At 34.1% G+C, this 72,089-nt stretch overlaps 1 long non-coding RNA gene across 5 annotated transcripts; it reads left to right on the plus strand.

Annotated features, from left to right (window-relative positions):
- Positions 1-575: 575 nt before the first annotated feature.
- Positions 576-8,108, plus strand: LOC131037605 (uncharacterized). Of its 5 annotated transcripts, XR_009104260.2 has the most exons (7): positions 576-852; positions 1,398-2,270; positions 3,461-3,582; positions 3,715-3,775; positions 3,923-4,060; positions 4,450-4,687; positions 7,394-8,108. It is a non-coding gene; the product is annotated as an uncharacterized LOC131037605 (long non-coding RNA). The 5 variants fall into 5 exon arrangements; XR_009104258.2 differs by lacking the exon at positions 7,394-8,108 and having other exon boundaries at positions 4,450-4,844; XR_009104259.2 differs by lacking the exon at positions 7,394-8,108 and having other exon boundaries at positions 1,595-2,270; positions 4,450-4,844.
- Positions 8,109-72,089: the final 63,981 nt, after the last annotated feature.

Raw genomic sequence — 72,089 nt, forward strand, 5'->3', positions numbered from 1 at the left:
TAACTTATAAAGTGGACAAATTGAGTTTCAAATCTAAAACCATTGTCCATATCTTTTAAGAATGAAATTTTTAAATATACATCCAAAAACTTCTATATCAACTATTGATTTCTAAGATATTTATGTGATTCATAGATATATACATGGCATCTAATACTCTTTTCATCCCTTGAATATTTCAATAATACTAATAATACTAACTACTTCCTATTACTTATAAAAACCCAAAAAATTACAAAGAGATGCAACTTTAACTCGTTCTAATTGTTCTAGTTGAATCATGTACTAAAAGTAAGATCGTCTTCTAGATGATTTTGTTTTTGTTTTATTTGCTTCAATTTTATTTTGCTTGACCCTTTTAATAATCTTTTATGTTTGTTTTAATCGTGATCTAATTAATTTGGTGTGCGTGTATACCACCTTTTTTTGTTTTATAAGATTTTGTAATCAATAAAACTAATTTATTAAAATGAATTCAGAAATAGCCAACGGACAAACCTAGACACCGAAAGGCTTGGAAATCCGTTGCCACATCAACATTCCAACATTGGAAATCGGAAGAAGAGCCCTTACCAAAATAACCTGATTCTCAACATTCCAAACAATAGATTTTAACGGGTCCTTTGTTCCAACGTCTATATTCGAATATTTGAACCAATTTGTCCGTTCGAATATTTGAATATTTGAATCTATATTCGAGTATTTGAATTTTTGAATCAACTTCATAGCTTCCATTCTATTTCCTACAGCTGCTGTTCTGAGTCTGTTCGCAATTCTGTGGAGTGGCCATGGACAGAAAGTGCCAAATGCTCTGTAAATCGGCACCATTTTAGAAAGGCCAAACATTTGCAGGTAACTTTTTTGGGGCTTTCATTTCTGCTTTTCTTTTATAGGATTATATTCCTAATTATATTCTGTTATTTGAATTTTGAGTTATGATAAGGGGATGCCTTTTCTCGGTGATATTTTTATCAAATTGAATTGGGATTTTAAGTTATGTCGTAGATGGTTCAGGGTTTCATGGCTATGGAAATTATTTTGTTTAAGACCATTTTCATTTATTCTCTTTGATCGGTCTTGATTCTTGAAATGGTTATTTATGACTGGATTTTTGGTCCTGCTAAGCGTGTATTATCTTGTACTGTTTTCGTTAAGTTAAAAATGGTTTAAAATTTAGAATCAAATTGGAGGGTGTTTGTTAGAGAAAATTATTCACAGATATGGTTTGAAATTCGGAACAGATTGGAGGGTGTCTGAGGTCTGTTTAGAGATGATATGTTATCCATGATATACTTCGATTTTTCCCTTGGAATGCTTGGGATTTAGATAATATTAGTAAAAATGACTCTGATCTGGAATCTTATTTATACCTTCAATTTTTGTCTAATTTTTTTCAGCCTTAAAGATTAGAATTAGGTTCTTACAGGATTTGATTTCGGTGAATGCTTCAAGCCCTAGATGGCCTGCATATAATATGGGTTTTAAGAGATGAGATTTGTCTTGCTTTCGGTGACTTTTTCTTCGGTTCTGTGTTATTACTATCCCAAGTATTGATGGTTTAGTTTTACTTGTGAGTTTTGGATTTTGTTTGAAGGCCAACCATTCAGAAGCTCCTGCCGTAGAGTGTGGTTGATGATGTTTGTCAATTCAAATCTCATTACAGCAGAGAAACCCTCGCATGAATGCATCCAATTTTTCATGGACCTCATTCCCTCTTTCTTTTTATGAATGTCCTTGTTGCAAGGAATATTCGACTGCAGGAGCATGCATATGAAACATCCTTGTTCTAAGAAATATCTATGGAGTAGACAACATGAGCCTGTTCTTCAATGTTTCATGTATGGTGGGGTTTGTTCTGAACTTCTGTGTATTGCAATAGCTCTGTTTTGGGCTGCAATTAATGCAGGAGGCAGGGTAGATAGTGTTCTGAAAGACATGGACATGGCGATGGCAGCGTTCAAGTCACTGTCGAATTGTAGCTCTGTTCAGGCCATTGCCAGACAAGGATGCAGGAAACATTTGCTCAAAGATGACTCTCCAAGATTAAATTAAAAGGGCAGTTCTCTGATCATTATATGATCTGTAAACTTATTCTCTGCTTTTTGGGCATTCAAAGGCTCAGGGGAAGAAATTTCAAGCTTCTATGGAACAAGAGGCTACAGGATTACTTGACAACTAGGGTTGGTCTTATATGCAACAATCCAATTATATTGTTACAGAGGGTGTATACAGACACACTAAACAACATATTAAATGCAGTATAAAGACAGGTACAAGATTATATACACTGATTTACCGAAGTTTATTGTAGATTATATACACTGATTTTCCTTATTATAGATCTTTTATTATATTTGCTACCTCATTTGTTTACTTACGTTAATATGAGAAAAAGGTTACTGTTACCATTACAAACATATTAGTGATCTATCTATTTTCATATTTAAACATAATAGAATTTTTAATAATCTATTCTATTTATTTTGAAATCTTAAAAAATGTTAGTGAATGATTTTATGTGAGATAAACATATTCATCAATTAAGCCATCAGTAGGTGACTTGCTAGATGCTTACTATATATATTTCATGTTTCTTCATACGAATTACTGCAACACTGCAAATATTTTGAGGGTTTCTGGTGCTTCATAATCATTTCTATTTTATACTGTTCTTTGCCTTAAAGGATAGATCTGTACAATCTCATGATCTCTTCCACCATCTCTGTCACTATTTTCATTGATTTAGTCATTTTTTTCCGAGACACCCCACAAAGTTTCAGAAAGATTTCTCTTCACTACTTACGGGACTAGTTGGTCCCGAATTTTCAATGAAAACAAAAGATCTCTACAACCAGACTTGAGCTGTAATGCCACAAACTAAATTCTATTTATAGAATGACATTTTGCCAATGATCAAACTGATGATAAAGTTATTCTTCTCTATGCCTATAGACCTATTCAATATCAAACTCCAAATTTAGTAGCTACAACCAAATTTCACATGTCATTTTAGTTGTTTATCATTTCTTGGGTTTCAATTCTTCTTTGATATTGTACTAGATTTCTTTTCTGCTTTGATTTTGCAGAGTTTCGGTGGGGTTTTTCTGTGTTAGAGAAATCTGTAAGAGGCGTGTTTTTGTAGTATGTCTTAAAATGGTTAGGAATTTTGTGGTTCATGATAAACATCTAGACTCGTTGCAGATGTTGTCTTAAGTTTTGGAATAGATTAGAAAGAATGTATGCAAGTTAGGCATGTTCTGTTGTTTGAATTTTGTGGTCTGTTAAGGTGTTGCCTGAGGCTGTTATATATGAAATAATTTGATTTTAACCTGTAATGGTTGAGGTTTAAATAACATTAATAGAATTGATTGTGATCTAGATTCTTTTTTATTCTTTTTGACTCTCATGAAAGGATAGATTTCAATGTTTCATGTATGCTGGGATTTGTTGTGTATTGCAGTTGGTGGACAAAGAGTCTGACAGAACAATAGCTCTGTTTTTGGAGGCAATTTATACAGGAGACAGGAGAGACAGTGTTCTACTTCTGAAAAAGACTAGGCAATTGTCAACAAGTAAGCTCAGGTAACAAATATTTCACATTTTTTTTCCTTCGTGTTTACAATTTTTTGTCTCGCTGTTTTTACTGTGAATTTGCTTGAATGAGAATTTTAGTCATTTATAGTTATGTATTCTTTTTTTGTCCACTTAATAAAGGGCCTTTCAACCAGTGGAGAGCTACCACATCTATTTCAAGATCTATACAAATTGACCATGGGTAATTGAACAATGTTATGCACAAATTTTCCTTAATTTTTTTTAAATGTATAGAAAATTCATATATATCCTCTATCGGTAAAAAAATAAATAAAATGATTTGGTCATTAAATTCTGTATAACCTTAATACAAAAATGCTGAATACAGGTAGTTGGATATGGCTATGATGGCTACTTTCATTCAGGATATGAAGCAAAAGAGAGAAGTGTAGCTCAATTTGCAACATTCAGGATATAAATACAGTTTCCAATAATTCTGAATGGACTCTTTACAGGACAATGGACAGTATGCAACTTCTCTTCATCCTTACTCTGTTTCAATCTTGTTTGAATTTCTTTGATAATAATCTGCTGTCCAGAGTTTCTATAGTGACGTCTATAAGTAGGATTTTGGATCCCAAAAGGTACCAAGTATCTAACATTGCTATCAAATGAATAAAATATTTTTAGAGCAATACAAATAACTGTTCTTTCACTTTGGCAATTAAAGAGACTAAACATTAAGATAATGTTGTTTCTTCCATTCAAAGTTATTGTATTGATTTGGAAAAGGAATTTAAGTTTTCTTACAATTGCCTTTCCTAAGAGTCTCGGACAATATACTGCTGGATTTGAATACTCCCAAATTACACACTGGACTTGAATGCTGACAAATAATCATCACTGGATGGCCAGATTGCACAGTTGAAGCACAGGCTCAACTTAATTCATCAGAGTTTTGCATTTCAAGTTTCGATGGAACAAGAGGCTACAAGATCTCAGAAGAAGAAAGTTCAAGTTTTTATAGAACAAAAGGCTACAAGGGTACAAGTTTTTATAGTCCAATTGTACAAAAGGGTACAAGATTACTTGGAATTGGATTGGATGTATACATGCAATAGTCCAATTGTACTGCTGGAGAGGCTGTATCGAGGTAGGTACAAAACTCGAGATCCTATATATTTTGTATATTTTGTAATAGTCATTTTTCTACTTTCAAACAAGGTTCTGCATTTTCTAGTCATGCTTAAACATTTTTTTTCTTTTTATGAATGTGAAGTCTAATCATTTAACTAGAGACAACAATATGTAGAATTTGGTATATGCATAAACTCTAATATTTTAATTAATTATTTAATTGAATATTAAACATTTAATTTTAAATTAAATTTTCTATTGAAGTAATTTTTAAATTTTAAGACAAACTATTAAACTTTTTTTAATAGTTTATTAAAGAGTTTACTAAAATCTTAAATCAATTTAGATTATTAATTTAATATATATTATAATTTTCAAACTCAACATAAATTTTCTAATTGATTCATTTTTTATTTTTTCTTTGTTTTCTCCCTTGTTTATAATCTTTCCTTTTAATACTTTCTTTTCATTATTTTATTATTAATTTATTTAAGTAATTTTTAACTACTAATTAAATAATAAATATATTTATATCTTTTTAGAAGATTAATTATAGGTTTTATAATTTAAATAGAAATGGTTCAAGACAATCTCCTAAAATATGCATCACCTTGATACATCAAAGCAATGCAATCCAAATATGTAAAAAGCATTATCTAGTATTACTATAGTTTAATGAATGGAGTATAATAATTACATCTCATTGATATTTTTCATGTGGCATTTCTTTATCATATTGATCTCGCTACAATGGTCTAATATTTTCTTGTAAGAATTTACTCTTATCATTCTTGATTCTTAGAACTATCATCTTTGTAACAATCTAATCTATTGAACCATGTAACAATCTAATCTATTGTAACATATCACCAAAGTTTTCTATGTATTTATTATTTGTTTCAAGTTATTAAGTGTTCATTCTCTTGTATACTCAAGTAATCATTATGAATTTCCCTCTTGTTTTAATGGATGAATACATATCTTGTTTTGATGGATAAATGATGAATTCTAATCTTGTTTTGATGGATGGATACCTATCCTACCTTGATGAATAGATGTCTATCATATTTTCATGGATAGATGATGAATGGATGTTTATTGATAGTTGATTCAAAAGGATGTTTTGGCCAAATCTTTTGAAATCATTCATTGATCATTGTGTTTCTTACTCTCTACCAAAGCATGATATTATATGCGTAGCTTCTTCTATTTGTGTGAAATTATATGCTAGATTTTATTATTCATGCTAATTTTGGATTGTTAGGCATTCTTGTGAAAGGTCAAATATTCATCAAGTTAGGAAGAATTATGGGGAAGCATAAAGTTTCATGGTTGGGTGAAAAAGTGCTCTGACAATGTTCTCTCCCATGATCTCTCCCCTCTCTTATTTCTCTCACCTTTCTCTCTCCCCTCTATAGGCCTCTCTCACCCTCTCCCTCTCTACCTCACCTTCTCTCCTTGCCCCCATCTATATCACACTACCTCCCTCCCTCTCTCTTCTCTTCCTCTCTTATTTTTCTCTCCACTCCATTCTCTCGATCACTACCTCCTCCTCCCACTCTCTCTCTCCCCATCCTCAAGTATCCTACCCATTCCCTCTCTCTATCTTCACTTCTACCTCTCCATCTCTATCTTATTACCCACCCCTCTCTCTCCATCTATCTCTCTCATGTTTATCTCTCATGTCTATCTCTCCCCTAGGTTTCTTACCGCTCTCTAGGCTCTAGACCTCATCTTTATATCTCTCCTCTCTAGTTCTTTGTCATAACCCTTTTCTTGGACCTTGATATGACTTGCTATTATTATTATTATTATTATTAATTTTTTGAGCAATGTTAGTTGGAGATGAAAATTGAATAAGGTTGGAATTAGTTTTAAAAGAAGAATTAAATAGTGGTGACACACTCATGAGGTCATAATTTACTTGGAAATTGTTTATTTCCTCAATATTCTAATTGAGCACATGGTGTAGGAGAAATAAGAAGATTTTAGAAAAGAAAATTTAAATCCAAATATTAAAGAATAAATATTATATTTAGCAAATATATGACATGGGAGTTATAAAATTATTCTATGACAAGAATAATTCTATTCATGGTTTTTTCTTATGACAAAGGAGTTACAAAATTCATTCTTGATAAAATGGAGGAAAATTCAAATTCAAATTTTGAATGCATGGTCAAATGTAACCCCTTTATGACAATAATCATTTTTGCATAAAATTAATTTAGAAATTACGTATTCTCTTAATATGTAATTTAGCACATGTTGTAGGAGAAAATGAGAAGGTTCTAGAAGAGAATCTCAAATTTAAATTTTTGCATGTTGTAGTACCCCTCTCTCGATCGGACTTTTTAGATTCATGTTTTCACTTCAGTTGACTTTTTCAGTGGATATTAGTGGATACATTATATTGTGATATTTTACTTAGACATTATAATATGATGTGTTATACTTTAATTTGAGTTTCAGTGTATGTTGTTCATTCAATATTTCCTTATTAACAGTTAAATGTTATTATATTGGATTATTGACATGGACTAACACATTTATTTTATGTGTATGATGCGATATATATATGTTATCATGTTTGTAAGAGTATGGGGTGCGAGGAGATGATTTTCTTTCATTCACTTCGATGAGATAGGGAACACCATGATTCTCCTTCACTGGTGTGTCTACTGTGTTCATATATATATGCATATGTGGTTTGTTGATGCAGGAAATTGTAGGTACAAGTACCATGTAGGTACGAGGTATCAACTCCACCTGGCTTCATAGGTTTGAGCATACCTTATTGACCTGCTGGAAATGGAGGAGATAGTCATAATCTTGGAATGACAAACCAACAACCTTGTCTTCACCAAATGATTGTTTGGGTCCACATGAGACTTGGATGGGGTTAAGGGTTTGGGAGAGGTTACTAGGATAACCCAAGATGGGGGTCGGGACCTATGGAGGCCTGTCAGGGTAGCCATACCAAGCTATGTGATGACACTCTTCCCTTATCATCACTAGTGTGTAGTCTTGCTGGTTTCACCTGAATTTTGATGTGGAGTCATGTTCTACGAGTTTTTACTTCATATGAGTCTTTTCAATATTGTGATTTTGGCCATGTGTGTGTGCATACCTTTAGGTTTCTAGTGGGTCTTATTTATATCTTCTAGCACGGTGGGGTGGTTCTTTTTGAGCCACATGGTCGAGTGGCAGTGCCACTTTCCATCGAGTGTGTTTGTTCCTTCTTGCAGAGTTGGCTTCACAGGTGTTCCAGTCACGCTTGGATTCAAGCATCTTGTTATCCACTTGTATCCCATTTGTTAAGGATCATTCTTTGTATATCTTGGACCTTTTATGGTCAGTTGTTATTAATTTGATATGTATGCCTTCACGACAAGATGTAAATTGTAATGTAAACATTATCTGAGTTTTGAAACTTAGTGATTTAATGGAATGCAATGTACTTTTTATGTTATGATGCAAGCAATGTATGAATGTAAATTAAATGTTAATGCATATGTTTCATTCAAATATTAGATGTATTGTAAGGGCTATATTTCTAATGAATGAACTTAAACATGTTATCGATATTTAAGACTATTGGATGAATTAACCATTGATTAAGTATAATTATGTTTTTAAGTTTAATCAACTTAATTGGATTAATTAATGTTGAGCAAAGTTAGTTGTAAACCATGTTAACCAAGTTGGGAAACCCTTTAGGCGTTAAGTTAAGTCTTACGTTGTGTAATCTAAACTTAATGTTAACTCAATATATCATTATACTTATTAAAGTTTAAAAATAAAAAAATATTTGCACTCATTTCTAGTGTTTTAGTTTTATCCCTTCAGGGTTTCTTGGCAGGGCATTACTCATGTAGCTCCTACTATGACAATAATAATTTTGCATGGAAATTATTTTGAGAAAAAGAATTTTTGAATTAATTAATTATTTTGGTAGTGGGAAATGGTTCTCTTTTTCTATATATTGAACACTAGATTTTCAAAAAAGGGGAGTACATTTTGGTTTTATGTAATGAAATAGGTGTTGAATTGTTAAGATATTAGTTTTAAATTTATGTTAGTTGTAGGAGGAAATTTTGTAGGAATTTTGCAGGGATTTTACTTCGAGGATTTGGAGAAGATCTTCACCAAGCTACAAGGCAAGGATTGGGGAAGGATAGGTGACAAAATGATATGAGAAATAATCTCTTAGGGGGAAGTATAATGGGTCTAACTCTTGTTAATGCTCCTCTTATTGAAGTTTTAATATGGAAATATATGTTTTAAATTTGGACTTTTCTTTCAACAAATATTTTGTCTCTAAAGAGTTTATTATCTCCATAGTGATGGGAAAAGATTCCCCTTGGGTTTTAAATGAATAAATTTTGCAAGAGGCAAATGATCAAATAACACTTAAGAGAGTCATATGGATAATCAAATATTAAGAGATCTATTACTTTGATTTAGTTTTACTTAGGATGTGGAAATATAATAGTTAAATATTGTTATTAAACAAATTAGTTGATTTAAGGAAACAAAGGAAAAAGGGAAATGATAATGCACCTTGGAAATATTTTGCACAAGTTAAGATAATTGAAATTACTGCAAGCATTGGTTTCTTTTTCATAGTATCACTAGTTAGCCTCAAATAATTCTAACAGTAAATAAATTCCCTTGGAGGCATTTAATATAAAAATTTAAGTTCTTTATTTATTGGACATCTAAAATACCCTTTTTGTACTTCAATTAGTGTAAAGGATAAATGGATTTACCTCCCAAGTAAATATGTTTAGATTTGTAACTACCATTTTTAGGTATAATAATATGAACTAATTCAAACTTTGAATATTAAATTGTTCTTTATGCAAAGTTAGATTAAATTAAGATATGGATTAAACTTAACTTATTTGGCCAATTCTCAAATTAAATACTCATTTTTTGTTTGTAATCAAACCTAGTTTTGAAGGTGAAATAAAGTAGAATTTTGTTATTCTAGATTATTGGACCCATATTCTTATCAAGCACAAGAAAACCTATCCCTTGATCACTTAGGGAATTAAATAATAAATTTAATTGAAGTAAATTTTAGGAGCAAGCATTAGCTCACTTTTAAGAATTTAAAATTGAAAGGATTTATATTTGCAGAAAATACTCATGGATAAAGTTAACGTTACTTGAAGTGAAGAAAAAAGAGTTCGTTATAGTTCAAAAGCAACTAGAAATAGATTGATTAGAATTGTTTATTAGGAGACTTAGTATTATGTACTTTGGTTAATTAGCAAGTGTATAGACTCTTTTCTAATCTTTATTTTTTAAAACAACTAGTAATTAAGAATCATGTCGTTATTTTGAAACTTATTGTTGAATAGTTTTTCCTTCAAACAAGTGAGTATTAATTCATTTCCAAAGTATTATTATTTGATAATTTTATTTTTATTTCAAGCAATTTAGTAGCTTTCAAGTATTAGGATTCACATTTAAAGTAATGATATAATTTGTAGATGAAATTTATGTTACTTCATATGGAAGAATTAGTTTAGCTTATTATTAAAAGTTTTTCCTTTCAAACAAGTAGATGTTAAAATCATTTCCAAAGTCTTGCTATTCAATCATTTAATTTTCTTTCAAGCAAATTAGTATCTTTCAAGTATTAGGATTCATGTTTAAAGTGTAATGGTTTGTTCCAAAACAATTATATCTTGTGAGTAATTCAAATCTTTTTTATAAGTATCATTCAAAGTATCATAGTTTCCAAGCAATTAGTACCTTCGGGTATTTAGTTCAAGTTTCAAAGTTTTAATTATTATCATAATTTCTTTTCTAAGAAAATACTATTCCGAAGTAGCTAATTTGCTATGTTCCTTTCACTTATGTAAAATTTACACCTTATTTTTTTATTTCGAGTGATAATTTCTTGTATATAATGGTTTTCTTTTTTAAGTTGTATTAGTATATTGCTTAGATTAAGTTTCATGAATTCAAAGTTAGATTCTTAGATAGACAACTAAACAAGAGGAGTTGAAAACAAAAACCTTAGTAGCATTTGGTATCTATGGTGCCGTTGGGTCACACTTATGGGTAATGTTGTCGTGTTGAACTCCTGCACTTAACGACTAATAAAGTTGCAACAATAGTGTCTGTGGCATCATCTCTAAAATGAATGTAATATAAATGCTTCAAATCACAAATGCAATATGGATCTAAAGCAATAATGAAAATCTGAAAATCAATGATGTGTAGATCTAAAACTTAAATCGAGATATGAAAATAACATGAAACCATACCAAATCCCAAGGAAAAGGTACATGCCAATCAACAATTGATGATCTCCTTGTTATTCTTCAATATCTCCTAAAGCTTCCATGAATTGTAATTTTTTTTATGAAGGCTTGATTGATGAATGAATTTATTGATTTAGATTTCATGCAAAAGTTGCTCTTTCACTTCATAAGGATCTCCTTTCAAATTGCTATATTCTTATCCTCAAATGAGGGTAAGAAAGGCTTTATACATGAAACCCTAACATTATCATACTACCCAATTAAGCTCCCAAAAATTAAGGAAAAAAGTTTGGGACCATGGTGGTGACCACCACGGTCCTATCAACTTCTTTTGAATTTCTTGGGATCCAAGATATCATGATTATAAAGTCAAATCCAAAATGGTAGGTCAATCCAAGATGTGTAAATATGTATAAATGTTCCATGAAGATTGAAATTAGGACATTATTAGGATTAATTTAAGATAAAATAAAAAGGGTGCACCTAGGTTCAAGGGCCCAATTTTACAATGTGTGACTTGAAGAAAGAGGACTTTAGATTTAATTAAATTAATAATTAAATTCCTAAAAAATCCCTATAAATGCAAGATGCAATGAGACACACGAAGTGAGATCTAACCTAAGTGCGGAATTGGACAAACCTAATTAGGGCTGTACAATTATGACTCTATAATCACAAATCATCATAAGGCTAACCAAAACATCACAAATATAGAACAATCATGAAACATGTATCAAACTAAGAATAAATAAGCACTCAAGCTCATACACTACAAGAAATGAAGCATGCAGAGTAAGATCAAAGTACCATAGAATGATTTACATCCAAATTTTAAATGACACAACCATAGGCACATATCAAAATCCATGTCAGGAAGCAAGAAAGAAAAAAAGAAAACCAAAACCAAGCAATAACAATCCACAACCAACTCCCTCATTATCCAGCTCCTCAAATAGATCCATGGTCTCTCCTCATCTACCTAAAACAAGCAATAACAACCTCCCTCCTCTCTATTCCCATCCTCATCCCCTTGTATCCAATTTGCTCTATACTATGAGAGGAGATAATCTTGACATCCTAACTACATGTGGGATCTTCTCTCTCCACCAATATGCATATCTGATTGTGGTACCTGATTCATGCACTCCACCCTCAAGATCGCATACTATTACCTCTAAGCTCCTCTAATCATATCTGGTCTCCTCCTTATCCACTATTCACCCTCATACCCTACCCTCTTGGGTCAACCATACAAACATGTGTGATGGCCCAAGAATTTCCTGTCTAATTCCAAATTGATAGAAAAGTCATTTTGGCCTATACCTCTCAATGATCAACTCTATTTGTCTAACAATGTATGTGGGACTAGTCATGTATAGCATATGTAAGTGATCCTCTAGACATCCTGCTATATTGATGCCCTCCACTAGTTGATCTAGCATGAACCTCTAGTAGTTTACACCCTACTTACCCACATATTTGAGTCCTCCTCCCCAGCTATACACCACTAGCTCTCACTATACCATGTCCATTGGAAAATAATCAGGCATGACACTACAATATTCTCCCATGCTCAAACCTATAACAGGGTCATAAACCCTATGCTCTACCCTTTATAATAGTAGATCATATACATCTCTCTAGAAATATTTGCTAGAACCAATATCTCATGTGCATATGGTCCTCTCTAATCCATGACATTAACAACAATTTGTACCATACCCAATGATAGTAATTACCCTCCTCTATTTGGAATGAGGAATCCATTGACCAAGGCACAAATGTAGAGATACATGTATCTGTCTAGTGTTGTTGCCTTGTGCACCACCACTAGTACTAGGTGCCTGTTATGTAGGGGCACATATAACTGACTAAGTAGAATTCATAGGGCTACAACCTAGCTAATGTCCAACATCACTACCCTAGGCCCCCTAATTAGGAGATGCAATATCTTATAAATGTCTCTTGTCATCAGAATAATCTCCTCGGTCAACAAGTAAAATGTGGTTGTGTCAAACCACCACCTCTCTATCAAAGCTGAATAAAATCTTGTGTGTGATTGCAAGTGAGGCATCATCACTAGATATTGGAGCCATAGCTGCCCCAAGATGTACCACTTTCCATCATCAAAGTCATTTACAAGCCTCAGCAATGTAGATCTTCTCTCCCAAACCTGCAAAGCATCTACACTCCACTACATAGTCACCAACACCTATTAGTCATTCTTCTATAGTTATTCTAAGTTCTCTCCTAAGCTCATTATGTCTTTCACCCAATCTTAGCTATCTTGTTGATTCTTATAGACAACCTATTTAATCCAACATCTCCTCTAATGGGATTATCATCTTGCTAGTCCTCTTCATAGACCCACCAATCATCAGCATGGTCCTATTGCTTTATCATTGTCCCACTAATCCTCTTCATGGTCTTGTTGATCATTAGCATGGTCCCACTACTTTGACCTCATGCCCACTAGCATATATCTTTCTACTTTATTTCTACTTTGGTGGGATCATCAATCTTGCCAAATGCTTGGTGATCTCACCCTTCCCTTTCCAATCTCATCCTCAATCTAGCAGTTTTATTGTCTCCCTAGACCTATTAGCTCCATACCCTAGTTTGATGGGATCCTTTAATACTACCTATTCTCAAACTGTCCCACCAATCCTTAGTTGGTCTTTCCAAATCAACCCTTTCTCGCTAATCTTACCGTCCACTTGAATTCAGCGTGGTAGCATTCTCGCCTATCCTTGGGAAATTCCATCAAACATGATTTGGCAAAATCACCAAAATATCACCTTATATAGCATTAAATGCACTCAAAACAAATTACAAGGAACACATTTTTGACACATACCAATGGGTCTAGCCTCCCTTTGCATTGTACTTCTCATACCACATCAATATGATGTCTTGGGTGTTTGCTAGCCATCATCTTGTCTTTTGCCTAAATTTTTCTCAATTTACTCAATATTTTAACTCTAGGGATCAAAATGGGGTAAATTTTGATTTTTATTTTATATAGAGTCTCCCAAAACCCTAATCCGCTTCCCATTTCTTCATACAAGCTCCATTTTTTGTCTCGTTTTCTCCTATGGTCTCAATTTTCCATTTCTCTTTCTTTTATTCGCTCCATTTCTTCTTCTCTTTCCTCCACATTTCTCCATTTTTATTCATCCTTTATAGCATTTTCCCTATTGAAAATCCTCCTAGGCCCCATTCTTCGTCATCCACCCTCTCAAGGGGGCATCACCTATCCTTGCTAGTTCAACTAACATTTATGTTATCTGGGGCATGCCTCTGGTCAACTTTCTTTATATCATCAACATCGTAATTTTCTTTGAAACAACATACTTCTAACACCATTTTGAATCTAGGGGCAAAGACACCTAAATTTGATATTTAATATTTAATAAAATTAATTGTCATAATCCCTTTCCATCTGTAGTCTAGTTATTAATTAAATTATTTAATTATTTAAATAAAGTCCACTTCCTCTATAGTTCTAGATAAATAGTTCCTCATCACATTTAATTAAATAAATGTCCATATTTATTAATTAAATATTCTTAGCATTTTCTTCCATATTTTGAATTTAATTTAATTCAAAATCTCTCTTTTTCCTCACTCACAATTAAATCCAATTTTTAATTCCCCCATTCATTCTCTCTCAAAATGTCAAATCCTCCTACATTTCTCACTCGCACTCTAATCCATATTTATTCTTCTAATATCTCCCTAAACATGTGCACATTCCTAATCATAAAAATTATGCTCCAAAGTCAACTATACCATAAGTGGCTTTCTCCTTAAGCCACATCAACCTTAAATTCCAACTACTTTTGGAATGGACCCACATAGGTCTCTTTTCCACTTGTCTACTCCAACGAATTATATTCTCCAGGTTAATGATGGTTTATTAATTAATCTCCTTTGCAAAACATAAATTTTATTTTTTTATGTGGCATTCCCAATTTCCATGATACTTGACCACCAGTATTATAATGGAAAACAACAAAGTCTTATGAAAATAAGGCTTGTAGAGAAATAAATACTTGGAATATAACAAAGAGAGGACAGTAGAAATCAATACAAAGTAAATTATCACTCAACTTTGACTAACCAAGCTTCAATACGGGACCTTTATGTGTAGTAGATTCAAACTCAAAAATGAAAAAAAAGCAAAAAAAGTAAAAGCCCATGAGGATAAATATAAATTTCATGCTCCAAGAAATACTTCCACGTAAAGAAGCATGAATCAAATCAGAGGAGAAACTCAAATATGAGCTCTAAGGAATACATGTTCAATCCATTTAATTTATAAAGCCATACATAATAAATTATCTGTCTACTATAGCAAGAAGTTATCTATAGCATTTATCATGGGTAGGTGACTAGAGATAAGGTTGGCATGATCAAGAGTTTTGAAGATAAGGCTAATATTTATGAGGGGTCCCATACTTGGTGTATGTCAACAACCAGTCCATAATTGATTTATCCCTTTAACATCCACTATAAATTAACTATTCTAACGCTTTTTGGATACCACCCCATAAACTATAAAATATGGGTCCTAGCTCAAAGCCTTATTGGGTACCCATTTATAATCACTTTTCAAATATTTTCTTCCATATTACTAGGCTTTAGTGTGCTGCTTCATTTTTTTAAATTTCTTATCATAATCACCTTGGGATTTTGTGACTTATCCTAACTAATACAATTCTACAGTGGTTTCTTATTGACCATGAACCTATACACTCAAGTGGTTTTAGCTAACCACAAACCTCGCATGCAAGTGGTTTTGGCTAACCATGAACCTCTGAACAAATAGCTTTGGATTAACACAAACCTAGCACACACATGGTTTTAGATGATCACAAACCTCACACACATGTGTTTTCGGATCAACACAAACCTCATGTACAAGTGGTTTCGACTAACCATGAACCTCTCAACAAGTGGTTTTGCATAACCACAAACCATCATGATGGGAAAACTAATTTATAATGCACACACTTCCTTATTATCATTATGAAAAATTTTAATCAACTTTTATGCTTCTCCTGTTGTACCCGCATTAGAATTTGATTATCGAGTCCTTATTAAAGGTGATCCATCTATTGAGATACATGGATAACTAGTCGTTGTACTTGCGAATTATGTAGGAATCCTTTTCACATACATGATTCATTAATATGTTAAACTCTTCTGTAATCATTAACATGGTCCCTCACAATTTTAGATAGTTCCACAAGTTGATGTCACATCCTCTCTATACATTAGAGGATACACTCTACATGATTGCATGCACCATCACAGTAATCCACGTAGGCCTAACTCAGCAAGGCTTAGCAAACACTTGGAGAAGGCAAACTTGCCTACGGATAAGTTTTAGATCTTTGGACCAAGAAACTTTGTGCTGTCAGATGTAGCTGATCACGCACCCACTACAACAATTCTGATACAATACATACTCTTTATTTTACCTTTTAACAAAGGTGACTAGCATTAAATCATTCGCCCAAAATACAAGTCCATTGCCTTTGCCTATTTGCATCTCATTACCATGCATTCTCAAGTCATCCTTCTTTGTCTCACTATTTATCTTTGCCAAATTTTTCATCTTACTCCAAGAATCGTAGAACTTAATGACTTGTCTCAACTACCTTAGCATCTGCATCAAACTTTCTCACCTCCACTCCAAAATCTCCAATGATTTCAATTAGACTAAGATCCTTCTTGACAATGGCGGTAAGATCTACGACCTCTTCCTCATCCTTTTCTTCGGTAGTGATCTGCACATTTTCTGCAACGGCTTCTCCTTCACTAGCGATCTTCTTCAACACTCTGAAATAGACCTACATGCCTTCAATCTCTACGTCGATTTTAATCTAGTGGCTTCACATTTAACTGCAAAAATAGCAATCTTTCCATCTCAAAATTTTCTGGGCATATTATTCACTTTGATTGGGTACAACAGTGGTCTATGATAGCAAACCCTTGATTTCATCTTCTTTAGTAGTGGCTTTGTCTAATCTTCTGTGATTTACAAAGCATCGATATTGGACTATACAACAAACTAAAGAACTCCGTTTGCTGGTTGGCACTATCCATTCTTAACCTGACTCTAATACAATGGATCGGAGGAGAAACTCAAATATGAATTCATAATAAATTCTCTGTCTACTATAACAGGAAGTTAGCAACAACATTTATCATGGGTAGCTGATTAGAGATAAGCTTGAGATGACCAAGACTGCTGAAGATGAGGGTGAGCTTTATGAGGGGTCCCATACATGATCTATGTTGATAATCAAACCATTATACATGTATTTCTTTAACATTTCATATCTTATAAATTCACTGATATGTTTTGGATAATTTAACTCATAAATTGAAGAATCCATAAACATGTACATTATCTAAATTATATATTCATCTCATTAAACCACTAATAACTAATTCAACCTAGAAATAACTAATAACTAATTCAACCTTGAAATAACTAATAAATAACTGATATATTCATCTCATTGAAATCGGAAGATGATTCCTTGCCAAAATAACTAATTCAACCTTTAGAGCTCCCATCAAAATCCTTATTATAGTTAATATGGAAGTTGAGAGCTTAATTATTAATTAAGAAGGCCACAGACACTACATCTCTCCAAGAATAAATTATGTAAGGATTAGGGTTTTAGAGTAATGTTTTTGAAGGAGTCTTTAGAAGATGAAGAGATTGAAGATAAATTTGGAGTAAATCTACATGCAATTCGTTTTGAGACTATAAAGGGTAAATTCTCAAGTGAAAATATTGGTAGAATGGGAAAAGTGCTGCAAGTATGGAGAAGCCATCAACAACAAAATCCAAATTAATAGAGAGTAGAGATCACATATAAAACCTTAGAATAAATTAAGCTTCTACCACCCAAAAAAGAAATGAGAGTATGAATCAATTCTGAGAGTAATATTACAAATCTTTGAGTCAACTATGTTTTCCATTCTTAAAGAAGAGGAATTGGAATCTCAAGAACTTGAAGATAAGTATGAGGCAGCTTTAATCATAGGACAAACCTCTTCTAAATTTTAAGCTATATCCATTGCCTTTAATTCATAAAGTGGATAAATAGCCATTATTCATATCTTTAAGCAATTGTTAAATCTACATCCAAAAGAAAATCTATATCAACGATCTATTTCTAAGATACTTACGTAGTTCTTATATAATACTTATAATACTTACAACCTTCTACTATTCATAAAACCTCAAAATTTTACTAAGACATGATCTTTAAGTCATCCTAATTCAATCCACATGCATCTTTAACTCATTCTAGTTCAGTCCAACTGATTTTGCTTTTTCAATTGTGCTTGATCCAATTCAATCTTCCACTGCCACATCAACATTCCAACAAAAGTAATATCACTACATTAGATATAAGACTGATTTTTAAGGGCTCCTTTGTTCCAACATCTATATTCGAGTATTTGAATATTTAAATCAATTTGTCCACATCATAGTCTCTATTCTATTTCCAACAGCTGCTGTTCTGAGTCTGTTGAGGGTCTGTGATTCTTTCGCACCTGTAAATCTGCAGCATGTTATAAAAGCCAAGCATGTACAGGTATCTATTTTGGCTTTCATTTCTGCTTTTATTTTGTTGGATTATTTTCCAAGTATATTCTGTCGTTTGAATTTTGAGCTATGTAAAGGGGATTTAAGTTATGCCTGTTCTTGGTAATATTTTTATTAAATTGAATTGGGATTTAAGTTATGTTTTTATGGACGGTTCAGGTTTCATGGTATTTGAAGGATAGGAATTTATTTCTTTTAAGACCATTTTCATTTATTTCTTTTGTTCGGTTTTGAAATGGTTATTTATGAGTGAATTTTTTTCGTGAGAATAGACAAGGTAGACTAAAGTTGCATTTCCCCAAGTGAACACCTAACAATTCGGGAGGCTCTGTCGAAGGTGCTGGTGTATTATTATCATTTGGCTGGCAGACTGAGAAAGAAAGAAGATGGAAGCTTCAAGTGGAGTGCACAGGAGAAGGTGTTCTCTTTGTGGAAGCCATGGTAGACAACAGCCTATCAGTCTTGGGAGATTTGTACTGCCTCAAGCCATCATTTTAAATAGCTACTCTTTAAGTTCCCTTTCAATACAGATGTTGAGGAGCTTCATCCCATGGTTATCCAGGTAACATTACCTTAAACTAAATTAGAATAAAACAATTGTTTTCAAGCTTTCATACTATATACTTAGAAAATAGTGTTAGGATTTGAAATTAAATGAATCATTACTAACATTTAATGTATCTTTATTAACTTTATTTTTATAATTGATTACTGGTTATTACATTTTATAAAATTCATTTCTATCTATAGTTTTAATCTCTTTCATTTTCTTAACATTTTATAATATGTATGAAATGGTATAGTATGTTTATTTTATTTGTCTTTATTAATATAATATTTTCTTGGTCAATTTTTTTATAGGTGAATCGTTTCACATGTGGAGGGTTTGATGTAGCAGTAGCTTTCCACCATAGTGTATGTAATGGATGAGGGTTAGGACAATTTTTCAAAGGTCTTGGAGAGATGGTTAAGGGAGATGTTATACCCTCTATAGAACCAATATGGGACAGAGACCTTCTTAAACCACAGAAGTTGTTGGTTCATGACTTAGACTTGATTGAAGAAAAAAGAGGGAGTACATCTGACTCATGGCCACATCCAATATCTAAAGAATCAATTCAAATGTCTCTTGCTTTGGAATAAAAGGTAATAAAATGTATGAAGCAAGGAATTATGCAAGAATGTGGAGAAATTTGCACTACATTTGAAATTGTCACGACTTTGGTTTGGAGAACAAGGACAAAGGCACTTGAAATTACATTTTTTCAAAGTATGAATGCTTTCTTCATAGTAGATGGGAAGGAATCATTTAATCCACCACTACCAAATGGATACTATGGAAATAGTTTTGTTGTTGCATGTGCAAAGGCTACCATCCATGAAGTCATGAACCAACCTCTTTCATATATAGTGAATATTATACAGAAAGCAAAGATGTCAATATCTAACAAGTATCTTAGATCAATAATTGACGCAGACCAATTCACTTATAATGTTTCTAGTAATTGGAGGTGCTTGGGATATAATGAAGTCGACTTTGGATCAGGATGCCTATTAAATGTATGTACTATGGAGTGGAATGAAAATGGATTAAACTTGTCAAATGGTTTTATCCTCCTTCCTCCTAATAGAAAGGTTGATGGATTTAAGATGATAACATGGATGGACCCACAACAATTCATGTTATTTAAAATAGAAATAGAAGTCATCATCAACAAATATGTTAAATAATAATTACATAGGTTGTAATGTATATAAATTGATGGAGAGGTAGGACTATGTGATAAACATCCCTTGATTTAGTCATATTGGATCATTTTGACAATGAGTGTAATTTATTATATTAGGTGGTGAGTAGGAATACATGAGTTTAGTGGTTTTCCCATCCATTATATTATTAAGCATGTCTATATAAAGAAGGTGGATATAATATGGGGAATGCACAAAAATTTTGGCATTGTGCTTGGGTTTTCTTAAAGATATAGTATGGAGTGCCTTCTCCCTTAAGGAGAATTGTATAATATTACCCTACTCTAAAATCCCATTTTGTTTCTCCATATATTGGATATTATGTCATCTTGGCCTACAAACATCTCTTGTGTTGTGTGTGGTCTATCTTCTACATTATCTTATCTTCATATTTATAACTATAGATCTTATCCAACATTTGTACATGAAATTTTATATATATATATATATATATATATATATGGTTTCTTAATTCTAATTGATGTGGAGATGTATTAGAATGGTGGAACCAATATAGAATAGTTTATAGTCATAGTACCATATAGAAACTATTTGTATTCATGCATAAAAAGTGAAGCTAACTAATGGTATGTGTCATTTCTTGATGATAAATCCCCCTTGGATGAACTTGTACAAAAAGTTCTTAGATATATGGGCACCAAAAGGAGGAGGATAAAACTAAATATTTGTTATCTCCAAGTAATGAAGATTCAAAGGTGAACTAAAGTTTCATGTTATTATTCAATGAAAAAAATTAAGAAAAAAGAATGAATTTACCATATAATACGTTGCATCCCCATTAGCCTCAAATTTTAATATTTTATCACTGCCAAAATTATAGTGTCAATTTTATAAAATAAATAAATTTAAATGATTTCTCAAGATATTTATGATAAAAAAAAAATATACACTTCATTAGTTTACATCATTGTAAACTTTAGAACATTGACATTTAATTCTAGCTTTTCAAGTTACTAAGCGTGCATTATTATTATTTCAAATTGTTTTTAAACATGGTTTAAAATTTAGAATTAGATTAGTGGACTACTTAAATTGCATATATTAAGTTTTGATTTTTAGACTTAAAAGTGTTTTAGACTTAAAAGTGTTAAACACTAAAAATTAACTGACATTCTTTATGTGTGAGATTCAAGTTACACAATGTTGATTTACCCCTTTCAGGTGTAAATGAGGTCTGTAGACCCAATTTGCATCTCACATTCCTATGCATAACCCTAGGTGCAAATTGGACCTATGGACCCAATTGACACCTACACTTAGAAATTTTTCTAAGTGTAGAAAACATTAGTAAACTTTACTTAGAAATTTTAAAAGTATGAAGAAGAAATTTTTACTGTTGGAGGGCCTTTGAAGACATCTTGTACAAGACCTTTTCAGTCTTCTTATTCCAATGAAGATGTTTTAAACAAACTCGGGAGGTTTTTCTCAAGTATATAGCAATCATTGTTTCTACCAAATGACTTCGCCTTCTCTGAGTCAGAAAAAGATGAAGTTCAAGAATTAAGACTCCTATCTGATCTTCCCACCATCCTCAGTGGAGTCAAACATTGCGAACACTAGGTGATTTTGAATACAGGATACCTGGCAACAATATGAAGATTTTCTAAAGATGGATTATCATAATAAAGATGTGTCTCGAGACACTTAGTCATTTTTATCCATCTCTAGTGTAGTGGCACTTTGTAATTTCAATCAACACTTCAAGTGTCATTTTGTATATACAATTTTGCATTTAGGAGTGCATAAGTCCTAAGTCAAATTGAACTCTACTTTTGACTTAGTCATACTTATTTGATTTTTTCTTATTTTTGCTCATTGCACCTCACCTATATATATGAGGGTGCTCATTATAAAAAGGGAGGAGTCATTATTTTTATGCATTAAAACTCTAAACTCTACACTGGAAAGTGAAAAACAAAGTGAGACTTTGTGTTCAATTTGTGATTTTGTGAGCTTAGTTAAAGAAGAAGGCAATTTTGGCACTCAAACTTTGTGTTGGGGTCATCATTGTTCATTAAATAGATGTTCTTATGTCATTTATGTGATGGGTAAGTGCACCAAGATGTTGAACAGAAAAGTGGTCACATGCCAAAAGAAACCAAATTTTTCATAACCCTTCTGAAAATTCAAAAATGTGCTAGGCTTGGTAGCACCATGCCTAGCCAAAAACAATTAAAAAAACAAAAAAGCTCCTCAAAATTGGTAGCCCACAGGTTTTGGCCATTTTCAACTCCAAATCCCGTGGAATAGTAGAAAAAGGAAGCCAAAAAACCACATAACCCACATGGGTTTGAAATCATTTTGGATTTTTCTAGCATTAAGAGCAATTTTCAACAATGGCACCCCATCGAATAGGTAAGATTTGATTGGTTTGATTATTTTTGTTTGCATTTTAATTGAAGTATGACTTTTTAATTGATTTAAATTTTTTTTATTAATTTGATGTCAGATTATTCAAGCAATCCCCAAAAATGAAATAGACAACAAAGACCTCCTCCTGCACAAGCAACACAAGCAAACCCTGTAAACATTGCACTTGAGCAACAAGAAAACCCTCAAGACATTTCTCCACAACCACAAAATCACCAAAATATTTCTCCTCAACAACCACCACCACCCCGAAACCCTCCACATCCTCCATTAAATCATGTAGATGTCACACAAGAGGATCTCATCAATCGCCTTACATAAAATAGTGCCCAAATTTCTATATTGGTGAATAGCTTGAGGTCCTCTAGGCTTGAGCACCACTCAAACCCTCTCCACAATGTTAGAAACAATGGCCAATGGTGCAAATGAGGTATCTAGGAAGGTTACAAAATGGGGTTCATGGAGGGATAGATGTCGAACATTTTATGCAGATGGGTTGTCATATGATCAAGTGAAAAAAAATGGCATGCTTAAAGCTGACATATGTGCTCCTTTCACGGATCCTATTACCAGTAAGAACTTATAACTAAATATGATTCGGTTTCCTGTACATTGGTGTGCTCATGCTAGGCTGAAAGAAGCTTTTTGGGATAGGTGGTATATGGTCTTTGACCAACCACCTTGTAATAATTGGGAGGTGCCTCTATATTCTTTGAGAAAGTTTTATTGTGAGTTTATCCTCAATGAGAATCTGAATTACTTTGACATCTGACAATTTTAAGGTAGAGGGAGAGGCTTTGCGCAGGATAGACCTAGGGCCCAAAAGGTGGTACAGGTACAACATAGGAGGTGTATAGCTCCTAAATCTATGGTTCATGTCACTGTCCCTATATCCTTGAAGGAGTCTATGGAGTTATAGACTCTTTAGGAAGCTGCATCATTAACTGATGTCATTGTTCAACATGGCACAAAGCTGGTCGAAGCAAAGGATGTACCAGCACTGATAATATGATGAAATAACAATGATCTAGTCAACTACTGAGAGGGGGCATGAATCATTTGTGCTTTGTGTTGTTGTTCTTGGAGTAAATTACAAATTGTATGTAAGTAGCAATATTAAGACTTTGTGCTTCATTTTCTACTTGGAAAGTATTTATTAAAGAGAGTCATTTGTAAAGGTTGATAGGATGGTGATTAAAACAAGACTTTGAGCTTCATTGTCACTTTCCCATCCCATAAGTTATTTTCAGAAAAAGGAAGCAATGGGAGGCTTTGTACCTTTATGGGAACTTTTCTTCTAATTAGTATAGATTCTTTGAATTACTACAAGTGAGAATTGTTTTCAATCTTAAGAAAATAAATCCATTCTAGATAGAGAACTGGGAAAATACATATTTTGAAAAAGGATAGTTGAAGTAATTGTATCATCCTAGATTAGTGTAAAGTTAGGAGGTAGAATAATATTAGATATAGTTTGCAATAGAAAGGGGGAGTCTTCCCTTATATAAATAGGAGAGCCCATATCTTTCCTTCTTAAAGATATTGTCTTTCATACTATAGTGAAACCCACATTTTGAAAACCTCACAATCCCCCTTCAACATCACCCGAGGGGATTCAAACCCGTGACCCAGCTCTGATACCAATTATTGGAACACATTTGGCATTAGGCCAAAATATTGACCTATTAATGCTCAATATAAATTCCAAAGATAAATGGATCCATGCGGGGCGACATTAGTCCATGTCCTAAATTTGAAGGGGGATGTTGACAATTAGTCCAAAAATAACAATAAGTATTATTGTCTAAACTAGAAGGTATTGGAAAATGATAGTGATAGTTATTGTATTGTATATGTAGGTGCAAATTTGTTTAAAGTTAGGAGTGGAATGGAGTGATCATTTTCAAAATAATAAATGAAAAATTAGTTATCCCTACCTCTAATTGGGAAGAGTCTTGAGAAAGTAATTATTTATCTTTAAATGCATTCATGGATTTAATCAAACTTAGAACAACTACAATATATTTTTAAGTTGGGGAAATGGTAGCAACAAACCATCACTGGATGTGTAGTGAGTTGACTACCTTATTATATTTTGTTAGGATTGAACATGGCTATCTCCTATTGGTTGATAGATAGCCATAAATCTCAAGAATGAATGGATTTTAACTCTTTATGTCATACAAATCAAAATGATTATTTGAACCATAAAGTTGATGGGGATTGGAAGCTACTTATTCTGAATTAGAAATCTCTCTTCTAGTTATTGTGCTAATTTGTGTACATGTGCACTAACTTTTACGACAATGGATGGAGTAAGGGCCATTGAGGGCATAGGTAGAGGTGGTGTATTTCTAATATGTAGGCTACCCTTTTCTATCAAAGGTGATCATTGATGGTTAAATATTTTGACCCATTCAAAGATACATTTATCCATGCTCAATATTGACAATACTCAAGGAGTGTATTATATCCAAAAGCTGTTAGCTATACCATATAGATAGCGAGATGGATTCTAATAGGAGCATGTGGGCCATGGGGTAAGTGACATGTCATTGATTCATACATTGTGTTACTCTAGAGGCTTAGATAGATTCCTTTGGGTGTATGTGACACATGCATTCTAGTGATGGACATCTAGTGTACAATCAAGGGTAGGATGGTTTTTTGCCTATAGAATGTAGGCCTTGAGGAAACTTTCATGCAAGTGATGGACCACCTTGTATACTTAGTTGTTTGAAGGACCGTATAGAAGAGAATTTGTAGGTGATACAACAGTAGGTAACAATTAAGATAACCTTGTAGTACATCGATATGGTATATCATAATATGGAATTGGTATCGTAGTCTACTAGTGGTAGGAACATCTTTGGTAATTAGTCTTTAGGAGGTTATCCTTGTGCATTGTAGATTGGTATGAATGTCCGCTCTATTGAGAATGGGTGTCTCAAACTTACTGGTTGAAATCTTGATCAGATGGAAATGAGCAGTTCATTATGGAAAACTTTCCTGAACTATTGACTAGCTCCAAAGGCAGACGAATACTTCTGTGTGAAGTTGGGACATCCTTGGCTTTGAAATCTATCCCTTCTATAATTCATAAATGTTTGAAATTCCCTCATAATGGCACTATCATAACAAATAATCATAGCCTTTACCAACCCATAGCAAAGCATGGTAATTTGACCCTTGATTAATTTTGGCCTAAACAACCTAAACCTCTTAAGCCTCAAAGTGACATCCTTTTCTTATCTTACTAGAAATGAAAAAATGAGATGATCATGTCCTTGAGTAATCCTAGAGATCTTATACATTTGGATATTTCTCATTCTCATAATGGACCTAGTATTCTTCCTACTCCTATTCCTCCTATATATCCCTTAGTCTCAACTCCTACATCTTACAAAGGAAAGCATTTGGCATCTTCTATATCTCAACCTAGTGGAGTTTCTTTCATTTATCCCCCTTTAATGGAAGAAAATAAGTCGATGCCCATTGATCCTTAAGCTTCACAACCCTCAGCTAAAACTAAAAGAATCATTTTGCGAGAGAGCACTGATGAATATGTCATTCTAAGGATCATGAGATTGCTTCCCAAAACATTTCATCCCCAAAGACATCAAATGTTGACTTGGTCCCATTTATTTGACCTTCACCTAATCCTAGGTAGGAAGTTCAACTCAAATCACCAAAATTAAAAATGCTTAACAAAAATGATGGTTCAAGTTCTTTTCATGTTAGATATCCTATTTTTGTCAATCTAGATGATGATATCTGAATGATGATGTTGTGCATGCTAACAATGTTGATTATAATGATTTCGATGATATGTATGAATTTTTTGATGTCAATCATGATTTTATTCATATTTTTTAAAAGCATTAACCCTAGATCCTAGTGACAAACAAAGTGAATCATAATTAGAGCATGATCCTTGTTTGCAACTTGTAGTAGCTCCATCTACCATTCTCAAAGTGGCTCCTCTTGCATCTTGTCCACCATCCCTAAATGATGTTCAACAAGATTGGGAGGCAGATGATTTACTTGACTAGCTTCATTCGTGTCATAGATTCTATTTTATATGTTTGCTTGTTCGTAATGTGTTTACCACATAATGTGTTGCTTGATATGCTTTTGTGTTGTGTTAGGTTCTCTTTGTAATACCCTTGTTCCTTTGTTGGTGCAAGTTAATAAAGAGGTTGAATCTGTTGTGGCATTCATCTATTTGTATCTCCTTTCTTCTATATGTTGTGCCTTGTGTTGTCTACTTGGGGACAATGCAAAGTGTTGAGATCTCTTCTTGGTCTCTTCCATGTTGACTCAAAAAGACACTTGTGATCTTCCTCCATTATGTTTGTGGCTCCACTACCTTTGGGGGATGAGGCCAATTCAATACAAATATTCTTGTTATACATTATTTATCACAAGAGCATACTGACCCCATAGTTACGAGATCCCTTATGTTCTTTTTTTATATGTTTTGTGGCCATTATTCTTTGATTTGTTATTTCTTGGGGCCATCTCATTATGGTAACCTACTTGTCATTTGTATGTATGCTACCTTAAAGCAATTTCTCTGATAAGGCATATGCAATCACTTTAATGTGGAGGAATATAGTTTAATCAATGTTAAACATTTTGCACACACCATGACATGTTTTTGATACTCAAGTTATTAATTTGTCTTTTAGTTACACCAACAAATGAGACGGGCATCATTAATTTGTAATTCTGTAAAATTAAGGAAAAAGTAGTGGATATAATAGGATGTGTCTAGAAAGTCTAAAAAACTAAAAGAGCATGGTTAGCAAACAATTATGCCAAGCACATTTTCTAGTGCATTCATTGTTTGGTGAGTTTGATTATTGTAAGCATTTTCTAAATAAGGATATCAGGCTTATGTTGGGAGAACAGAACTAAATATAAGCCATAAATGTGAGCAGATAAAATGATTAAACAACAAATAACCATACTTAATGCGGAATGAAACTAAAGTTAACAACTGAGCATTTACACATTAGCAAATTCACGATATCAGAAATTGAAATGAGATTGGAAATGAAGGGGAAAACAGGTTAGCTTTACATCAAGTTTTGTGCAGAACAGGCTTTCTGCAACAAAAATGCTTACAATAATCAAACTCACCAAACAATGAATGCACTAGAAAATGTGCTTGGCATAATTGTTTGCTAACCATGCTCTTTTAGTTTTTTAGACTTTCTAGACACATCCTATTATATCCACTACTTTTTCCTTAATTTTACAGAATTACAAATTACTAAGCCTTTTGCTTTGTAATTTGGTATTTTCTTTTTCATGACTCATAGTAAGAGAATTTTACTAGGCAAACATAGTCATGCTCTCTCTATTTCTTTTTCATATGTTGTCCCTTTTATCTCGATATTAGAGTAATAAGATCCTAAAGTCCTTAGGGGATTAGAGAATCTTGTCTCTTTGATATCTTGGTGAAAATTTTTCTATGCAACTATGTACTTTACTATGAGTATGCTTAGTGCTAAAGTCACAGAAAGAGTGAGTCGTCAAAGAGAATAGTCTAGATCATGTAGCAAGAGTTAACACAACAAAAGTGACACAATGTGATGGAGGCAATGCAAAATAAACTTAATTATAAACTATTGGCAACATGCGGGCTCACAAGATTCAGCACATAGGCCTGATTACATACATTCTCAAATACAAAACCAGGATCGAGCAAGAATGCAAGCCAGCTCCAGACCTCCTAACCTTTAGATTTATCTTCTATGTTCTCATTAATGACTTCTATATGCTTGATTACATTGATTTATATGATAAAGGATGATTTGTGTCAGTCCAAGATGAAGCAAATGCCAATGAACAGGATGTAACATGTAAAAAAACTAGGTCAGACTCTGCCAAAGAGATCCCTCCAGAAAAAATAGTAGAATGAAGTGTAGACCCAAGGGAAAGTTAGCCACACACCAAGGAACATTGGAAACAATGAATTGAAGCTTGGCAAGCTATGAAAATGATCTGCAATATTTTCCAATAGCAAATAAGTCTAAGTGGTTTTGGTGTTCCAACCCAAAAAATTGTCTCAGTTTCTGGAAGTGATAACTTTTCAAAGAAAGATCCAAACATCTTGCAGACTTAGGAAAAGGTAGATGAACATGTTCACAAAAAAAATACAGCTCCCCAAGATCTAGTGAGAAAATGCAAAGAAACACAGAAATAAATGTTGAAACTTCAAACCGAAAACAAACAGAAAAGAAAATATTTTTGGTTGATGCAATATTGCCAAGAACCAGGGATGCTCTTGCATCAAAAATCCAGGGTTGTTGAAAAAGTGAGTCCCCCACTTTTTGGGGATCAGAGGAAAACCAAGATGTTTTGCCTCTTCTTGAGAAATCCAAGATGAATCTTCAGTTGGTCTTCCCTTCCACTTTACAAGATACTCTTTGTATTGGTTGATTTGGGTGCTACACACAATCCTACTATCCAGAATGTCTTCGATCTGATCTAGTTCCCTCTGGGGTATCTGCTTCTCCAAGTCTGCTACACTATCCTCAATAAATTATGCCTCATGGTACTGATGTAGATCTACAATTTTAAATATAGGTGAAATACCCAAACTATCATGTTACTCCACTTCATATGGGTTTTCAGGATTGAATTTCCTCAGATCTTACAAGGTCCAAACTTCCTCATCTACAACTTACTATAGGTTCCAACTAGGAATCTCTTTTTTCTAAGATATACCATTACTTCATCACCAACTTTAAATTCCTTATGTCTCCTTTTCTCATCTTATTTCTCCTTATACTTTTTGTGCATGTCCTCCAAGTGTTGTTTAACTTGAGTATGCACTATCTTCATATGCTTTGAAAATTCTTTTGCTTCTACACTCCTTTTATCTTTATTACTTATTTCTCTCAATTCTGATATGCCTCTAAGGTGAGATCCGATAACAATCTAAAAAGGTGTTCTTCTGGTACTCTTGTTCACTAAATTCTTGTAGGCAAATTCTGCTTGTTCAAGAATCAAGTCCCAACTTCTAGTTTTCTCTCCAACTAAGCATCTCAACAAATTTTCCAAACTTATATTCACTATTTTTGTCTGTCCATCAGTCTATGGGTGAAATGTAGAACTAAACTTCAAATTTTTCTTCATCTTCTTCCAAAGTGTTCTCCAAAAATATCCAACAAACTTAGTCTCTCTATCTGAAACTATGCTTTTAGGTAATCCATGCAATCTCACCACCTCCTTGAAAAATAGGTCAGCTATATGTACTTCATATGCTGTCTTCTTGTAGGGTATGAAATGTGTCATCTTTAAGAATCTATCCACCACCACAAATATAGAATCACTTCCTCTCTGTGTCTTAGGTAAGCCAAGTATAAAATTCATTCTTATGTCCTCCCAAGGTCTCTCCAGAATTGTCAAAGGCTTATACAATCCAACATTCTAACTACTACCTTTTGCAAGTTGACAAATCATACAACTCCACAAATTTTCTGACATCCTTATGAATCTAAGGCCAAAAGTAATTCTCACTAATCAATGTCATTGTCTTATCAACACCAAAGTGTCTGGCTAATCCTCTAGTGTGCTTCTTATTTATTAGACTCTTCCTCATAGAGCTCCTAGGTATACACAATTGAACTCCTCTAAACAACATCTCATCTTGAATGAAATAATCTAACCACTTACTTCTATCCACCATAACTGGTTCCTTACAAATTTCCAAGGTTTTGCAAAATCTAAGTCGTCCTCATACAATTTCTTCAATTCTTCAAAACCTAATACCTCCACTCTCATATCTATCAAGAAATTCCTCCTCCTCAATGCATCAACAACTCTATTTGACTTTCCACTTCTATGCTTCAAAACAAAGGCATAACTCTGCAAGAACTCTACCCATCTCATATGTCTCTGATTCAACTTACTTTGACTGTTCAAATCTTGCAAAGCTTGATAATCAGTATACAACTCAAACTCATTAGACAATAAATAATGTCTCCACTTCTTCAATGCCTAAATTATGGCATAAAACTCTTGATCATACACATAAAATATTCTCCTTGCATCATTCAACTTCTCACTGAAATAAGCTACTGCTCTACCTTCCTAACTTAACACAGCTCCAATTGCATTCCCACTTACATCACAGTCCACTTGAAATACTTTTCTAAAATCCAATAAAGCCAACATAGGCTTCTCTCTTACCTTCTGCTTCAGCAATTCAAAGCTCATATTTGCTCTAGTTGTCCACTTGAAATTATTTATATCTCCTCTCGTTGTCTCAATCATAGGGCTATAAACTGAATTTAAAATTTCTGATAAACTTCTGGTAGAACTAGCCAATCCATGAAATGATCTTACCTCTTCAATGCTTTCTAGTGTAGGCCATTCAACAATTGATCTTACCTTGTCAAGATCCATCTTCAATCCATCTGTAGTTATCACAAATCCCAAATAGAATAATTCTTCCTTCATTAAACTGTACTTTTTAATGTTTATCAACAACTTCTCTTCTCTCAACCTCTGCAAAACTTGTCTCAAATGCAACATATGTTCTTCCTTGCTCTAACTAAAAATCAAAATATCATCCAAATACACAATAACAAACTTACCCAAGAATTTCTTCAATACCTCATTCATCAATCTCAGGAAAGTACTCGATGCATTAGTCAATCCAAAAGGCATCACCAACCATTCATATAGTCCTTCATTTGTCTTGAATGTTGTCTTCCACTCAACTCCTTCTCTGATTCTGATTTGATGGTATCCACTTTTCAAGTCTATCTTTGTGTAGTATCTAGATCCACTAAAACAATCCATTATGTCATCCATCCTAAGAAAAGAAATATGTACTTCACTGTGAACTTGTTTATTGCTCTGGAATTAGTCTACATCCTCCATTGTCCATCCTTCTTAGGTGCTAATACTATTGGCACTGCACAAGGACTCAAGATTTCCCTGATCAAACCTTTCCTCAACAAATACTGTACTTGAATATTTGACTCCTTATTCTCTGTTAGTGTCACCCAATGTGCTTCTTTCTTTGGAAAACTAGCTCAGGGAATTAGGTCCATGCAATGACTAATACTTCTCACAAGGGGTAATCCATTAGGTACATTATCTGAAATGATGTCTCTATACTCTGTTAGCAAATCCCTTATTTCTTTTGGTTGTTTTCCTTCGTGCTTCGGATTGTCAGTCTTCTTAGGAACTAAGGAAAAACACACTTTCTCATATCTAATCCCATCCAAGAATTTCCTTCCATCCACCAAACAAATTTTAGCACTTGTACAAACTTCATCTTTCAGAGGCTCCTCCAAGGGTAACAAGGTCTGCTTCATCCCATTTTCAAAAATAGTGTATATTTTCTTCATCCCATCATGTATTCCCTGTCTATCAAACTACAAAGGTCTACCCAACAAGATATGACAAATATCCATAGGCATACGATATCACACAAAACTTCATCATGATAAGATCCAATTTTCAATTTTACCAAACATTATTCACTTACTAGTATCTTATGATCATCATGAATCCATGTTATCTGATAAGGCTTAGGCTGCTTCAATCTTACCAACTTCATATTATTCACCATCTCCTTCAAAACAAGATTATCTGAACTACCACTATCAATAATAACTTTACAACACTTACTAGATACCTTACATCTAGTGTTGAACTAATTCCTCCTCTGCAAGGGCTCTTCATCTTCTCTGGTATGACACAAAGCTCTCCTCATCACCAACAATTCTCAATCTTCCAATTTTTTAGCTAATTCGGTATGGTCTTTGTCCACCAATGTTGTCCTTCCAATGTTCTCTTCCATCTTGCATTCAAAACCATGATGTCCTTCTCCTCCTCACTTAAAGCAAGTTCCTCTAAACACTCTTTTGTCTTATCTTCTATCTTCATAACCCTCATTTTGGTATCCTTCATGTTCTCTTCTCTTGTAAAAAAAACTATCATCCTTCCGGTATGAAGTACCATTTCTTCTAACTCTCTTATCTTTATTCTAATCTACATAGGGTCAATTCCTCCAGAATAGCTTCTTCCTCCTTGAAATCTCCCTCCAAAAACCCTTCTGCTCATGTCTTTTATTCAACTTCTCTTTTGCTTTCAGGGCATATTGATAAGCTTCCTCAACACTCTACGACTTGATTAGATTGAGCTCATCTTGTATGGATATCCGCAACCCATTCAAATATGTAGCAACTTGTTCAATATCATCATCAATATGTCTAGATCTGATATTCAACCTGTAGAATGCTTTAGTATACTCCTTCACACTAAAATCCTTCTCCTTTAGATTATGTAACTTCAGGAACAGATTCACTTGATAATCAGCAAGCATAAACTTTGATTTCAACTTGCTAACCATCTACTCCCAAGACTTGATCTTCTCTTTACCTCTTCTTTGTCTATCTACCTACAAATCTTCCCACCAAAGAGATGCATGTCCTTTTAACTTAGTGCAAGCATATGTTACCTTCCTATCTTCATCACTTCCTTCAAAATCAAAATACTTTTCCATCTTTGTGATCCAATCTAGCAATTCATCCAAATCCAACTTGCCATCATAATCTGGTGCCCAATAAAATATGGTTTGGTATTCGCTCTAGACAATGCTCTTATAAACCTCTTTTCATCTGGATCATTTGCCAGTGGATTTTCTGTTTGTTCTCTAGCTACTTCTTCCTCCTCATCATCACTCACATCTTCAACATGTTGACCTCTTCTCTAGACCATTTCAACAGCTTCCAATTGGGCTACAATTCCTCTCAAATTTTCCATCACAACAGGGTTTGCATTTCCATGTGCTCCAACACCTCTAGCATTTCTCTGGGCCATCTTCACTCAAGTCCTCTACAGTTGTAGGTCGGATCCTCAATCTGCCACCCTACAACAAAATCATACCTGACTTCACAATCTCTGAAAAAAATTCTCGCTTTGATACCACTTGGTGCATTCACAAGAGATGTGAGTCCTCAAAGAGAACAATCTAAATCGTGCAGCAAGAGTTAACACAATAGAAGCAACACAATGTGATGGAGGAAATGTAGAAGAAACTTAATTATATCATGAAGATTAATTGCAAACTGCCAGCAACATGCAGTCTCACAAGATTGGGCACACAGGTCTGATTACATACATGCTCAAATACAAAATCGGGCTCGAGCAAGAATGCGAGCCAGCTCTGGACCTCCTAACCTTCAAATTTATTTTCTATGTTCTCATCACTGACTTCTACATGATTGATTAAATTGATTTATATTATCAAGGATGATCCTTGTTAGCCCAAGATGAAGAAAATGCTGATGAGCAAGATGCAACATGTAAAACAACCAAGTCGACCTCCGCCAAAGATATCCCTCTGAAAAAACCATAGAATGAAGTGTAGACCCAAGGGAAGGTCAGCCACATGCCAAGGAACATTGGAAACAATGAATTGAAACTCTAAAAGCTATGGAAATGATTTGGAAGATTCTTCAATAGCAAATAGGTCCAAGCGGTTCTGATGTTCCAAGCCAAAAAATTGTCTCAGATTCCAGAAGCGATAACTTGTTAGAAAAAGATCCAAACGTCCCGCGGACTTAGGAAAAGGTAGATGAACATGTCCACTGCAAAATATGTATGGAACTCATAGATAGCCAAATTGGGTGTGCCTTGCACTATTACACGACCACAATAGGATGAATAAACAAGCTAAGAAGGGTTGTAATGCAGATCATTGTCTTTGCCTCTAGACAATGGCTTGTTAGATGTGGGTTATAATCTTTCCTTTTGGTAAACTTTTACCACCCAAACATGGATCCTTAAATATATTGAGAATTTCTCACAAAGAAGTGACATGTAAGAGATTTCTATTTTGCAATTTCAAATCAAACTAAAATAAAAAACTATGGTATTTTCTTTGCAAGACTTGAAATAGTCTATTTCAAACTCCACATTTCTTTGATTATGTGGCTGTTTTACCTCTTTGAGACCTATACCTCTTGGTTTTTAAATTTTATTACCTTATAAATTATACAAGATATATCTTAAGGAAATAGTTTATTATTTTTTATAGCATTGAAAATTCTTCATGATTAAAGTATGGATTGATTTAATCCTTGCCTACTCAAACCATACTATTTATCAAGTTATAATTGTTCCTTTTAAATTATAAGCGATATGACTTGTAAATTAGAACAAATGATTTGAATTAATTGTAGAGAGTTATATTTCATGGTATATACCTCAAAAGGTAATGCATTACGCTTTTTTAGTTTGGTATGATGAAGTATCTATATGTTAGATATATCAAAACTTAGGTAGTACTCCTAATATTCTCTCCCCTTATTGTCAAAGACAATATTGTAACATAAATTCATTCTTAAAGACCACTTGATATTTATTTTAGGCTTTTAATCTTAATATTTGTAACATTTATTTTAAATGATTCAAATGTTTCTTTCCATATTGCCCTTATAAATTGTCTGGGGAGCAAACCTAGAAAGGATAGCTCACCCGTTGCCTAATTTTTTTTGGATCATTACTATATGTAGTAGCATGACTATTTTGTATTTTAAACAAGAAAAATAATTATTCATGCTTATTCTCATGAAATTATATTTTGATCTCCTTGCTACAAATTATTGGACTATATTTAATATTTATGAGGAATTTTATATGATCTTTGACAAATGCCAAATGCATAATATTGTGTTCTTTGTTTGCACCAAAAATCAAGTTTAATTGATTACTATGTTACTAACTATATTGTTTCTTTTATTGCGAGGTTATGCCTTCAAATTATATGGTGCAAGTGTTATTACATGGATGATGCAATACTTTAATAAGAAGACTATCTTCTATCTGTCTTTGAATCAAATGGGCAAAATATGAGTGTAGCTCCCGAAGAATCAATATGACCTTGAAGATTTATGGAAGAGTTCCATTTAGATACATGTAAAAGTACCATCTCACTTGAAGTTATTTTACTCTTTCCAAAGAATATCATTTCTAAATATCAAAATGAACATTGAAGATCATGGTCACCTCGCTCAAGTGAAAGCATTCTATAATAAAGGCACCTTGAAGATCATGGGCACCTCACTCAAGTGAAATCATTCTATAATAAAGACACTTTGAAGATCATGGGCACATGTTATATATTGAAATTTTAGCCATTACTTTGAAATCCTCTATGCAGTGATTGGCTTTAGGTGATGCCATTAAGGGGGAGTGTACATGACACCACCTAGTGGCTAAATCCTAGATGTAAGACCTAATAAGCATAAGAACTTTAGGCATTATATGCTCCAAATTCAAATAATGCTTGGCCTTAGGTGATGCCATTGAGGGGGAGTGTGCATGTCAATGACACCACCTAGTGGCTAAATCATAGTTTTTAAATCCTACAGTAGGCATATGTCCTAATAGGTATAAAATAAGACCTATATAGGAATTAGTAAGTCCTTTAAGCCTACAGATAGGCATATGTAAGTCCTTTTTTTATTTTAAATACTACAGGTAGGCATTAGTAAGTCCTATAGGCACATTTATGCTTAAGTCCTACGGGCATATTGTAAATTCTTCTCCTTGTAAATCTTCCACTTGTGAAAGCATTGTATTAAGTCCTACAGGCACAATGTAATGAACCTGCGGAGAGGCTAATTTGAGGAGACTGTGGCTCCAATATAATTTTTTAGGACCTCATAGCATCATTTTTTAAAACACCAAGATTATAAATTATGACAAGATGACTTTCATGTAGTCCAGAATGTATGATCTTCATGTTGGCATATATTTGTGTCCCTATTTATCACTGTCAAAGAAGACCTACATTACTGGGCTACACCATTTTTTCTTTGATAAAAATTGACACGTGATCCCCTATTAACATTAAGGTGGAGTGTTAGAACATAATGTTATTATGGATCACATCCTTATAATATTTATATATAATATTCTAATATAAGGTTATAAAAGGTTATAAAATCTTATATATTATATTCTTTATAAGCATATCCCATTTGAAATAATTATAATCTAATAACTATTAGATTATTAATTATTTATGAGTTGGGGCTATTGAAAATGTGTGACTAGTGAAGCCACCCTTCCTCCTATATTTAAGGAGGTTCTCTCTCATTTGGGAGTTGTGAGAATTTGGAGCTTTATGGTGAGTTGTATCACCATGCATATGAGGTATTATTGGCCACGTGAAAGTATTGCAGGAGTGTCCCCAGATTCATGTCTATTTTATGATAGACTATATTTGTAGAAGTTTTAATTAAATAATGCTTTATATGGTTTTTTACCTGAAAAGGTTTTCCCCATGTATATCTTTCATAATGTGTACATTTATGCATGCATGTTTCTCATTTAATTTACTTTATGATCTTGTTTATAATGATTAGTATCCTAAGATCCTAATTTCTAATAGGAAGATTGAGAAAAGATGGACAACAAAGCAAGGGCAAAAATTATCCTTTCACTATCCAGTAATGTTATTTTCAATGTCACAACTGAAAAGACAACAAAGGACTTGTGTGATAAACTTGCGGCCATGTATAAAATGTCATCAACTATAAAAAAAGTTTTTATCATGAAAAAGTTATATAGTCTAAAGATGAGGGAAGGAGAGATTATAGCAAATCATCTCAACAAATTTAATACCCTTATCAATCAAGTGATTTCAGCTGGAATGATGTAAGATGACAAGAACAAAGCTATCTTATTGTTGTGCTCTTTACCAAGTATCTGAGATGGATTTGTGACCACAATAAGAACTTCATTGTCTAACAAAAATAAATTGGTTTTTGATGATGTTGCAGATACTCTTGTTAGCGAGGATATGAGAAGAAAGAATCAAGAGCTTGTGCCTGGTGACGCCTTAACCATGGTGAGTACTGACCATAGGGGAAGAAGTCGTGATAGAGGTAGAAATAATTTTAGAAGGAGATCCAAGTCTGCTAAAAGATGAAAAGTCCAGGGGCATAAATGGATAATGATGGTTTTGTGGTAAGGATGGGCATACAAAGAAAAATTGTTGATCTTACAAGAAGGCACAAGAGAAGGTGCAGGATAGTGAAGCCAATACCACCTATGACAAAGACAATAGTGTTCTAGTTATTTCAACCGTTGACCCCACTTCAGATTCATGGGTCCTTGATTCTGGTGCATCATACCATGCCACTTCATGCATAGAGGCACTCATAGACTACTAAGAAGGTCAATTTGGAAATGTCTTTTTGCGTGATAATAAAGCTTGTGAAATTATTAGCGAAGGTGACATTTTGTTACCACTGGAAGGTGGAAAACAATGGTTAAAAGATGTTAGACATGCCCCAAAATTGAAAAGAAATTTGATATTTGTTGGTCAACATTTTACACAAGGATTTCATGTTAATTTTCTTTTGGATACTTGGAAGGTAACCTAGGGAACCATGTTGATTTCCAAGGGTGACAAATTGGGAAGCCTCTAAGTATTTTTGGATCGCAATGAAGTGGGAGCTACAATGGTGGTTGAAGACAATGAAGTAGGCCTTTAGCATCAAAGGCTTGGACATATGAGCAAGAAAGGGCTCAATGTTATGCTTATAAGGAATCAAATTCTGTATCTCAAAGTTGTGGATTTATCTTTTTGTGAACATTGCCTTTATGGAAAACAAAAGCAAGTCAATTTTTTGAAGGGTGGATGTGACATGAGCTCAACCCCATAGGAACTAGTACATTTAGACATTTTTGATCTGACCGAGGTAACTTCTTTAGGAGGTGCAAATTATTTTGTCACTTTTCTTAATAATTGTACAAGGAAAGTTTGGATTTATATGCTTTCTAGAAAATCAGAAGTGTTTCTAAATTCAAATCTTTTAAAGCTCTTGTTGAAAATCAGAGTGGACACAAAATCAAATATTTACAAATAGATAATGGAGGAGAATTTTGTTCCTCAGAGTTTAATATTTTCTGTGTAGATAATGGTATCTACAAGGTTAAAATTGTTCACTTTACTCCTCAAGAGAATGGGGCAGCTGAAAAACTCAATAGGACAATTCTTGAGAAGGCTCAATGCATGCTTTCTAATGCTGGTTTAGGCAAAGAATTTTGGGTTGAAGGATGCAATACAATGGTGTATTTAGTTAACCAGAGTCTTCATATCACTTGGATTTTGGTATTTCAGAGGAGGAATGGCTGGGAAAAAGAGTTTCATACTCACATCTCTGGGTTTTTGGATGTCAAGCTTTTGCACAGATTCCTAAGGAAAGAAGGACTCAATTCAATCTCAAATCATTGAAGCATATATTTGTTTGGTATGAAAAAGATCAGTTTGGGTTCAGGTTGTGGGTTTAGTTAATAAAAAAAATTATTCGAAGCAGAGATGTTATCTTTGATGAGCAGATGTTTCCTTCCCTGGAATCACCATTAGTAGAAACCAAGGATTGTGTTCCTTTGTCCATATTTACAGATACTCATACCCAAGTAAATGCAGGCAATTTATAGTATGACAACCCAAGTGGTACACTCTAGTCCAGGCCATCACCTACCTCTATTTTGTCACCCATACCTATTCACATGCCATCCTTTGCATTGAGTAGTATGGCCACTAATCATAATGAGAAAACAAAAGTTTTTGATACCCATGTTTCTCCCTTACAGCCACCAGTACCATCCCACTGGGCTTCCCCTCTTTTTCCCTTGAATTTCTCTGCCCTAGAACTGCCTATGGACAATGTTTGTTTCCCATGACAAAGTGAATTAATGTCTAGAGGAGGCATTGTGGTAGGTTTGGATGCCACAGTTGATGCCCCCTCAACATGACGTCGCGTGGGACCTTTGATGGACCGTGTTGTTTTCCATGAATTGGTTCACGTATTGTCAGTGTTGAACATAGAGGGGAGTTCGTACAGCCCATGTTTGTGCCAAAATTATATTCAGGGGAGCCCACAACTTTTGACGAAGAGAAGTAGCTTGACTAGACTCGTGGTCATTCCTATGTCAAATTCGAAGGTATTTTTAATAATTTGCTTGACACCAAATAGACCATGGGGCCACACAAGATTAAGGGGACCCCTCATCCATGAGGGTGGGAATTTCAAACACAAGAGGAAACATTTATAAATTATAGAGAAAGATCAAGAATGATGTTGGTAATTTGGGGACTAATGGAGGCCGAAATAAATCGAGTCAACCAAGTTGTGTTGGTGAGTTGAGGAAGTCTACCAGACGAAGAAAACCTCTGGCTAAATTTACTGATTACGAGCTCTTATTTTTAGAGGAAGCAGAGCCAACATTGTTGGTATTTGATTAGGAAGAACTAGTAAATTTCAAAGATTTCTACAATGTTGTTGATCATGACAAGTGGAGGACTACGATGCAAGAAGAAATGCATTCATTGGAGGCAAATCACACCTGGGATCTAGTGAAGCTCCCTCTTGGTTGAAGTCCCTTGAAGAATTGTTGGGTTTATAAATTAATAGAAGAAGATGGAGGTAGGAAATGATATCATGCTAGACAGGTTGTCAAGCGGTATTCTCAAAAGAAAGGAGTCAATTTTGATGAAATTTTTTTGCCAATTATGAGAATGACTATAATTCAGGCAGTTTTGGGTTTAGTGGCTATGTGGGATCTTGAGCTTGAAAAGATCGATGTCAAAACTACGTTTCTTCATGGGGATGTGGAAGATGAATTATATTTGAAGCAGCCTTAAGGCTTCATTAAACCAGGGCAAGAAAACTTATTGTATAGATTGAAACAAAGTTTGTATGGGCTCAAACAAGCCCCAAGGTAGTGGTACCTCAAGTTTGATTGGTTCATGGTTGAGCATAAGTTAATTCATTGCGAATCTGATTCTTGTGTTTACTTTAAGAAACTTGATAATGGTTAATTTGTCCTACTCTTGCTTTATGTTGATGGCATGTTAGTCATTGGTTTTATCATGAAAGTAGTTCAAGATTTGAAGCTACTTCTATCTCAGTAATTTTCAATGAAAGATATAGGGGCAACAAAAAGAATACTTGGCATGGACATAACTAGGGATAGGCAGAAAAAAGAACTCACGCTATCTCAATAAAAATATATTCTCAAAGTTTTGGATAGGTTTGGAATGAAGGATGCCAAGGCAGTTGACACTCCTTTAGGTAATCATTTTCATTTATCCTCCGTTACGTGTCTGATTTCATGAAATACATCCCTTATTCCTTTGCGGTTGGCAGTCTCATGTATGCCATGGTCTCTACTCATCTGGATATTGCTCATGCAATGGGAGTTGTGAGTATATTAATGAGAAATCCCAATAAACCCCATTGGGAGGCAGTCAAATGGATATTAAGGTATCTTAAAGGTACTATAGATTATGTGCTGTGTTTTGGTGAGAGTAATGTTTTGTTACAAGATTTTACTAATTCTGATTTTGCTGGAGATTTAGACAAATGTGAATCTACTATTGGTTATGCATTTATATTTGCTGGAGCTGCTATTTGTTAGGTTTCCAGGTTGCAACATATAGTTGCTTTCTCTTCCACCCAAGCTGAAGGGTAAAAGAACAAAGTTGTGTCACACTTTTATAAAGAAAATGGCCAATGCTGATTCAAATTTTTAAATTGAATCAATAGAAAGTAAAATATATTTTTTGAATTTTGAAATGATGTAAACTAATAAAATGTATATTATTTTGTGTATTTTATGTTTGTAATTTTAAAAAAAATATTTGAATATACTTTCTTATAAAGTAAGCACTACAATTTAGTTGCTAATAAAATGTTGAAATTGAAGTTACATGAGGCATCACACTTTATATAATAAATTTTACCTTTTTCTGTTCAAAATTTTTATGTATATTGATAACTTGAAATTTCAGTGCAAAAATATTATTTTAACTATTTTTTATGTATATATATTTTTCAATAATTTTGAAAAGTTAAGTGTACTTAAATGTAACTCTTTCCATTTGGTGTTACCTTTTTTCTTAATTATTTATCCAAATTTGAAAAGAATTATATCATCTTAACATAGACTCTCTTCTCTAGTGCATTTATTTTTTTCAATTTTTTTTCAAAATTTCAATATTTTTCCTTTACAAGATAATCAACTTTATATTTTAGTGTTGATGACCTACTTTCAATAAAAATAAAATATAAAATATAAAAAAACTAATGAAAATATGAAAAGATATATATTTTGGAAAACTCACTCATAGTTCTATAAAAGGGTATTTTTACATTTCAAAAAAATTATTCTTTATAAGAAGAGGAGTTGTTGAAACATCGAGTTTTTCAAAAAAAAAATTGGTAATTAGACCCAAAGTGGTATAAAATATACATTTAGTAGACAATTACATATGGAAAAGTTGTGGCGCATATATAAGATAGCTATAATGAATCTCTATAGATCATATGTTTGACTAAAACATATTTTTAGTTAGAGTTACTTAAATTCACTTGTGTTGGTAAGTTGGCCTAAAACATGACACAATTTTGTGCTTTTACCCTGTCAAATACATGGCGCTCTTTGAAGGTGCAAGGGAAATTATTTGGTTGCGATAGTTATTCAGTGATTTGAGGTGTCAACAAAGTGATTGTGTTCTATTTTTTGATATTCACAACATCATTTTTATGGCTTACAATATTTCATCTGAGCGTCGCTCCAAGCATATTGACGTACATGTTCATTTCATTTGACAAGTGATTGAAGAGGGAAAGTTAAAGGTTGCAAAAATTGAAACAAACATCAATCCGATTGATGTCTTGACCAAAGACGTTTCCAAAGAGAAGTTCGACTTCTGTGGGACTTCTCCTAGTATGGTTAAGATGTGATGATAAGAGTTGAGTGGGGGAATTAACTTGGAGTAGTAATCGGTTGGACTTCAAGTGGGAGATTGTTGGTAATATGAAGCCCAACTATTTCACTTGATATAGTGGTTGTTGATCTTCTTATTCAAAGACTTTTCTCCTTATATATATGTTTTCAGCTTCCTACTATGATGTATCCTTTTTGACAGAGATTAATAATAATTCCCTTGCTCTTAAATGTCGACGTAGGCATTTGCAGAACCACTATAAATACTATGTCAATATTTTGAGTGTAAATTTATTTTCTATACCTTTCTACTGTTTTATTTTTTTGTTTTCTCTTCAATTTTAGGTCATATCTTAGTCATTCATGATATGGAGGTTATTATGCGTGATGAATTTCTGAGGGAAATCCATAGACATAGGGTCAATTTTGATGTGTCTATCATGTTTCTGGCAACACTTATGGATATGGGGAGCCTAAGGAAATGACAAGGTTGTGGCAAAAATTGATCAAAACAATATTTTCTTGACAAGCTTGATGTTGTTCTTGAGAGTTTTGATGAGGATAAGTGGATCCCGCTCACCAAGGATTACTGTAAGGTCCAACAAAAGGGAAAAGAGGTGGGGAAGCTCCCATTTATTTCCTCAATGGAGCCCTCTCTCTTTCTAAGAAATAAGGAACCAATTTCTTGGAACATCATGTTTCTAAAAAATTGATGGTTGGCGAACAATGAAGGGGAGGGTTGGATGTAGACCTATATACAGTTTGAAGGCTTCATGAGCAATTAGGAGGAGGAAGAGTTTAGGATTGACATCAAAGAGGAAGGTAGTGATGCTAGAATGGAGATTCTGAAGGAGACATAAATTGTGGTGCATATTGACTGCATCCCAGGGTGCCCTGTGTAATCTAGGGGGACTGACTCCTTGTGTTCAATTTTGGTATTGTGTGATGAAATGGTCTCAGTATAGTTTTAATTACTTTATTTTTTGCGGGTATAATGTGTATAGGTGAGTATCCATTTTTTTTTATTCGGAGAGATTTTAGGGGGTTGTTAGCTCTGTCAATAAGGGTGGTTGTAGATAGCTTTTTTGGCTGCATGATATCAGATAGTGGTTTTAGCTGGGTAGTTTAAGGAATAATAGTTTCCAATTTTATGTAGAAACAATTTAATGATTATTTGAAACTAATACAAAGGTGCAACCCCTAACTACTATTAATTGATAAAAAATTTTAACAAATAATGATATAAGAATATATATATATATATATGTGTGTGTGTGTATGTGTGTGTGTGTGTATGTGTATGCATATGTGTGTTGCGTAACTTGCTTAATACATAAAAAACCTAGATACATATTAAGAAAATAAAATAATAAAAAAATCCATCTACAACTCCAAATTTCAGTCATTCTTCCGACATCCCTTAGTGAGAGAAGTCCTTCATTGTCATTCAAAAATTGTTAAAATCCATCCCCATTGTCTTTCTTCTCAACCCCTTTCTTAAAAAGACTCCAAGATTTTTAAAATTTTGTCTTCTTCCAAATTAAGGTCCAATATACCCAACATGACCTTGTATTTGGGCATCATTGGAATCTTATCCACAACCACAACCACAACCACCGCAACATAAGGTTCCCCCCTCACTGTTTTATCTAGAACTCTTACGAAGGATTTAGACCGCAGGATTTAGACTCTTGTCAAGTTGAAAAGATAAGAGTTTCTTTAGCACACTTGGAACAAATACCAAAAAGTTATACCATTCCCGCCCTAAGTATGGATGAGAAATAATGAGAGACATTTCCCACCAAACTTCTCTGCTTTTTAATATCCTTTCTGATCACTTAGTTACTGTAATGATGCCAAAATTATTGAATGGAACGATGATGACAGAAAAGAGATTTAGTTTCAGTTTCAAATCTATAGAGAATTCAATCCTCACCATTTTCTTTCTTACCAATCTAATCTTTGACTGCCAAAGCATTCTCTGCATTATAGCGACAACGCATCTTCACAAATCAAGCAAGTTATTTGAATCTAAACGTAAGACAAGGCATAAGCTTCCTTGACTAAGTAGCCTAAAAAGTAATTCACATGTTATAATATGGGCATAGTTTATTGTCTATTCAGATGAAAACCATGAATTGTGATCCTCTAAAATCATTACAATAAATTATTGTTTTTAATATCATAGTAATACTACTCACCAGCCTTTGGTCTCGAAAATAGAATTCCACATGTGCAATTCATACAACCCAATTGGATGTGTTTGGCTCTAAAATAGCTGACTAACCTTTGTGTTATACATAGAGTTGACAAATGAAAGACGTAGCATCAAGCACTGCCAAGATCTGTAATTTTTGACTTACCCTTGTATTATGCAAAAATCGTGACGTTTTTAGAACTAGATTAACTACAACTCAATTCATAATTTTAAAATAACTCTTTCCAAGTCCATTTGTATAGTATCACGTGTCCACACTAGTACTACCACACCAACTTGTGAACTGGTCATTATCACCATGAAGCAAGCAGTAATCTAATAAAGTCAAAGGAAATATAAATATATTATGATAAATTTTATTATATAAATATAATTCTAAATATAATATATCATATGTAATATATTGATTATATGTTACAATATATTTATATTTAATAATGTATATATTAAATAAAATTATATTATATGTAATTAATTGATTTTAAATACAATATATAATATATTTATTCTATATTTATATTTAATAATTTGTATTAATAAATACAAAAGTTCAACCTAAAACTAACTATAACTCTAAGTTAGCCATAAATTTAATTAGTCATATATTAGTAATTTATTACTAGCATACCTATATTTTTAGAAATTTAAGTAAAGTATGGTGAGAGATATGAAGTTTGAAAATATAGAATATTTATATGTTCAATGATAAAGTATGAAGTGCAATTAAATTCAAACTAAAAATCTAAATAAAGTATGTCGAGAGATATCAAGTTTGAAAATATGGAATATTTATATGTTCAATGATAAAGTATGAAGTGTAATTAAATTCAAACTAAAAATCTAAGTATAAAAAATGGAAAAAAAATTACTTGACTAATCATTCACAAGGTATTAATACATGTTTTTTATTACGCATAAAACAGGTTTTGAGGGGGACCCAAAACCCCTTACAACAGGTTTTGAAGGGACTCGAAACCCTAAGATTTTACTAGGATCTAGAACCCACAATACAACGTTGCCAAGAAAGATAATCTTAGAAAATTAACAGCACAACCTCAACCATGACAGAAAGGCCAACACCTATCTCATGCACAAGGGTTTTAACCAAGCTCCGTTAACCTTCAATAGGTACCATGGGTGTTTCCAATCACCCATAATATTCATAAACACCAGATTATAGCATATAACCATACATTCCCAATATGGACACAAAGGGTTTTGACTGGGTCCCCTTACCTTCAACCTGGGTTTTAAACTAGCTCCCAAAACCAAAAACATGGGGTTTTTACCAAAACCTGATCCTAACCAAAAACTACAGCTAGCCAAACTGGGCCCTTCAAAACTACTAGCATCCAACCTACCTTTGGGTTTTATAAGGTTCCCACAAACAGAAAATGGGTTTTTCCAGGTTCCCAAAACCTTAAACAAAAGGACTAGGCCACAAACCAGCTGGCCCCTAAAAGAACCTAGAGAGTTTTGATAGGCTCCCTCAACCCACAAAACAAGCTGGAAGATTGGGAAAGAATAGACCCAAACCCTTCCTTGGAGACACCCATGAGATAAATGATAGATAATCTTAGCCAGAAGCATGACCAACATTAACAATCTAAAATTCTCTTCACTCCATCTCCCCACCTTAATAGGATAGAGGTCCACCTCAATAGGATAAGGAAGAAGGCAGATCGACAACCCAGACAACCCTTTCGCAACAAGTTGAAGTTGAACCACTCCCATCCACCAAATCTCCACCTCAAAAGGAGAAAGGGCCACCTCAAACATACAAGGATGAGAGAAACCCAAAAGCCTAGACATACCTCTCATAATCCAACATAGAAGAAGTACCTCCACCTCAATAGGAGAGTAACCTAGCACAAAAAAGCCCCAAGAGACCAAGGATGAAGAGAAAAAATTTCCCTAACCAAGAAAGAAACATGAGGAGCACCAAGGGAATCCACACGAAGCAGAGACAAAACTTACTCCCATCCCTCAAAGGGCTCCAAAAACCCCCCACACCTACCTAAGACAATAGGGAAGGGCAAGGAAGGGGAGCAAGAGGGAAAAAAACAAACACAACTGAAAAGCATGGTGGCAAAGATTGTCCCGCACAAACCCGCAACAAAAATCACATGCCAAACCCCCTCCTTCAAAAGCAAAGGTCTGAAAAAATGTGAGAGAGGAATGGACAAAGTCCTTCCCATAGCAGAGCCCACACACTGCAGGAACAATGGCAGAAAAAATCCAAACCATTGCGGCTGACATAACAATAACCACCAACACCAAAATGCCACCTATATTGCGCAATAGCTCCTTGATGCCCACAACAACAAGTACACCCACGCCTTCCACCCCTCTGCACCCAAATCTGGCATTTTCCAAAACACTGACAAAGGTAGATCGTGAAATAGGGCATCGAATGCAAGCCAAAAAAAGGTAGAGGTCCACATCCATACCATCTGCCTGGCTGTCCTCATCCCCTCGCCTGAATCCTCAGCCTCAGAAACCCTAGGTCTCCCTCTGAATTGCCTATTCCCACTCATTCTCGATGAAGATGGTTCAAAGTAGTAATAATTGTTAAACAACATGTATACCATATTATAACCATTGAATTTAGTCATAGATACAATGTGTGAATAGGTTTTCAAAATTTGTATCAAGTTTTACTTTGTTAGCTATTTATGCATTGGTAATATCTCTTTATTTTCAATATCATGAAGAAGACCTCAAACTTTGATTGCTATGGTGGACTTCACAACATTTAATGTAGGTATCCCATGGTGAGCATGTAACAACCTGAATGATGGAATGACTTGATGCACTGTGAATCTGATTGAATAATTAAATTTAAGAGTAGCAAGCAACTATTCTTCAAGTGGTCTTGTGTGAAAACTAATTCGTGATTGTCCCTTGAGAAATATCATGAACTTCATACTGAGTTGCTCAGATAGGTTGTGTTTTTTGATTGTCACTGTTGGCCTAATAGTGATCTTTCATATACATCCAACAAGGTAAATGTCTTGAAGCTCATGGTATTGAAAAATTGGTCAGTTAGATAAATTTATAATCTCAATTTGTATATTATACTTTTTTTCACCTTGGTACCATAGAGGAACTAATTATCGAATTTTCTTTGATTATTCTTTGGTCCATTTTTGTCAATTTTATTGATCATTTTTTCTCTCAACCAATAGCGAACACTTAATTCCTCTATGTAAAGGATGACATTGAGTGGAAGACAATAGTGGTACTTTTTCAACCAATTGGATGCCCATGCACATACATTATGTGACATTTTGCTCACCTGCAAGGAAATTATTTTTAGCTTTTAAATCAATATTGAATAGTAGAAGATAAATATTTTAAACTTAAAGGCAATATATGTTAAGGTGAGATAATTAGATAAATTTATAAAATAATTCTTCATTTAAAGTAAATGTATGCTATTAAATAGGAAATAAAGTAGAGCAATGTATATATCTAGCATTTCTTTTTATCATAACAAAAAATAATGATGCAAGGTTAAATTACATATATTTAGAAAATGCTAAATATTTCAAAATTTTGTTCATTTGAAGTAAATGTATGTTGTTAAATAATAAACATAATAGAGCAACATATATGTAGCATAACTAAAAAATAATACTTTAATATTAAATTATTATTAAGATATTAATTAAATTATATATCACAAGTTGGGAAGCCATGGAACGGTCTAAAGTTTTTGGTCAAGATACTGCTATGTTTCTCCTTGACTTTGAGAAAGCCTATGATAGGGTGAAATGGGACTTTATTATTATGATTCTTGAAGCCTTTGGCTTTCCTAGTGAATTATGTACTTATGTCAAGGTCCTCCTTCAAGATGCCTCTGCTAAGATTGATGTTAATGGCTCCCTCTCCTTTTCCATTATGCTCTCTCGGTCCATTAGATAGGGCTGCCCCTTGGCCCCTACTCTCTTTGTTATTGCCTCTGACACTTTATTCTACCTCCTTAGGGATAAATCACTCTCCCCAAAGGTTAATGGGATTAGGATCCCTAATGATAATGAATTGATGAATATTCAGTTTGCCGATGACATGACTCTTTTTCTTGAGCTCACCAAGCAAAACATGGATAACCTTATCCTTAAAATCCAATGCTTTGGGTCAATTTCTGGAGCTCGGATCTCCTAGACCAAGTCTACCTTCCTTAGCTGGATGGATCACCCCCCTGACTAGTTTGGACACCTTGGCTATCAATGGGGTGGTCCTAAAAAAATCATTAGATACCTTGGAGTTCCCTTCTTGGTGTCCCCTTCCCTCAAAGATATGTGGCTCTGGGTTAAGGAGAAAATTGATAAGAAACTTAGTAAATGGAACAATAGATTCCTCTCCCTAGCTGGCAGGGTTCAAGTGTGCCAAAAATACTCTCCTCCTATAATATCTACTACTCCTTTGCTTGGATGTTTAGCAACTATTAGATCCTTCAAATTCAAAAGGCTGTTAGACAGTTACTTTGGTCTAATGGCAAAGGTAATAATAAATTACATGTTGTTAACTGGAAGTGGTGCCATATTGAGAAATCTCTTGGTGGCCTTGGATTAAAAAATCTTAGGATCCAAGGTATTGCCCTTGCGGCTAAATGGATCTTCCATTCTCTCTAAGGCCAGGAACCTTGGAAGGTTTTAATTAGACACAATATTGAGAGGGCTATCCCTAAGAATGCTAAGTCTTGGAAGGGTTTACCTCTCACCAACCTTGTCGCTAGTGGTTTTCCCATTTTTGTCCAGGGCACTTGTGTGTTCAAGTCTATTTGGAAAGTCTGGGAACGTGTTAGGGTGTTTTTGGTCAACACTAGTGTAAACAATGGTGACCTAATTCATGGCGATAGATCCTTATGGTGGAACCTCTTCCATGCTGGCAAACCCTTGGCCCTTACTCAGGGATGCTCGGATAGAGCCTCGGCCAGCAAAGGGATCAAATATCTTATTGACATTTTGGAACATGATACTCTTATCATGTGGGAAGATCTCAGCTCAAAATTTAACCTCCTGGCCGCTCAAAAAAGAACCTACAACATGATTAAGCAGTCTTGTATTGATTTCGGTCTTCCTAAATACTATGATGCTTATTCTCATAGATTTTTGTCTTTTAAATGGGTAGATGGTACTCTTTTGGCTAAAATCAAGGCTTGTAACATTTACTCTGTCTTAACTTATGAGGCTTCCATCATTAATCATGTTAATATTTTATGGTATTCTGGTCTGCTTGTTATGCAGTGGCAAAATACCTTCAGCATGCTATGGAAAAGTCCGATCGAGCCAAAAATCAAGTGCTTTAAATGGCTTATGATACTTAATAGACTTCCTCTCTGGAGGAATTATGATAATAATGATTTGTGCTCTATTTGTAAATTTCCTAAGATTGGCAGGCATATTTTCTTTGATTGCTCCATTGCTAAGGAAATCTGGTTAATGTTTGGCTTTTCTATCCTTGGTCTTATGAATATTATGAAAATTATTTGTGGGCACATTAAAGGATTGAAAAAGGATGCTAATATCTTTTGGTTTACTTTATCTACCAATATTCTTTGGTATATTTGGAAAATTACGAATGCTGATAGGTTTGAAAGCCAAGCTAGGGCCCTTACTAAGTCCTTTCAAAGACTCACATTCTTCAAAATTGTCATGTAGGTTGCCTTTACTATGAACGTTGAGAGGCACAAGCTCCTAAGGTTCCTCAAGGATGGTCATACCACCATGTTCATCAATGAGATGAAGGATGGTTATGAGTGGAGACAAAACGAGGACAACCTATGCTCCTTTGAGGAGGCTCTCAAGAAAGTGAACAACGAAATTAAAGATAATAGGAAGCCCTCCTACGCCCAAGTTGAGATGCTGGCACAGATTCGGAGCCAGAAGACCATTGTTTGGATGGAAGGACCTCAAGGATGGGCGGCATGGGTTGAACCCCATGACAACATCCTCTCTTGATGCTTTTGTTGACTTCTCATGATGCAGTTAGTTTGTTAGTACTCTTTTGTGTGGATTACGCACCCTGTTGTTACTTGGGTTTTTGCTAACCTATGGAAGTGACAACTATGTTTTGTTGAGGCCTGACCTCCTTGTTCTGGATTCTCTGGATTTTTAATATAAAAAAAAATATCAAATTAGTATTAAGATATTACTATACTTTAATATTTTTATATTTCTATTAAACTATTCACCATTTTTCTTTTTTAGTAAGACTAATTATTGATATATTATATATTTATATTACTATATTACTCATAGTGAGAATGTGTAAATAATTTTGTAAAAAATACAAATGAAGAAGTGATACAAGGATGTTAGCAATTATTATCATGGTTGAAAATCACACATTTATTAATGATATTTTATTTCATATTATTTGAAGAAAGATATATTACATCAATTATCTTTTAAATATTTTAATCTATTTTCTTCGATCTTTCACTTTTCATGTTGTCTACCTTTTTTCATTTTTTCATAATGATCAAATGAGAATGTTGGCATTATTCAGAGACATTCCAAAGACTTTACATGAGACATTGCCATGAATGTTAATCCTATTCTTTCTCGTGGTCCTATATCAATTGTGACTTTTAATAGAGTCAACATTTGAGATTTATGTATTGTTAATGCCCATGCCAATCTTAATGGTAATTGAAGTGTTCTGCCCCTTTGTATTGTTGTTATTGGAATTGTATTTGGACGATGATTGTCAAATGGTATTCTTGAATAATGGTTAAATTCAATCATGACACATGTTGCTATTTTAGGTGGAGAACTTTGTGGTTTATAGATAATCTTTTGAATATATCCTAGAGCTCCATTTACAAGTCCTGCTTGTATCCAAAGACCTTTAATATTTATACAATGAATGAATTCAATTGGAAAATAGAGAGATAATCTTAATACACAATTGAATATTGGAATGCATTGATAAGATAATGAGAAAGGATATATGAAGAAAGTATGAACATGTTGATAAATCAATGTTAGAATATGTGAATTGTTGTACCTTCAAAGTTACAAACTAATATTGTCCTTTTCTTTCCCCGACTTCCTCAAAATCCACAATGACTTTTTATTCTTTTGTAATTGAAGGTAAATAAACAAACTTTGTCACTTTAAGTAAAGTATAAACATAATATCCTAAATGTAGAATGAATTTATCTATTTGAATGCATGGATATGTATTTTTATAAGAGTTATGCATTACATATTGGATATCTAACTTGTTACAATACTACATATGTAATTTATATTTAATAATTTGTATTAGTAAATACAAAATTCCAACCTAAAACTAACTATAACTCTAAGTTAACCATAAACATAATTATTCATATATTAGTAATTTATTATTAATAGAAAAATATTAATATTGGAATATAAAAAGTTAGAGGTAAAGTGTGATATTAATATAATCTAATTGAGTAAATACTCTAAATATAATAGAATAAAATGTGATATAAGGAAAATAAAAATAATTTAATTTAATAAATAATAAAAAAAATGATATTAAAAAATATTTGAGTTATATATTATATAATATTGATATTTGATAATCTTTATAGATTAATTTATTTATACTGTATACCTCAAGACCTCCACTCGGTGGTGTGCAACCTACAACCGCTACGATATGGGGACAACCCCTAACCTTTAAAACTACTTTAATCTCAATGGTTTTCTTATATTTTTTTAAAAACAAGACTATTTAAATATTTTCACAGTGGGTTAAATCATATCCAACTATATATAGAAGTTAAATTTTAATGCAATGAGATTCTTGCAATGAAATCTCATTAAAAATCATAATTAAATGTGTAATATTTTTTTGTGTGCTCTTTAGATTTGTATGCACCTCTTTATGTAGAAGTTTATTTAGATATTAATAAATTAATTTATATATAAATATGTTATTTATATTAATAGAAATAAATTAAGAAAAATTTACAATTATAAAAATCTTAATATAGATTAATAAATAATATTCATAATTATATATTATATAAAAAAATAGTTTATTGATATTAACTATATCAATTAAACAATGCTTATAATTATTCCCATCTCAATATAAATTCATTCTATGATAAGATATATAATATAGACATCTCAAAATTGATATCTTTAGGCATCTTTTACACTATTTAAGATGCTTATACTAGTATTATTTTATAATTGCAATTTTCATCCCAAACTATTATTTAATATATCTATTCCCTCCACCATTTTTTAAAATAAATACATTGATGATGAGGTTTACATATGTTTTAAAATAAAAAATAAAATATTTAAATTTCATTTCTAATTATAAAATTTGTGCTTAAAAGTTTTGTAATAATATTTTAAATATAGACGAAATCATTTTAAAATAATTATATTTAATTATTTTTTTTTGCCAATATAATTAAATTAATATTTTTTTTTAAAATGTAACATTAGCGCTTTTAGATCAATGTCAGCATACATCCTCACCTGATTTATATTCTATTTTGAAGAATTATTTGAGGTAACATTTGTTTTATTTGATGTAACATTTGTTCTATTTGAGGTGGCTTTATTACACTCCACTTCTTTCATGTGGCGAAGGGCATACTCTCGACGCGGATGTCCATATCGAAGTCAATTTCTCCACTTGAATGGTAGTGTTTTAATTGTATGATATTTAAATTTAAAAAATTATTGGGAAATTGATATATCATATTTTTCATATGAAAGCTGAAACTTTGTCTTTCATAATCACATTAATTAAGTATAATGTGGTAGTATTATTCTTTTGTTTATGAATATTTATGTTTTATGTCTTTATAAAATTTAACAATTACAATGCATCACAATAAATTTAAACTAGATAATAAAAAAAGCTTGGTAAAATGAATCTCACATCAGACTTAAGTTTTTTATTTATTTAAAATTTAATTTTAAAAATGATACAATATTTATTTAAGTGACATCACCATTATGTTAAAAAAATATCTATCATAAAAAAATTCTCCAAATATACATCCCCGAATCCCTTGCAGATCGATCACGAGAGGAGTTTCGGACGTGGCCCCCACATGCTGAGGAGAAGAAGGATTGCTGATGGTGCTAGGAGACACGTGACCCCCACTGGTTCAAAGCTCCAGTCATAAAAGCGATTAATAAATAAATTAAAAAATAATTACTTATGAAATACTAAAAAAATGAAATTTAAATAACTACAAAACTATTATATTCAAGAATATCTATCATAAAAAAAATTCTTCAAATATATATTTGTTCTAAAACTAATTAGATAAATTAGATAATAAATAATACAAAAATGAAATTCAAATAATTATAAAACCATTATATTCAAGAATATTTATCATTAAAAAAATCTTCAAACTTTTTTATTGTTTAAAAAATAAACTCAGTTAACTTTTTCATCATTATATTCAATAATCTCTATCATAAAAATATTCCAAAATTATTGTTCCGAAACTAATTAAGTAATACATGGAGACATATACGGTTAGATAAAATGAAGAATTTATATCCCGATCATCTAAAAAAAGGGAACCCATTTAACTCTTGTTCAATTCGAAAAATTACTCATCAATAGGAAGTTTTAACAGTTGGAGGCCTTATTGAAATGGTTTTTTCTTCTGGAAACTTCTGCTGAAGATTGTACAACTTGTAATTGTCTTGTTCAATGGAATTATTTTTTTTCAGTTGATAAGGATTTCATGCATTCAATTTATTTCTTTTTTTTTCCATAATTTTATGAGTAAATATTTATTTCAGTTGATAAGGATTTCATGCATTCAATTTATTTCTTTTTTTCCATAATTTTATGTGTTTACTGGGTGCATTGCAATTTATAAGGGGATTCTGTATCTCATAGTCTAAAAAAAAATAGTAAAAATTTCATGTTTTTTTTCTAATAAATATGTTCTAATAATTTAATTTAATTTAATGCTAAGAAAAATCAATTGATGCACCTACTGTAGTGTGCTTTCCCCTAAATAATTTTAAACCTATTTGGCTGGTATTCCACTCTTAAAAATTTCATGGTTAATCCACACCCAATTCATCATTAAATGCTAAAATTAGAACTAGATCTACTATTACAAACCTCTTTCCCCTTTAGAGAGGTAATTTTGGGAGGGCTAGGGTGCCCATCTCCTTAGTCTTAACCAAACTCTCTCAAATAGCTTGCAGTGTAAGTGTTGGCCTTCACATTTTCAAATCTAGTCTCAATTTTTGCACTTGACCATTTTATTATCATCCACACTTGAAAAATAACCTTGTGATCCTTATATGAAAAACTTCTTCTATCATTCATAAAATATAATTAATTTTAAGAAGACTTTATCTCAAATAATCAATCTAGATTTTACTCCAATTGAATAAAAAAGAAATAAACTCACCATTAACATTCAAGTATGGTTTCATGTTTGTCATTTATTGTTATCATGTAATTGCATTAACATTTGGAGGACTTTCTCTAGTATGGTTTTATTGCATTATGTTATTGTATTAAAATTCAGTTTTTGTATAGCTCTGACTTTGTGTTTCGGGTCCCTATAAAACCCGTTTATCATAATAAAAAAAAAATGGGGGACTTTCCTAAAGTACAAATACATACCAATTTTGTGTTGAAATTCATGAGAGGGTTTCATACCTAAAGTATAATCATTTCATTTAATCATTTTTATTACTATTTTGTGTCTTCCCTCCCTAGGACATGCACTCTTTTTCTATCATCATAGCTATTATGAAGGTGCAGACACCAACATAAGTTTTGACTTAGGAAAAACCCTATACATCACACACATTCTTACTCATTTTCTATGTGTGTAAGTTCAAATATTATAGTGGAAGTGGTACAATAGCACAAAGTAGACTATTATATGTAGCAACAAACTTCTAACATGCAAAAACATCTAGACAAAGGAGTTGAGCATGCTTGTCCTACTATTTTGAATTTTAATTGTGGGAGACAAACATATATCACCTCCTAACTAAATTTTTCATCACCTACAATAGTTTTAAAAATCTTTAGACTAGAGTTCCAAACACCAATGTCTTGAACTTTCTGCTCTAATTTTTAGATTTAGGTTCCTTTATGTATATCATTTCTAGATCCGGCTTACTATTTCTACTTTCCTTTTTGTTATTCATTGTAATTGTTGAGATCAATTATTTTGTTATCATTAACCCTAGATATCGAACACACACTTAACAATCTTAATTCTATTACAACAAAGTAACAAAATCCTAGAGTTCAACTCTTATATTAGGCCTATAGTTGAACCTATTTGTGTTCCAATGTTTGCTATGAAAATGTGAGATCTTAGTTTGCATCCATTTCTAAAGTCTATTAGTTATGTGCTTGCAACTGATATATCTTATTCTTGTATATCCTTTTATTTATTTTATGCACTTGTTTGCATTTTCTTGCTTAATATAATTTGTTCTTCATAATTGAATGTTAAAAAAAAAAATATTGGCTTGCCTAGAAGTTTTGAAATATGATGATGATGTTGATGATTGTCCCTCTCCAGAAATTTGTCCTACTCGTGGGGATATTTTGGCATAGAAGCATGATATCATTAAAAAATTTCCTAATGACGCTCTACCTTCTATTGAATTGATTGATACCTTTCTAAGAGATGAAGCATTGATAAAACATATCAATCCATCTCCCAATATGTGGCCTACTCATGAGGATATTTTAGACCAAGAGGATGATATCATTATCACTTTTCTCAACGCTCTTCCTTCTAGAGATGAAACATTGATGAATCACGCTTGTCCCTCTCACGTAATTTATCCTACTCATGAGGATATTTGGGAGCAAGAGGATGATATCATGAATACTTTTTAAAATGCAATCCTTTCTAAAGATGAAACATTGATGAATCATGCTTGTTCTTCTCCCAAATTTTTTCTTACTTGTGAGGATATTTTGGTGCAATGGGATCATAACAATGAACTCTCTTCTAAATATTAACCCTTAGTGAATAAAGAGACCACTATATTCTAGTTAATATAATTTATGTTTCCAATCATACATATGCAAAACCTCCATTTTTTATTCATCTTCATCATGATGTTTGTCGACCCCAAACTAAAATTTTTATTGTTGTTGGAGGAATCTAAAACCCTCAACCACAAACTAAAGTAATGATTCTTATCCAAGTATTAACGACCCACCTAGATCTCTCGGTCACTACTTAAACTATACAAAAAAGCTCTTGATCAATGTAGTAGAATGCACAAGTGCTCACACATATAAAACTCAAAATAATAAACAACCTCAATATTTTCTCCCATCTTCTCATCCTTCTCTTCCTTTTATAATTGTAATTTTTATGTTATTTAAATAATAATTTTTTATTTTTTTTTTAAAACTATTTAATTTATGTATATTCCCTTTGCCATTTCAAAAAATAAATACATTTCTCTCTTATATTTTATGATTTTAACAATTTTTTATTTTTAATAAATGTAGCTTTAGCCATTCATTTTAAACAAATTAAATGCAAATCCTTTATCTTCTTGTCACCATCCTATGCCACTTTTATTACTCAATATATTTGATGATGAGAAAATTAAGATTGGATTGTATCTATTTTCAATGTAATTATTTTCTTGAAAAAAAATATATATATTTAATTATTTAATTATTTAATTGAAATAATGTATTTGACATATTAGAATACATATATTTTAATCATATAAATATATATATATATATATTGTAAAGCGGAAAATCACGATCGAACCCTAGTTGCTCTCCCCTCTTCCAACTCCAAGGAGAGAGAAGGGAGATTCACTAGGGTTGATGGTTTTCACTTAGGGGAGAGACTTTACATTCAAAAGAGGGGTTGAAACCCACAAGATCCAATCCCACACAATGCAAGATTGGATGCTAAATGCGTTTCAAGGGTTAAGAAAGCAAGGCTACCCTCTTTTGTAAAGAATGTTGATAGAAGAATTAAGCTAGGCATGCATAGAAAGTGACAAAGATTCGCTTATAAACTGAGATAGGGATATAGGATGAAGCTGCGGACCTGGAATTAGCAGTAAAATGTCGATACGGCGCTGTCCTGCAATTTTGAGCAAAAGTTGTCGGGACGATGGCGCCCGAGCGCCACGGTCCTCCGAAAAATCCGCGAAACGAAGGGGGATCTGTTCGTCTCTGCACAAGGATTCCAGATCTTCAATTTCAGCCGTGTACCTGCAACCTACACACAAAAAAGTGAAGACGATTGGGGGGTTAGGGATTAGGGGTTTTCCTTTAGGTCAAACCCCGGTTTTGGAATTAACCAAGAAATGAGCAATGCCGTAAATGTAAATGTCTGTAATGTAAAACAAGTACTAATACCTTGTTGTAAGGATGTTTGTATCCTTATGTGCGAAGGTATAGATGTTGTATGTTGTATGTTGTAGTAGTATGTAGTAAGTGATCTCCTCTTCAATGGTTGAATCCTTGTCTTGAATGCAACACTTAGCCTTGAATGGAGACTTGAAATGATCAATTGCTTGAAGGAATGCTTGAATGCTTGAATGCTTGAGTATAATTTCCACGCTTTTTCCATCATGTCGAATGAAAGAGGAAAATGTAGTTTATATACTTGTCAATTAGGGTTGATAGACTAATTTTCCCGACCTTAGGCCGACCAGGAAAGTTAATTTCCAATTTGCAAACAAAAAGACCCGAGACCCCATAGGAGACCGGGCCCAAAATAGGACCCAGGGACCAGGGCGCCGGGCGCCATGGTCCTGGGGGACCAGGGCGCTGGGCGCTCTGGTCCCACCTCCCGGGACAGTAGGGTGCAAAGGAGGTTCAAGCCAGGGTGCAAGAAAATGCAGTTTTTGGTGTCATGAGTAAGTTTCGGGGTCTCCATTCAGGTTGCGTGTTGCGTCACCATCGTGAAGACTGAAATGCAGTCGAAATTGCAAGTGTCACAATTTTAGGACGCTACATTTAGCCCCCACTTTAGTGGGAGTATAAGCGTACGCTCATACTTCCGGTAAAGTACAAGGAAACAACATTGAAAGACTTTCACCATGTCAAGGAGGCAAGATACACCAAGCCCCCCAGTGGACTAAGGATCTTACGACTTCGATTGACAAAGTAAAAGGGAAGATCACGAGGGAGAACCATGACTGTCAGTAGTAAGGTTCCCTCACTATGAGTCATGCAAGAAAGATATCAAGAATTTTCAAGGCAAAGCTAAATTTGTCAACAAATTTTCAAGTATCTTGAAAAGATATGAACGGGATGTATGTCCCCCTACGTTAAAGCGATCGCACACGCCTCACCGGGGGTGATTGCTTTAAGGTAGTGATACATATAAAAAATGAGAAAGGAGCACGTTATCACAAGGATTTAGCCCCCAAGTGTGAGATAAGCCCAAGGATAATAGACACAAAACACAAAGCACAAGGTGACTTCGCTTTCCTCGGGGTCAGTATGCTGTATGATAATTCATGTATATCATATGTATGTATGCATAATTGTTCTTCATTCCCCAATCAAGGAAGGTCACCTAGAAGAAGGGAACACATGTGTCTTTTGAGTCAACATGAGAGAGACCAAAAGAGATCTCAATGCTTTGCATCGTCCTCAAGTAGACAACACTAAGGACAACAAATAGAAGAATGAGAATAACATATAGAAGAAGTAACACAAGAGAGGAGGAGAGAATCTGCTATGCTAATGTAACTAGTCTAGCACATCATCTACCCCCCGATCTTGCTGATCAATGTTTCAGGAAGGTAGGGAACACGCTAGAGGAGGAACATCCAACACAGCAGATGGAGCTATCATAAGATCCAAACAAGGGCTATGTTCATGTTCCAAGCCACGTTGTTCCTGTCTAGGAGCTAGGATAAGTGCTTTAGAAAATTCATTAGATAAATGGTTATCAATATCAACAAGTTCATATTCACTATCAAAAGCAAGAGAAGTAACATTTTCATCATGAATAACATTTTCATCTATAGCACCATCAAGATTTATAAAAATAGGGTCTTTAATTCGCACAGGATCAAGACCATCATGCATCTTATGTTTTGGAGATTTTGGAGAAAATGGAATAATGCTTGTTGAAGGTGTTTTTGGAGATTGCAAAGTTTGAGCTCTAAGACGACGCTTTCGTCGGTGTTCACGTGCAGAACGATTTCGTCTAGTCTTAGTAGGAAGTGGAGAAGATTGAGGAGGAGGAATGTTCTCATCCTTATCACTTGGGTGTTTAGGTTGTGGTCTCTTAGGCTAGATAATAGGAGAAGAAGAAGGTCTCTTCTCTCTATAAAAAGAAGGAGGAGGGACTGCTCCATACAAAGGAGGAATATTTGGTTTAGGGAGAAGACCAAGTCCATCATGACGAGGAGGTATAGGTCTACTCTTAGAAGGTTTATTAGGCATAGACATAATCACATCCATGGGAACGGGTTGGGAATCTTCTTGAGGAAAGACATTAGTTTTATCTTTCAAAGGAAGAACTTCCTTCTCAAGAATGATAGGAATATCAAGTTTAGGTGTTCTAGGTTCACTTAGAGATAGGATCATATCTGTTTTCCACTTTTGATAAGATTTGAAAAGATGATCACTTCGCGGAGGAAGAGATTGGAATTGTTTAGGCCAAAAGTAATCAATAGGAACGCTAGAAGTTCTTTCAGCTGGTTTAAAGAGACTATGATTGATAGTAACAACTTCACCATTATGGGGAAATTTCAAACACTTGTGAATAGGAGAAGCAATAGCTTTCAAGGAAGATAGCCAAGGATAGCCAAGCTTCACACGAAATTGTTCGGAAGATGGAATAATAGCAAAGTTCACATCAAGGGATTTGTTATGGACCTCAATAGGCAATGTAATAGAACCAATTGCAGGAGAAGAAAATGCATCAAATAATTTCACAATCACATCTGTTTTGTCATAGATCACTTGATTCAATTGCAAAGTAAAAAGAAATTCTTCAGTAATGACATTAATCATGCACGAAGGATCAATAAGCACTCCATGACAAGGTGTATTCTTGACTTTTGTAACTATGTATAAAGGACCATCAGGTGCCCTAATGGTTTCACTGGAATCAAATGTGATGGAAGGTTCTTTAGGGATTTCTTGCTGCTCTACAAAGTTAATCACATTCGGAGTCATAGACACAAGACCATCAGATGAGAGAGAGGAATCATTAGCCTCAATTGCATTAGAGGTATGAGAAGGTAATGGATCAGTGAAAATCTGAAGATTTCGATTAGGAGGAGCTACAGATGTATTGCCTTTATCATTCACTCCAGAAACAGAAATAGTATTATTATCAATCAAATCTTGAATTTTACCCTTTAAAGAAAAACATTTTTTAGTATCATGCCCAGGCTGACGATGAAATTGACAAAAAGCTTTGTTATCAAAATAAGGTGAGGTAATCTTTGCAGGATCAATTTGTCTTATAGGAGGAAGAGTAAGCACATTTTGTTCCAATAACTTATTCATAATACTATGCAATGATTCATTCAAAGGAGTATACTTTCTTTCTTTCTTGAAAAATTTAGAAATAGGAGGCACACCTGATGCTGCATTCACATTGTTGTTGATGATATTTTCATTGAATTTGATGGAATCTCTGTTCGGTTTAAACTTTCCAAATGGTTGTTGACTGCTATCACCCTTATCACTCGGAGCCATAGGATGTGATTGTTCCATTTGACTCACAGTCAGTTGATAATTGTGAAGAGTTGCACACAACTGTTGGAAAGAAGTAAACTCAGAAAATAGAAGTTTGTCTCGAATATCTTTTTGTAAATTAGAAATAAAGATTCTTTGAATATCATTGTCAGGCACTCGAAAAGAAATTTGAGCATACAAATGCTTATATCTACCAATGAAATCAGTCACTTTTTCTTTAACACCTTGTTTACAATGCATTAAATCAATCAAAGTAACTTTAGGACTTATATTGTTTTGAAATTGTTGAATGAAAGCATTTGCAAGTTGTTCGAAAGAAGTAATAGAATAAGAAGGCAACGAGCAATACCATTGTAGGGCTTTGTCTCTTAATGTTCTAGTGAACAGTTTTGCAAGCAACCTTTGGTCATAAGCAAAATCAGTACATATTGTTTGAAAAGTCTTAACATGTGTTAGAGGATCACCTTTACCATTATAAAGCTCCAAATGCGGGATTTCAACATGTTTAGGAGGGATAGCTCGAACAATGTCAAGAGAAAGTGGGCTCGCAACATCAAATGTGGGCACACTAAACTTAGATTGATTCATAGAGGCAATTTGTTGCTGTAAAGAAGAGACAGTTTGTGCAAGATTGTTAATGGTCGCTTCAGTCGAAGAATTCATATTAGATGTGTTAGATTGAGATGGAGGTGTTATGTTATTGAAAGAAGGTAAAGAGTAAGGTGGTGGGACTCTATGATAATTAGTCATAGGAGATGATTGGACAGGAGGAACACTACAAGGAGGAATGGAATGGTTAAACGAATTGCCCCCTTGCGTCATGTTCATTTGTGGAGATATAATAGGGACACTCATTGAAGGAATGAATGAAGAAGTCGGATTAAATGAAGGAAGAGGGTTAATTGAAGAAGAAGGGTTGCCCCCATGACTGGTGATCACAGGAGGAATGTCTTGTGTAGAAGTAGCCATTATGTTTGATGTAAAGGTAGGTACACTAGCAATAGAAGTCATCAAAGGAATAGAATGATTGACTTGAGTAGGAGGTTGTGTATAACCTAAGGTTTCGGCACAACTTTTCATAGGCATCACATTTGAATCCACAATGTGTGCAATACCACGCAAAATATCAATTCCATTCTTATCACTTTGAAGCATACGTTTTAGACCCTCAATTAAAGGAAGAGCTTGACTATCAGGGTATTCTTGAGACATCCACTGTCGAAAATCGTCAAATTGGTTATCCAATTTTGAAAGTTGTTCTACAGAAACCTCATGGAGAGCTTCTTCATCATTAGGAGGATTAGAGGAATTACCCATGTCCTCGTTAAAAAGGCTATTCAAATTAGGTTCCATCTCCTAAGTAGTTAAACCTCGGAAAGACTTAATTCTACGGCTTCGTCTAACGGGAATAGTGTAAGTAGGGCTTATTGTTGTAAAACTCATGCACTAGAGAGAGAGAGAAAGTTTTGAATTTAGAGGTAGCAATTTTCAGTAAAATCAGCCAATCTTTTGGATTTAAGCTGTTAAATACAATCAGGACAATCTCCCGAAATTTCAGAAAAAATGTCAGGGACCGTGGCGCTTCGGAGTGCACACGGTCCCAGCAACTTTTTTCGAAATTCGCAGGGATGAAAGTTATGATGATTTTAGAGCTAATCTAAAAAAATTGAGTGATTTTACGATCTGTAGATAGGCCAAATTAAAGTTGCAATCTCGAAATTGAACCCTACCAAGATTGTCGAAAAATGCAAAAATTTGAATTTTGAAAAAGAGAGGGAAACTGAAATTTTGAATGTTATGATTTTAGAGGGAATGTCAAGAGCAATGCAAATTTTGAAATTTAAAAATTGACTCAATTTCACGCAAAATTCAATTTTGAAAGCGGAAATTAAAGTTGTTGTAATTAAGCACTTAATTTCAAAAGTCACAAATTGCAAAATTTTGAATAAAGCACTGAAATTTCGAATGAATGCAAACACACTTTCCAGATTTAGGACAGTAAGAACACAATTTTGACACAAAATTTCAATTTCGATGATTTTCGAATGTTTAGAAGCCTTAATCCAAGCAATCACAAGACCAACTTTGACTGTAATTTTGAAAGTGTTAGATTTGATAAAATCAACCAAAATTCTGGATTTTAGCAGGAAAATACAGTAAGATCTCGCTCCCGAAATTTCGGAAAAAATGTCGGGGACGATGGCGCTCGGAGTGCACACGGTCCTCACAACTTTTTTCCAAATTTTCAGGGATGAAAGATATTGTGATTTTATTGCGGAATCCAAAGTTATAGCTGATTTGGAGATGTTTTGATCAGTGAAATTGTCGGACAAAGGTTGAATCAAGAGGGTTTCAAAAATTAGGGTTTTGACACTTAACCACTTAATTTTCAAAATTGAAGCGCAAATATGAATTGATAATTTGTAATAGAAAGGCAGATCTGAAACAAGCATTAACAATTAAACATTTCACAAGTTTAATTACTTAAAAAGAAAATTTAGGGTTTTTTATGCAATTAACCTCTAAAATTTTGCAAAAGATCAAACATGGAAATGTAATCAAGGAATCCAATTTTCAGATCTAACTATGAATGATCAGAAAGGATGTTCACGTCGGGTTCACCAAAATGTAAAGCGGAAAACCGCGATCGAACCCTAGTTGCTCTCCCCTCTTCCAACTCCAAGGAGAGAGAAGGGAGATTCACTAGGGTTGATGGTTTTCACTTAGGGGAGAGACTTTACATTCAAAAGAGGGTTTGAAACCCACAAGATCCAATCCCACACAATGCAAGATTGGATGCTAAATGCGTTTCAAGGATTAAGAAAGCAAGGCTACCCTCTTTTGTAAAGAATGTTGATAGAAGAATTAAGCTAGGCATGCATAGAAAGTGACAAAGATTCGCTTATAAACTGAGATAGGGATATAGGATGAAGCTGCGGACCTGGAATTAGTAGTAAAATGTCGATACGGCGCTGTCCTGCAATTTTGAGCAAAAGTTGTCAGGACGATGGCGCCCGAGCGCCACGGTCCTCCGAAAAATCCGTGAAACGAAGGGGGATCTATTCGTCTCTGCACAAGGATTCCAGATCTTCAATTTCAGCCGCGTACCTACAACCTACACACAGAAAAGTGAAGACGATTGGGGGGTTAGGGATTAGGGGTTTACCTTTAGGTCAAACCCTGGTTTTGGAATTAACCAAGAAATGAGCAATGCTGTAAATGTAAATGTCTGTAATGTAAAACAAGTACTAATACCTTGTTGTAAGGATGTTTGTATCCTTATGTGCGAAGGTATAGATGTTGTATGTTGTATGTTGTAGTAGTATGTAGTAAGTGATCTCCTCTTCAATGGTTGAATCCTTGTCTTGAATGCAACACTTAGCCTTGAATGGAGACTTGAAATGATCAATTGCTTGAAGGAATGCTTGAATGCTTGAATGCTTGAGTATAATTTCCATGCTTTTTCCATCATGTCAAATGAAAGAGGAAAATGTAGTTTATATACTTGTCAATTAGGGTTGATAGACTGATTTTCCTGACCTTAGGCCGACCAGGAAAGTTAATTTCCAATTTGTAAACAAAAAGACCCGAGACCCCATAGGAGACCGGGCCCAAAATAGGACCCAGGGACCAGGGCGCTGGGCGCTCTGGTCCCACCTCCCGGGACAGCAGGGTGCAAAGGAGGTTCAGGCCAGGGTGCAAGAAAATGCAGTTTTTGGTGTCATGAGCAAGTTTCGGGGTCTCCATTCAAGTTGCGTGTTGCGTCACCATCGTGAAGACCGAAATGCAGTCGAAATTGCAAGTGTCACAATTTTAGGACGCTACATATATATATATATATATATATATATATATATATACTTGGTTCTCAATCTCCCTCACTTTGCCATTCGGCAGAGCCCATACCCCCCAACTCCTCTCCCACTGTGTCGAAGGATGCCGACATTAATGGCATCTTTGTTAATACCCCTAACCCTACCTGTAAACCAAAAATGTTTTCTGAAGTAGTGGCCAATAGAACTGGTGTTGTCGATGAGAAAGCCAAGTTTAACCTTGCAGGTGCCAGTGCTTGCGATGCCGCCATTCCCGGTAAGTGCTCTATGGCTCCTTTGGCCCCTTTCTCCATCGCTCCTAATCCTGAAATGCTTGCTGAGATTATTAAGGAGAAGAATAGGTTAAAGAATACTGTGATTTTCTTTTCTGTTGTTGAACTTGATAAGTGTCCTCCTCAGAAATTTCTTGATGACTGGTTTCATAATTTTTGGAATTAGAAAATGGGCTTTCACATTTCTTTTTGCCAGTAGATCCAGAAGGGTTTATTTGTGATATTCTTTGTTAATCATGAATCTCAAGTTGAAGTCCTTAAAAAGCAATATTGGACCGTTGGATCCACTTCTTTTCGTGCTTTGGCTTGGACTCCTGAGGCTATGCACGAAGAAGTTCATGCCCTTTCAGCCCCTAGATGGATAATGGTTAAAAATGTCCCCCCCTTTTTATGGTGATTCTTGCCTCAATTGCTTGAACCGTTGGGCAAAACCATCTAAATGGATGATACTGTTAGGCTGGTACCGCATATGGACGCTAGAGTCCTTATTTCTTTGCAACCAGGGAAGGAAATCCCTGCTGACATCTCTTTTAACATCATGGAAGAAACTTTTGTGTTCCCTATTGACATATTGGGAGGTCTAAATGCTTGTTTCTTATGTCAGAAAGAGGGCCACCTTAGAAAGGATTGCCCCATTATTAAAAAGAATCAGAACCCTGCTAAATTCCCTCAACCCGCTAACCCTAATCTGCCTCCTTCGGTTAACAAAAACACTCAAGAGGAAACTACCTCCAAACCTCCTCCTACTCTTGACTCAGCCTCTCCTGTTTCTCGTATCACTCAAATCTCTTTCCCTTTTTCGGACATGGCTATTGATGAAGCAAACACTGATGATGGCTTCCAAACTGTCAACAAAAAAAGAAGGTGCAAGGGTAATAACATTAATCGTCCTAAAACTTCAAATCCTACCTCCTCGGGAAATCTCCTTCCCCAAACACCTCTTGTTATCCCTCCTATGGTTGAATTTAGTAGCGACAACCCTCCTTGCTCCCCTACTATTTGTTCCAACAATTCCGACCTGAATATCTCTCTAGGAGCATCTCGGAAGTTCCCACAAATTTTTTTTAAGGAACTAAGTGATGATTGTTCTATTGAAATCATCCCTGCTATTAACAATCTCCCCAGTATGCCTTCCGTGGAAGTGGATTCCCAATCCAAAAATGAAGATGATCCTAAATCTGATACCCTTACTTCGAAATGCAGGGGAAGACCTCCGGGATCTAAGAATAAAACCTCTGGTAAGAAAACGGGGGATAGTTCTACTAAGTCTTTACCCTCAGCTGATGAAGCTGGTGTTGTGTGCCCTACTCCCTCTAATATTTCCTCATGAATTGTTTATCTTGGAATGTGAGGGGTCTTCAATCCCCAGATAGGAAATTTGTTATTAAGCATTTTCTTCGTTCTTTTAATTCTATGGATTTTCTTATGTTGCAAGAAGTTAAAGCCATCGGTTTCATGCTTGAAACCAACCTTAACTTTATATGGAATAATGTGATCAAGTTTTGTACTAATCACAATAGAGGCAGAGGTACAATTGCTCTCCTCACCAGCCCCAAATGGGGGAACTATATTACTGCCAATGGCACGTCTCCCTGCCAGAGAGCTATCTGGATTATCATTAATCATAATAATAATATCTTTGGCATTTGCTTTGTCTATGCCCCCAATGACTCTAAGGAGAGGGCTAATCTTTGGAAATGGATGACTACTCTCCTTGATATCCCCTGGCTGGTTAGCGGAGATTTTAATATGGTTGAGTCCTAGCAAGATAAATCTAGAGGTAATCCCTTCGTTTGGAAAGATAATGAAAAGATTCATTGGAACAAGTTAATTAATTCTAAGACTTTGTTTGACCCTTTAGCTGGCAATAAGGCCTCTAACCCCGGGATTTGGCACACTTGGTGCAACTTCCAACATGACCACTCTTGAATCTATTCTAGACTTGACCATTTCTATGGCAACAAGAATGTTTTCTCCTTCCTTCCTGACAACCAGAATAACATTGTCCTTGTAATGGCCACCACTCTCTTTGATCATCATCCCATTTTTACCCGTGTCAGCCTCAATTTCACCCCTGTTCACCCTAGGATGACTAATCCCAAGTTCATTTTGAATACCGGTCTCCTTCTTGATGAAGATATCCTTGCTGCTATCCAGATTATTCGCAATATCAATAAGGTCAATTTCCCTAACTTCTCCATGACTGACAGATGGAAGGTCAATCTCCCAGCTTGGCAATGTCTCCTCAAAACCATTGGTCAAAAGAATGCTAAGGATTACAGATTTGTTGAAAAACGTCTTTCCTCTGATCTCCAAGAGGCTAAGAGCAATGTCCAGAATGATTCCTCCAATATTGACCTTGTCTCCCAGGTGATATCTGCTAAGGATGCCTTGAGGAAGCATCAACAATTTAGAATCTGTGGTGCTAAAATCAGATCTCGCGCTCATTGGATCCAGAATGGAGACTGTGGTTCCAAATTCTTTTTTAACCTTTTAAAACAAAAGCAAACCAAGGAGTCTATTGACAGACTCCTTATTGACAACCAGGATATCTCAGATCTTGTTATCATTAACCAAGCCTTTGCCGATTACTACAAGAATCTCTTCACCTCTGAAGACTCTATGGAGGCTGTTGTTCTTAGGAATAAGTGTAAACCTCTTATCCTCAATATGCTGGATAATGATGATATTACTATCTTATCTAAGGACATCTCTTTGGATGAGGTTGAAAAAGCTATCAACTCTCTCAATAATGATAAGGCCCCCGGCCCTGATGGGCTCCCTGTTGAATTTTATATGGCTAATATCAGTTGGATCTATAAGGATTTACCTGACATTTATGTGGAGGCCATAGCTAATGGTTCCCTTGGCCCTAAGATTAATAGTGGCATCATTAAACTTCTTCCCAAAGATGGGGACAAAGCTCTTATAAAAAATTGGAGGCCTATCACCCTCCTCAATGTCTCCTATAAAATTTTGGCCAAGATCCTAGCCCTCAGACTTGCTCATATCCTTCCTAAGTTTGTTTGTGCTACCCAGACTAGTTTTATCAAAGGTAGATATATTTTGGAAAACTTAATTACTAGCTGGGAAGCCATGGATTGGGCGAAGTGTTCTCATCATAAATTTGCGATGTTACTCTTGGATTTTGAAAAAGCCTATGATAGGGTTGAATGGAACTTTATCGTTATGATGCTTGAAGCATTTGGTTTCCTGGCCCTCTTTTGTAACTCAGTTTGGGTTCTTCTTAATGATGCCTCTGCCCAGGTGGAGGTCAATGGTTCCCTCTCCAATCCCTTTCCCCTTGGTAGGTCTATCAGACAAGGATGTCCCCTTGCCCCTGCTTTGTTTGTCATAGCTTCAGAAGCCCTTTACTATATCCTCAGGGACAATACGCTTTCCCTTGATGTTAGAGGTCTTTATCTCCCTAACAATGATGAGCTTATAAACTGTCAGTTTGCTGATGATACTGCCTTATTTTTTGATCTTTCCAACAATAACTTTGCAGCCTTGCAAACCAAACTTACTTTGTTTTTCTGTATCTCTGGTGCTCGTATTTCCCAATCCAAATCCATCTGCCTAGGGTGGGAAGAGCAACCTCCTATTTGGTTCAATCAGTATAACTTCCAATGGGGCGGACCTCATAAGATTATTAAGCATTTAGGTATCCCCTTTTCTGTTGAGCCTTCCCTCAAAGACATGTGGTCTTGGATTAAGGAAAAAATTGGTAAGAAGCTGAATAAGTGGCATAACAAATCTTTATCTCTTGCTGGTAGAATTTAGGTTTGTCAAAAAATGTTGTCTTCATATAGCATATACTACTCCTCTACTTGGATGTTCAGTAATTACCAAATTTTGGAAATTCAAAAGGCCATTAGGAGCTTCCTCTGGTATGATGGTAAAGGAAATAGAAAATGGCATGCGGTCAAATGGGACTGGTGTCATACTGACAAACTCCTTGGGGGGCTAGGGCTTAAAGACCTTAAAACTCAAGGTATTTCTTTATTTGCCAAATGGATCTTTCATTCTATGGATGGGAACGATCCATGGAAGGTGCTGGTTAGGCATAATATTGTAAGAGGCTTTCCTAAAAAAGCTAGATCTTGGAGGAATCTCCCATTTTGTGACTTAATTATTGGCAACTTCTCGGTCAATGTCCAAGGCTCTACTATTTTCAGATCCATCTGGAGAGCCTGGGACCATGTCAGGAATTTTATCACCAATAAGGATTTCCATGATGCTAAGCATCTATATGGTGAAAGATCCATTTGGTGGAACTTGCGTCAGGCTGGTAAACCCCTGGCCCTTTCCCAAGGATGCTCTGCTAGGTTGTGGGCTAAATTGGGGATCTCCCAGCTTGATGATCTTTTTGAAAATGATAAACTCATAAATTGGGATGAGCTCAAGAATAGATTCAATATTCTGGACTCCCAAAAGAAGACTTATAATAATTGTCAAGGCTACTAAGGACCTGCCCTCTAACTGTCATGTGGACTCTCATAGATACTTAAAGTGCAAATGGTCGGATTGGGCCATCATGGTTAATCTCAAAGCCAAGAATATCTATAGAATGATTGATCATAATGAAAAGATTATTAATCATATCAATACTATTTGGTACTCTTCTCTTGATGCTGTGTCTTGGAAAAAGTATTTTGATATTCTCTGGAAAGGCCCTGTTGAGCCTAAAATCAGATGTTTTAGGTGGCTGATTCTGCTTGATAGACTCCCTATTAGACAAGATGGTCACACTACTGACATTTGCAGTCTTTGCAGGCTTCCTGAAACGGGTAGACATATCCTCTTTGATGGCATTTTTGCTAAAGAAATATGGAATATGTTTGGTATTTTTTATCCTTTAAATGTGAACATTCTGGAAGTTGTTACTAGTCATATTGATGGGCTTAAAAAGGATGCTAATTTATTTTGGAATATGCTATCTTCTAACATCCTCTGGCAGATTTGGAAGTGCAGGAACGAGGAAAGGTATCAAAGCAACCCTAGAGTTCTTACTGAGTTTTTTCAAAAACTCACTTTTTTAAAAATATTTTTGCAGGTCCACACAACAATGATGATGGAGAAAGACAATCTAAGGAGATTCTTGAAAGATGGGAATGCCACTGTTTTCGTCTATGAGCTGAAGCATGGTCACGAGTGGAGGAGGAACTTTGATGACCTTCAAATGTTTGAACGAACTTGCAAAAGGCTGAACCAAGAGATCGGGAAGAATATTAATTCAAGGAAAAATGAGATATTCATGCTTACGCAAGTCCGGGAGCGTAAGATCATAGTTTGGATGGAGGGTCCTCTTGGTTGGACTGCTTGGGTTGATACCCATTATGATGTCTTACACTAGATGTCCTTTAGCTTCTTCTTTAGTCTGTTTACATGATACTTAGAATTCGTGGTGAGGTTGGGCCTCTGTTTTGATACTATCATTAGATGTTTTTGTATTTGATCTACCTATTTTTAATATAAAAATGTAAAAAAAATGCATTTTCTTACCCAAATGTGGAAATATGGTTTTAAAAAATAGAAAAACTAAATAAAGCAAGAGAATATCTTTAGGTCATACCTTATAAGGATAAAAGTTAATGTTTTTAGTACTTTAAAGAGTATCACAACTTTAATGTAATGTATAAATAAAATTAAAGATTAAAAAGATTAATTAAGAGTAGTTTGTTTTGATACATAACTCAAACTTAAGTTTGACTGTCCAAAGCTCATGTGAAAAAAATATGTTTTAAAAAAACAAATTACTTTATAATGAAAGTCTACTTTTATCTAAAAAAGACTCAGATGTTTTATTTGCAAGTGAGAGCTTTACCTTGTACTTAGTATTTACTTCTTATTTATTACTATGTGCTTTTTAGGGTTCCTTTGAAAAGCAAACAATCAAGCAAAAATAAAATCACTCAACTCAAAGTCTCAAGGTTGACAGCTATTGGAGGCCAATAGCATGGTTTAAAATGGAGAATTTATACAAACCTAGGTTCACATATATATTTTTTAAAAACTCACATAATAAATTACATACAAATCTCATAAACACCAAAAAAAAATTTCACAACACATGACTTATAATACATCACACCCATACTCAACTTTGAGAAATTCTCCACAAGAGAGTAGGGTCACCTTTTGAAAGGGTTAAAACATCTCCAAGAATAAATCTAGATAATCTTCCATAATAATATACACAAATCACCCACTCCATATCACCAAAATAGGGATTCTCTTATCCCAATAACATACCAAGAAAAAGGTACTCATACTGTGTCACTTTACAAAAGTTCCTCTGCTACTCAAACCTGCAAACACACCAATAGCATGGTTTAAAATGGAGAATTTCATGATGTGTATGGACAAAAATAATATTTTGGATGAAAAATCATATTTGGATGGTGTGCTTAAAAAAAAATGAAAGCAAAGCCAATGCTATGGTGGAATTTGACGGTCACTCCTACTTGTCATATGAATTTTTGATGACGGTTTAGTCATTTCAATGTCTTTCATTTGACGTTTTCTATGACAATCTTATTAAATATAGTTAAAAAATTAAATTGATATTAAAATATT

The sequence above is a fragment of the Cryptomeria japonica genome, chromosome 11 (genome assembly GCF_030272615.1).
Source record: "Cryptomeria japonica chromosome 11, Sugi_1.0, whole genome shotgun sequence".
Lineage (NCBI taxonomy): Eukaryota > Viridiplantae > Streptophyta > Pinopsida > Cupressales > Cupressaceae > Cryptomeria > Cryptomeria japonica.